This window comes from Marmota monax, unplaced genomic scaffold (genome assembly GCF_021218885.2).
Source record: "Marmota monax isolate L192 unplaced genomic scaffold, Marmota_monax_Labrador192_F-V1.1 WCK01_AAM20220418_F8-fsc00080, whole genome shotgun sequence".
NCBI classification, from domain to species: Eukaryota; Metazoa; Chordata; class Mammalia; order Rodentia; family Sciuridae; genus Marmota; species Marmota monax.
The window spans coordinates 5,923,994-5,994,578 of NW_026694750.1; positions in this window are offsets into that span (position 1 = coordinate 5,923,994).

Genomic DNA, 70,585 nt, shown 5'->3' on the forward strand with positions numbered 1-70,585 from the left:
TCTTCATTCAATGCATCCTGGATAGTGCTGGGAAAGTCGGATGAATTTTAAAAGGAGAAACAATTAGCTGTTATGAGCTCTAACAGGAGTTCATGCATAATGATACCAAAAAGTTTTCACAAATCGGCATTTGTGTGTGTGTGTGTGTGTGTGTGTGTGTGTGTGTGTGTGTGTAGAAGGTCAGTGGAAATATTTACAGGAAAGGCACATACAGAGATTTTGAGAGCAGTTACTTGCAGGTGCTCTTCCTGTGAAGAGGAGGGAAGAAATCGTTAGTCCCCTGTCCGTCACTAGGATGAAATGCTTGGGGCTGGGCGCTGACAGGGTGACATGCACCTCACAGATCTGGAATTTCCAGGGCCGGGGATAGCACGGACCTCTGGTAGGACTCTCTTGGCTACACCACCTGGCAGGTCACCACGGTGGAAGCACATGGGGGAGGGAGCAGGAGACCATGTGACAAGGCAGGAAGCCCAGGCAGCCCTGCTAACCTGCGAGCTCTCCCCAGCTCTGCCCTCACAGGTGCACCTCCTCCCACCCCTCCCATGCGTGGAGGGGCAAGGCACAACCAAGGACAGAGACAGACCTCGGGAGGGGCTCGGGATGCTAAAGCACGCACGTCGATTCCCTCACCCTGACGTGATCTTAACTGAAGAGTGACTTTCACAGATATGCTGAGAACCGGGTGGTTTGTCTTATTTTTCTGTGTTTGCCATTTAGGCAGAGGTGGGCAGGACCATGCAGAGTGGACAAAAAGGCCCCAGTGAGAGGCTCTGGCAGAGAAGTCGGAGCTGGAGTGGGACGGAGCAGGTGGAGCCGGAGAGCAGGTCCGGGCGGCGGCGGCGCAGAGGCCCGGGCACAGCCAGGCCCATTGTTTCCTTTGCCTGCTGCTGCGTAACAAATACCTCAGTGCAAAAGTGGCTTATTTGTCCTTCTCTGCGCCTTGGTCTGCCAACTCTGCTCGGCTGCCTGCCTCACTGGCTGCCTGTGGAGGCGGCTGGGCTGGGTCCAGCTCTGATGGCCTCATGGCTCAGCCGCCCGCCCATGACATCTTTCAAGCCAAGTTTCTGCATGCTATGGTCCTCCTGGACAGCCCTCCAGGGGACAGCCCCTGTGCAGAAGCACTCATCCACCTGTGGGCACTTGCTGATGGCCGCTGGTCCCTCAAGTCCCAGCCTGAGGTGGGAATGCGTTCGTGAGTGGGCTTGACTCACGGGGGTCTCTCCAGCAATCCGCCCTCCCTCACGATGACCAGGACAGCGTTGTGTTGACACAGAGATAAGCAAGAGCCAGATGTGGAAGCCACAGGCAACCTCAGGAGGAGAAGCGACGAAGCCAAGTGTGAGTGGGATGACTTGCCCCAGATAAACAGGAATTATCACCATGATGATTTTTTGTACTGGGGATTGAACCCAGGGGCACTTAACCACTGAGCCACACCCGCGGCCCTTTTTAAACCATATATTTTATTTGAATACAGGGTCTTGCTAAGTTTCTTAGGGCTTCACTAAGTTGCTGAGGCTGGCTTTGAACTTGTGATCCTCCTGCCTCAGCCTCCCCAGCCACTGGGATTACAGGCGTGTGCCAGCACACCCATCTAAACCATGCATGATATGAGGTGAGAAAGGACTTTTTAACAAGGTGATAAACTGCTAAAATAAAGGAATAATAAATTTGATTATGTTAAAATTATGAATATTTACCAAAAGACACCTTGGAGTGGAAAGACATGCTGTAGAGTAGAAGAAGGGATCGAAACAATATGATGAGCAGCGCACCAGTGTCCAGACGATACAGAGAACTGTTAATCCACACAGGGATGACGATCAACCCACAGACCCCGTCAGTGGCCTCACAGGCATTAAATACGATACAGAGCACAAGAGCTTGCTAAGAAAGGTGAAATCCAATTGTCCAGAAAAACAAACACAAAGATACTCAACCCTATGATTAATTAAGAAAATGCAAATTAGTACCGTAACGAGATGCCAGGGCCTCTGCCCTGCTGTTCTGCCCTTTCCTGGTGGGGGAGGGCATATTTTTAAACAGGAGACCTGTGCAGGGAATTTTCAGAGCTGCGAACTGACACTGCTCCAAGTGTCTATCAGCCATAGATGGATATAGAAATCGTAAAACCAAATTAACACAGCGATGAGACGCCGGTGAGAGATGAGTGAGTTCCAGCCATGCACATCGGCTCCAGTGAAGTCTCACACGCCAACGATCCGCTAAAGAAGTCGCAGAGAACACAGCGGTCCAGGCCTTCCCTGGAAAGACCGCCAGCAGGCTGGGTCTGGACTCTGCCTAGGGAGTGTGTGCCCAGGTGCCAAAGCTGTCAATCAAACAAGAGCATAGAGTGTTGTCATCATAAGCAGCTAGGGGAGAGGTGACCTTGAGGGGGAGGGGTGTGGTCAGGGGAGGCCTGGAGGGTGAGGGCCTTCTCTCCCACCCTGCCAAGGTCCATTTCCTGCCTGCACAGTGGCTTGACAGCTGCCCCTGAACAGTGATTCTTAACAAGAGAAACATGACAGGTGGCTTGCAGGGGTCAAGGATGATGGCGGGCACTGGGGCGAGGCCTTGCAGAGAGGCCAGGCACACCAGGTGGAGGCACTGCAGACGGAGACCTCTGCGATCAGGACAGATGTCCAGAGACACAACTGGGGGCTTCGTCAGCCACCGAGCACTGCAAGTAGGACACCCAACGTGACAACTCAGGAGGGAAGATCTCTCTTGCTCCCAGTTTTAGTGGCCTCTGTCCGTGGCCTTTGGTGCCATAGCTCTGGGCCTGAGGGGAGGCTGGGCCTCTTGGAGGACGGGCCTGGGGGAGGAAAGCTGCTCAATTCCTAGCAGCTGGGAAGCAGAGCAGGAGAGGAAGGGACTGGGGACAAGAATGTCCTTCTAAGGAAGGCCCCCATGGCTGTCCTCCAGCCACACCTACCCGGTACAGTCCCGCGCCTCCAGGAGCCCACCCAACCTGCACACATCACATTCCTGGGGGCAGAGTCCCTGCCATCCCAGCACTTCCCAGAGGCCGCCCTGGGGAACACACCTTTAGCACCTGAGCCTTTGGTGGCATTCTAGATCCAAGCCATACTGTTAAGTGACGTCCTTAAATTTCCAGCTCCGTGGCTGTCTTTTAGATATTTGCAGCCAGGCGGAGGGGCTCGCTGTGAAACCTCATTCATTCCGTGCACGCTGTGTTAAGCAGCCCCGGAATCACGAAGCAAATTCACAGCACGCCCAACGCTAATTGTGCTATATCCTGTGGGTAATGGGGAGACGGTGTCGTGGATCGGCTCACCCGGAGGGCGAGGCACCTGGGAGAGGCTCCCAACAAGTATCCCTGAGGAGGCATGGCCGCCACTGAGCCGGCACCCCCTGGGGTGGGCAGCTGGGCTGCAGAGCATTGTGCCCATGCTCAGCCACAGCTGATGCCCGCAGAGGCCACACGTGACCCACAGCCATCTTCCCATCCCGCCTGTTGTCACACACGTCCCAGGTTCAGCAGGGGTGGGTCACTCCACAGCTGCTGGGACCTCGCGGGCACTCAGGGGAGTGCTTCTCTCTGGACAGTTTTATTGCCACCACTTTCTGATGCTTCCAAACACCAAGTGAGGAAGTCAGTGATCCGCCCCGCTGGTCCACTGCCACTCTCGGGACACAAGCCCGAGGAAGCAAGATGATGTAGAGCCTGACATGAGACCAGAGTGGTGGCTGCCTCCACAGGGCTGTCCTCCAAGATTCCACCCAGGTTCCTGGAGGCCGCACTCTTGGGGCCAGCAGGGCAGGTCACGCTGTGTTGCTCCCTGTATCATCCCGCTGTTTCGGATGCCTTGGCCAGGGCTCCCAGAGGGACTGTCCAGCACCCCACAGCTGGCCTAGGCATGCTCAAACAACTAAAGCACAGATCATAAATGACGTTCACGTGCTATTTCTCTTGATTCTTGCACCCAGTGTCGATGAAGAGAGGTGCGTTTTATAGAAGAGGAAACGGAGGCCACTGGTGCTTGAATAACTTGCCCAGGTTTCAGAGGCAGGAGCCATATTTAAACCACAGCCTCTGAGATGGACAAAGATTTCCCTGAGGTTCCACCATTAGAGCTGTCCCTGAGCTGGCACACAAGGCCAGGGTCAGGGGTGGAGGAGCCGGCCAGGGGTCCACCAGGCTCACTTTCAAATACTGGGCCTGGCACATCTGGTCTCCCTGGACTCTGTCCAGCACCTGGGGCTCTTTCTCCAAAACCAGTGCAGGGGAGACAGCTCATCAGGAGAAGCAGGATGATTGTTCCTCTGCTTGAAACTGTGGAGGCTAAAGATTGAACCTGGGGTGAACTGGGGGACTCCGGTGGGAAAACCAAAGAAAGCAGTTTTGAAAGTGCGTGGAGGAGCCCGGAAGCGGGCGCCTGGTTTCACCTGGGGTTTGCACCCAGGGGCTTCACGCACTGGGGGAAGAGAGCTTCCTTCGTTGTGTGTTATTATCATTTCTGTCAATTACAGGGGCCTGTCTGCAGGACGCTGCAGCGAGGAGAGACTGCGTCGTGAAGGGCTTGTTGGCAGAGTGTGTCCCAGGCAAAGAAACGCCATCGCCAGATGGAACGCTCTGGAATCTGGCAGGTTGAGTGGGCCCCAGGAGGGGCCTGGCGTCGACAGGCAACAGAACACGGAGTGAGCCGGGTGGGGCGAGGGGCGCTGTTTCTGATTTTATTTTTTGTGATTCAGGCCCAGAGTCTACAGACTGGAACACGGATTTCATCTCAAAATGAATTTGTGGAACATCTGCTGGAGTTTCAGTCTGTTAGGGCTGACACGGAGGGGGCGGGGGGCACTAAAGCACACGGCAGAGAGTCGCGTGGAGGGCGAGGAAAGTTTCTTCCAATTTTCAAAGCTTTGATTTATTGTCATATTCAAGAATTAATTATAGCCGAAGGCCACTGGAATGGGGGGGACAAAGCAGCACTGTGAGAGCCACACATCTGGGGAGATGCAGCTCCTTCTGCCGGGGAAAGCTTCTCCGACCCAACCCTGGCTCCTGAACTACGGCAAATGTCCCTGCCTCCAGGCCGAGTCTCCTGGGGCCAGAGAATCGTCACATTCACATCTTCTTTCCCTGTGGGTCCTAGGGAGAAAAGCACCTTCTCAATACAGCGGGCATCTGTGGCTACAGCTTTTAAATGAAGATAGACAACTGGTGGTCTCTGGCCCCTGCTCAAGGTAACCTCTGCTGCTCATTATGTGCTTAACAAGATCCTGGTCCAGGCAATGAAAAATGGCCAAGGAGGGTGAGGCCAAGGAAGGGGAGGCCCGGAAAAGCTCGGGAAGAGAGGCATCCAGATGCTTCTGCCTCTCCGGAAACCACCATCACCTCAGCCCCCGGCGCGGCCATCTTCCCAGCCAGCAAGGGCTTGGGAGGGGGAACAGGCCAAGCCACCGAGGAGCCACCTCCCACCTCACAGGGGCTCAGAGATGGCTGGCATGGCCCCCACAGAGCTTGTGGTCAAGTTCATGTCCAGGTTCCCTGTAACAGGTGCATCTGTGCAGGTTCATCGTCCCCGTCACACAGCACCCTGGGGACATCCGGAAAACACGGGGACTATCAGCACTTGGGGATGTCGTTGTCTTAAAGAATTTGAGACCCAGGTGCCACCTTGTTTAGGTGCCTCTGAGGAGTCCATCAGGAGGAGCCATATGAGTGGGGCTGGAGTCACCTCTGGGTCCCTGGGAGGACAGCGGACGTGGATGGGCAGGGGTGGGGCCAGGGAGGAAGGCCACGGAGGACAGAGGCAGAGATTGTGAGACGAGTTAAACCAAACAGGCTTTGCAGATGTAGCTGGAACCCAGTGTTGGGCAGCCAGGGAGTTGGAGGGGTCAGTTTGGTCATGAACCTGGGATATGGGGTGTGGGGAACCCTAGGAAATCTGGGTGGGCCCAGATGCAACCAGTTGCAGCCCATCGACTGGGAGGAGATGGCACAGTCAATCACCCCCTGGACGGAGCCAAAAGCTGGGAAGCCAGGTTCTCAGTCCTGCCACTCAGTGTTCCTATGGAGTCCTGAAACAGGATGGAGAGCAGCACCCAGTGTCTCCCAGGTGAGCTAAGAGCAGAGCGGGTGGGGGGAGGAAGGCAGCGCGGCTGGGAGGGGAGAGGGCAGGTCTCAGATCTGCATCTGGCCAGGACCAGGCCTGGCCCTCCCGGGCCATGTGTCCATCCTAAGGATAAGCAGCTGCCTGCAGGGCTCACCTTTCCCTACCTCTCCTCTCCTGCTGCCCCAGACCTCCCCTGCGGGCCCCTGGGCTTCTCAGAGGGCCAGGCTTGGCCAGGACACTCCAGAACTCACAGAACCCGCTCAGGGCAGGGCCCCCAGACCCCCAGGCCCCCAGCCTTGGGGATGTTTTTCAGCCTCTGGGAAATGAGGGAGAAATGGAAGCAGAGAGACGTGACGTCTCAGTCCAATTTCTCTGAACCCTTTAGACATGCTGGTCTAGTGCCCTGTTCACAGGAGACTCCAGGCTCCCGAGGGCCAGGGTGGGAGGCCTGGGGAGCCTGATTTGAGCCACAATAGTCCCTGCTCCAGAACAAGGGAGCAGGGTCATTTTTTGTCCATAAATAGATGCAAGCAGCAGGACTCTCACTCCAACGGGCTCTTTCCCAAGCATTGAGTGAAGTCAAAAAAGTCACTAAAATGTCACCCAATGAATGACCTCCTTCCCCCCAAAACTTCTGAGTTACTCTGCATGCAGTTGAGCATGGACCAAACCTCCTTAGGATTCCGTTTAACCGCCTAATCGCTGGTGTGCAGAGAGCCCAGTCTAGCAAGAATCCTGTGAGCACAGTTTAATTTCACCCTGATGTCCTCTCACATCCAGTGATGCCACACCCTGCCCTTGGGCTACTCGTCCCCTCCCAGAGGTGCCTGCTGAGTCCTGCCCCCCCCACGTCCCCCCCCCCACAGTCCTGTCCCATGGTCCTTCACGTCTGTCAAACTCTGCCGAGTGTCCCTTAAACTCCACATCTGTCATGTCCACATGGGGCAGCAGGAGACAGCTGATTTTGAAAGTCACTGCCAAGTGCACGGGCGAGTGCTGTGTTGTAAGCTGGACAGTCACTGGGGAGGAGCGCAACAGCCCTCAGTTCTCACCTGGTCATATCTGCCAGCAAGGGCAGGCCAGGGAGTGGGGGGACGAGAGTGCCAGGGACACAGAGGTCTGCACCGCCCCTGCTTGCTTGTGTCATCTACACACAAGCAGAAGGCAACCGAGTCAACTGCCCTCCCTCAGCCTCCAAAGATCCCGAGTGAGCTCCCTCGGGGCGCAGGGGCGGCACAGGGAGCCTGAATTAGAAACCCGCTTCCAGGAGCCAAGCAAGGTACACCAGTTTAGAACAAGTATTTGCTTGACTTGAACTACTAAACAGCGGCACTATCTGATAATTATTTTCTAATGATATGTCTTTAGACCTATCTTCCCACACAACAATTAGCTCTGGCATGTTTAAAACCCTGGGAGAGTATTTTGAGACATAAAGGACCAGAAGGCAAGTCAACAAGAATAAATTTGTAAAAGGATCAGGAGTTCTAGCCAAGGAGCACCTACCACCACGGCAGCATAAAACACTGGATTTGTGCATGTTTGGGGGGGGTCACAAGATACACTGAATAGGTGAGATTAGAGCTATACTGTGTGCATCCACCTGCTACAAAGTAACCTTAAAAATGTGTGCAAGGTAATGTAAATGCTCAGAAATACTCTTGTGTTCTGTTCTCTTTCTGGATTTTTCTACTGCTTACAGCATTTATTCCTTGCAAAGTATGCAACACCACACATGTGAATTAGCAACACAAAAGAGAAGTTGGCTTAGCCTTTAGGTCTCTATGAGGAAAACCCTGGGTTCAATTTAGCCTATTGCCCAGAGAAAAATTTTTCCAGACTCTAGTTCTATATGTCATTTCTCTTTATAAATATGCGTTTGCATAGGAAGCAATCCTTTGTAAGTTGTTTATGCAAGAAAATGAATTGGTGCTTTTTTATTTCAATGTAAATAAAATGAGCTGTAATAACCCCCAATTAGCACATTAAAATAAGTTGAAGATTTGTTTTATCATCTCATTGTAGAGGAAAAAAGGCAGCAACGAGAGCCTCATATTAGTGACAAAAACAGAACCAGTTGTTTGCCTTGAAGAGCAGAGAAAATCTAATTTAAAACTCTCTGCGAATCTTTGATAATTAATTTCACACCAAACACGCCATTAGAAGGTCTATAAAACATCTGATCATTTACAAAAAAACAAACCAATGATTTTCCCCAAAACAAGAATGTCGACAATAAAAATTTAATATGCGTAATGAGATTAGGAAGGAGGGGAACAAAGACAAATCAAAAGTTTTGTCCTGGCTTTTTTCTCTCAAAGGTGGTGACTTCCGGTGTGGACTTGAACTTGATAAGGGAAGGGGCTGATCATGACCTTTTAAGTGGCCAAAATGACTGAAAGTCTAGGAATGATCAGAAAGCTAGATGGGCATGGGGTGGTGTCCGTGTGTGCTTGATCATGTGTTGTGTGTGTGGTGTGAGCGTGCTTGGGCATGTGCATGAAGAGCACGCAGAGTTTGCGTGGGGCCGGTGTGTGAGGCTGTGTCTGTGGTGAGGTGCTTGGAGAAAGGAATAAGGAGGGGTGAGTTAGGTCCTGTTTGCGTAGGAACCAAGGTCAATGCGTAAGGAACCAGAGCTAGCAACTTCTCTGTGGGTACTTGCTAAATTAGTTGTTAATTACTAATTAACTAATTATTATTAGCGATTAGTCACTAATCTTTATTAGACTAGTCCTAGATGACAGGCGCTCTTCATAACATCCTGGGGTCATAACATTCACCACCCCTGGGTAGATCCTCCTGCCACACAGTGTGCTGGCCCCAGGCTGTGGGTGGGTGAGGCAGGCGCTCCAGGGCATGAGCGGCTGCATGGTCATGTCCAGGATGAAGTGAAGGGACTTCTCAGGTTTACTTAAGACTGAAATGCTGCAAAAATTGCCCCCTGGACTTTCCCTGCTTAGCTACAGCCACCATGAAACCCTCGGCCAGGGTCCCAGCCTCAGCTGTGTTCTGTGGGGAATGACCAGCAGGTGGGCTGCCCACTTGAGACGCCTCCTTCCCTGCCTGAGTCCAAGCAAAAGTGCCTGGTCCCCTTGCTGGTGCCAAGTGTCCTGGCTGGACAGTGCTGTCCTTGCACGTCTTTCCTGGAAGGAGCCACCTCTGTGGGCATACAGCTGCCATGGGGCTGAAGGAGCGCTGGCTAAAAACGAGCACAGGGTAGGTGCACGGCCGCTTTGGCCTGCTCAGGTGCCAGGGTGCTGGCTGGCAAGGCCTGCCCTACAGAGAAGTCCCTGGAGCCCCAGGGAACGTGGAGTCCAAGGTCAAGCCTTAGCATGGCAGGATATAGGGCAAGCCGGGGACGTGGGGGAAAGACAGACGGACGGGAGCTTCACAACGCCCCTTAGAGGACGAGCCGTGACTTTCTGTTGTGTAGTTTTGTTTTGTCTTGTGCCAGTTAAAGACAAGAATTCCTAGGAGAGCGGGCACTGGTCGAGGCTGGGCCCTGGGCTGGGCCTTGGCTACGGGAGCATCCTCCCCAGGGCAAACCCGGGCACTTGGTCACAAGGGGTTGGCGTTCATCCTTATTGCTGCCCAAGCCTCCTCCAGGACACTGATGCTGTCACTGTAGAGGATCTGCCCCGGGGAGTGGGTGCCCAGGGCTGCCTTCCTTGACCCAGAGGGCCTCCTCCCTGCGGAAACACCGTCACCCGCCTGGGTCCTGCTGCTGCCGCCTCGCCCTCCTGAGTTGGGCTGTCCTTCCGACGCCAGTGTCTCCCCACCTCTGCTATCCCCGCCCCCGCCCCCTGGCAGCGTCTGACCTACCCTGTGTCTCCCTCTATTTTGTCCCAGGACAGGCTCAAGCCACACTGGATCCACCTCTCTCCTCAAACCCTACAGTTGGTGCCCAGCCAGCTCGGACTCACGGTGCCAGCGAAGCTGCCGGGCCTTCCTGCCTCACCCCGCCCTGCTGCCTGGGCTGCCTCGGTCAGTCCATCCTCCTGGGGCACGTCCCCCCACCTGGCCCTGCCCCGGGCACCTTGTTCAGCCCTCACCATGGCTTCGGCTTCCCTGGTGGTCACTGCTCCCCTCTCCCTTCCTCACCTCCGCTGATGTCCCCACCTCACTCATTCCTGTCCCATGAGAAGTCACCTCCGTGCAGGAGGGAGCTCTGCAAGGTGCCATGTCTCCTTCTGCCCTCAACACTTGGAATAATCCCTGCCGCATGGTCAGTGCCCGCTGGTGCCCACTGATGGATGAAGAGACTTGTGGGAGACTGCCTTGGCGCGCTCGGCACCGGTGAGCACCGCGTGTGCTGGTCATTCACCTGCGTTTTGATTTAGTAAACAAGGGAAAGGCGATTGGTGATTCTCATCCTCTGTTTTAAAAATCTGAATGCGTTTGAAAGGAGTGCTCTGCCGCGTGCGGCTGGCTAGCATTAGATCTTCCTCCAGCGACGTTCCACGGGAGTCAGGCCAGACTATCAGGTGGCCACTGAACAAGAAAATGAAAACCCAGAATAGGGCAAAAGTCACCCCGCCGTCCCTCCAGGGCCCGCGTGCTCTGGATGCGTATTGAGCCTCGCTGTGCCGAGTTTCCGCTGAGCGCTTTGTGTGTATTAAATTGCCAATTCTCACGGTCATGGTGTTAGTTTCCTACAGCTGCTGGAATCAATGACCACAAACTTGGTGGCTTAAATGTGCAAATTCATTCTCCTCTTTCTGGAAGCCAGAAGCCAGAATCCCGGTGTTGTGGTGAGGCAGGGGCGGGGCGGGGGCCGCGTTTTGCCTGTGTGGGGAGGACTTCCTGCCTCTCCTGCGTTGGTGGCTGCCAGTGTCCTGGGCTCCTGGCTGCAACCCTGCAGTCTCTGTCTTCATGGCCACCCTCCATCTGTGTCTCCTACAAGGACGCTGTCCCTGGATTAGGGCCATCTGGAGGTCCTAAACTCACTGACATTTGCAAAGACCATTTTCCTACGCGGAGTCACACTCAGAGTTTTGACATGGACACCTCTGGGTGCATTTCAGGTTCTCCATGACCCACCATGCAGCAGTCCCTACCACGTCCTGCACAGGTCAGCAGCAGGATGGGACTGGGGAAGGGGAGCAGCCCAAGGCCAACCTCCAGCCAGCACAGAAGGAGCCTTAGCCTGGCTCCAACCGCCTGCTGTCCCCAGCACATCACAGACCCGGGAGCCAGGCCCTCCTCCCAACTCTCCAGGGCCAGCGTGAGTCTCATCTGCTGCCGATGGCATCGAAAGTCACCAAGGGATCTGTAGAGCTCAGCAGCCAGCTAGGGATGGGCCTGGTAGGTCTGAGGAGCCGAGAGCCCGGTGGGCGGCCCTGAGAGGGCCTGTCCATTCTCCCTCCTCCCCAGGCCGTCCAGATGGAGATCACACCCACCCAGGCGGGGAGCAGAGGGGAAGCCCCTGACCACAGAGACGGCCGAGCGCAGGCAACACTCTCCCTCTCAGGCTCCGTGGTGGGGCACTGGCCTGCACCCAGGGGACCCTGGGTTCACCCCCAGCGCCTCAAAAGAATGAAAACAAAGGCTCTTTCTGTCTGCGGCTGGAGGCACCACACCCACCCCATGCATCTGGACCCACGCTGGCTCCTGATCGGAGGCTGCCAAGTGGAGGCCACGCCGGGAAGGCCGGAAGCAGCCGCTATGGCCCTGGCATCTGGTCTTGTCCGTCAACAACACAGTGCTGTTTAACACAGGGCGCCTGCAGGTCACCACCAGTGTCGAGGGCTCTTGTGAAAGGCCGTCTTATTTTAGAACTGGAAAGGATGTGGACACCACCAAGTTCAAGGCCCTCATTTAGAAGCCGGCCATTCAAGGCCCAGTGCTCCCGAGAGACCTCGCCCGGGGCACAGAGTCACTCATCCAGCTGGCAGCTCCGTGTCCACTGAGTGACCTGCTGGCACTGCTCGCTTCCTGCCCAGGCTACATCCTGCACAGGGACGGGGACATTTCTTCCCAGCAGAGGAGACGGCTCCTGGTGGAGACCCAATGAGGCGCTTCTCTAGCAAACGCACCAAGTTCTGGGCTCTCCTCTCGACCTGCGCCACGCGGAGCCTGGGGCTCTCGTGGTCCCCGACTGCAGCCCTGACATTTCCCACCCACAGTCTTCCAAGGACACTGTGGTTTTGAGGAGCTGGCCTCCGTCTGGAGGCTGTTTACAGGAAACTGCACCCCTCTGCACCCACACAAGCAGACGGACACTGCCCTGGGGAGTCTGGTGCACCTCCTTCCTGACTCTGGGGAGTGGCCACCTCAGAAATGCAGGTGGTTTCAGCAAGAAAGAGGACATCTGTCCATCCAGGACACCTGTGAGGAAGCACTGAGGAGCAGAGCGTGCAGGGGTGGGGTTCGGGGGTTTTCTGGGGGAGCTGGTGATGAGCAGGGCCTGGGGGAACTTGCAGGAATGACAGACACTGGAGAATGGGAGCTTGCGGTGCAGGACAGCAGTAGAATCCAGGAATGGAAAGACCCGTGCGTATGAGTGCCCTGCGGCTGCGACAGAGAGCAACGCTGTTCACTTGCCCTGCCAGACCCAAAGCAGGCCCTTCTCAGGGCCACTCCCTCCAGAGGCTCTAGAGGAGTGGTCCTTGCTGACTCGTTCCAGCCTCTGGGGGCAGCCAGGGTCCCCTGACTGTGACCACCTCACTCCCATCTCCACCCGGTGGTCACTCCTGCCTTCCTTGTAGGAGGACATGTGAGATGGCGTCTGTGTTCCCCACAGGGTCCCAGATAATCTCCGCATCTCAAGACCTTCAGCTTGATCACATCTGCCAAGACTCTTTCTCCAAGTCAGGCACATTCTCAAGTTCCAGGAATCAGGTCTGGGTTGATATCCTGGGGCCATTGCTCAGCACCGAGGGAGGGGACTCTGGGCGCGGGGTTCTGGGGGGTCTGGTCTGCCCCACTAAGAACATGGGACGTGGGCCACATTCCTGAACCTTTCCTGAGCAGCCACCCAACCTGCCCCAGCACGCAAACTCCCCAGGGCCAGGTGGAACACCACCGTAGGCCTGCCCGCATGTGCCGTCCACTCCACCACGAGAGGTCCAGTCAGGTACCTCCAAGTCACCTCCAGGGACAGAAAAGAAACCTTTCTCCCAGGACGTTTTTGAATCCAAAAGTCACTTTCCTGCAGCCACCGCAGTCTTAGCGAGCTGCATGGGGTGGCTCTGGGCTGGGGCCGGCTGGCGGGAACCCCAGGCTCACTGCTGGCTGGTGAGGGGCTCACCCGTCGAGTCACCGCAGCCTCTCTGTTGAGCCCTCCGGCAGAACACTGCGTCCTCAGGCTTTTTCTCTTTGTCCACCCTGGGACGGGCCAGCTGCAGGCTTGAACCCGGGCCAGGGCCTTGGCCATCCCCGGTGCTAATAAAGCTGTTCAGAGAGTTGTTCGAAGCCCTGCTGAGACATCATTCCAGAGTCCTGCCCTGCCCTGAGCTAAGCACCTCAGGCCCACATAAACCCCAGCCCAAACCCTGGTCCCCAGTGTACCTGGGCCCAGTGTGTCTCTCTTGCTGTCCATCAGGAGGCCGCGGCCCTCCTCTTGCAGGTTTGGGCTGACCGTCCCCTGTGCTTCTCCCTATTGCAAGCCCCGCTGGCCCGTTCCCTGCAGGGAGAATGCCTTCTGCTGCGTTGGCAGTGATTCCAGCCATGGGCCCCGCCAGGCAAACCTCTGTGCCAGGCCTCGTGACCCCACTGAGTGCGCACGACCATCCTGTGTATGGTGACCCTGTACCCTGTCCTACAGGGCAAGCCAAGGAGGCTCCAGAAGCCCACCCGCCCACTGGCTGCATGGGTAGAAGCAGCAGCCGCGCCGGGCAGCCTGTCCCACGTCTGCTGGCTTAGCCCCACCTCCTGTAGCCTCACAGATTCATCCCGACCCAGCAATACGGGGCGCTAAGATTGTGACCACCCCGGGGCGTAAAGAGGCCAGCCCACGCGGATCCCATAAGCAGCCCCACACTGAGCCTGCTCATTGAAAACTGATGGCGTCCCCAGTTCACCTGGTGACGCTGGGGGCTTTGGTTTCCATCGGGACAGCCGCCCCACTCGGTTAGCTGGTGTCTGCCCAGTGACGAATAGGCAGATGTATCGAGAAGGAAATGTCCTGAGCGTCCCCATTCCCCACTGTGGGCCTCTGATCTCAGGCCCTTCCCACACGCCGTCATGATCCTGCGTGGGTCTCTCTCCCCTGAGTTCAGTCGAGGAAGCTGAGATGACAGGAAGAGTTCTGCACTTGGGTTCCTGGGCTCCTCCCAGGATACGCAGAAGGGTCTTCGGGATGGGAAATTTGAATAAAGAGATGTTCTCCTTCTAATTTAATTGCATCTCTGCCGGTAATTCAGAAACCATCATTGGCACATACATTTCTGAAAGGCTTTTCAAAGAATTTAAGCCCACCATTTAAAATTCTCATTATGCTAGGAAATAGTCCCTTTGGGGCCCAACAGTTTTCTCTTTGGTTGCACAATCCCTCGAGGTACGGATTTCAATTTAGAGCTTTCCACTTGGAAACCGGGGCGCGCAGCCGCGCAGGTGGCTCCCCCCCCTGCACCGGGCACACTCGCCTTACAGGTCCAGGAGCGAGAGAGCATTCATCAAACTTCCGCAGCGTAATGAGTCCTTGCTGCTGGGATTGAACGCAACAGGTAGAGAGAACTGCATTTATGCATATTTATTGGCCAATCACTCCGTTTGCCGAGGACCATTAGTACAACTGATGACAAACTTTCCGTTGATTTATATGAGTCTCTACAAAAGCAGAGACCCACGCCGTGCCCAAGCCATGATTGCGTTTCTCGGGAGACTCTCCCTTTCAAATGATCTTGTTAGATATTGTTAGGAATTGATACATTTGCATACCATGAATGTTAAAACTCAGAAAATACTCAGCCTCCAATTAGCGCCATCGAGTCTTTCCCTAATTAATCAGTCACGACCCAGCAGCTCCAGGTGTGTTCCCCTGGCTGAGCATTAGTCTTGATGACCCGCCAGTCAGCCCACGTGGTCCCTCCAGGGTGATGGAGACTAAGAACACTTTGGGGACTCAAGCTGATGTCGAGTTGTGAATCCTTTGGACAGCTGATTAAATTATTCCCAGTTCTGTCTTTACTTCTTGACACATAAAACTTCAGAAATTGCTCAGGGCCCTGAAAAATCCAAGCCTCTCACTGATGAACCGGGTGGGAAGGGAACAAGTGCCCTTCTCTGACTCCTGCCTGTGCACACCCCGGCCTCGGGGGGAGCCCCCTCTGCAAGCCAGATGCACTTCTGGGGGAGAATGGGTGGGGCAGGTTCGGAGAGATGGGGACCCGGAAGAAGGAGTCAGGAAACAGAGAACCTTCACCTCCCTCCTCTCCCAAGTGAAGCCACTAGAAGACAAGCACATGGAGGAGAGGGGATCCCCTGTCCCTAGACCTCAGTGCTCCTGTCTAAAGGAGGGCAGACGACGCCCCAGGAAGTGAGGGGCACAGCCCCGGGCATCCCACTGCACCCGGACCACAGCCACGCTGCTCGCAGCTACTCAGGGCACCGCCACGTGGCCAGAGCCTTCCTCCTACCACCGAGCCCCAGGCGACTCCGAGGCCCCTTTCTAAAGGCCTCTTGCATTCAGAGCCGCTCTGGATGGGGCAGGACCCCAGGCTCTCCAGCTGGATGTGGTGATCAGGGCTTTGGTCTTAGCTAATTGCGCTGTTTCAGGAAACGGAGAGCCGAGCAGATGGACTAATTGGTCACTGCTTCCCAGAGCCTGGCTAATGAATGAGCTGTCCTCCAGCTAGGCATTGGAATGACAGGCCCAGAACCCACCCCAGCTCCCACCAGCTCCATAATTAGTGGCTCCAGCCCTGGGGCTCGGCAGTTTGGAGGGCTTGAAGTTCATTAAGAGTTTAAATAACTCCATTTGTTGGATGTGCCTTCAAGTTTGTGATCACCTCCCTTACATTTCAAAACGGGGCAGGAGAGGGTAGTGACCAGGAAAGTGAGCTCAGCAGGGACACCGAATATGTCCCCAGCCACTCTCCTGGACCTGAAGGTGACAGCAAGGGCCTCAGCCCTCACAGCCGGCCGAGGCACAGAAGCAGGAGCCAGGGAGGGCGAGGAGGAGGACGAGAAGGTGCCTTTCCACAGGGGTCCCAAGGAGTCCAGCTCTTTACCTAGAATTGCCCCCCAGCCCCTGCACACCAGCAGCTTCCATTAGGACTTTCAGTGATGGAGGGAGCCATGGGACAACTGCTCAGTCTTTGGCCCATCTGCAGGGAGACACAGTCCATAATCCTCTAATGTGTTTAGTTTAGACATTTCATTAAGTGGAATATTGTCAACAGGATTCAGGGGAAAAGTGCTTCTGGATGCCATCATGGAGAAGGCTTGGTTTCAAATGCACCACAGTCAATACCTACATGTCTTGAATTCTCCATCAAGGGAGACGGATTCTTACTGGCGTAAACTTCCCAGGCATTGAAGAACAGGCGTTGTAAACCAGTTTCTAATGAAATCTGCAAATAAGATTTCAAGTGGGGAGAGCCTACCTTGCAGAGTACAAATTTCCTGAGCTTCCTGCTTTGGGTTTGATTTTTGGCTTTTCCCAGCACTGACTTGAGATGCTTTGGTCTCCTTTCCAACAGGAAAGGGACAGCTTCGGAAGCAGCCACAGCCAGCTCCCTGGGGCAGGTCTCGGGCTGCCACGGGCCTCAGCCTTGGCCCCTCCGGGGGTGGGCCCTCCGGGGGTGGGTCCTCCAGGTGAGCCCTGCTCCTCTTGATCTTGGACACCTGCCCTCACTTCACAACTCTGCCAGGGTCGGAGTTGACCTGCTTTAATTCTCAACCCTCCATGTGTAAAAGGAGCCCCGCATTAAGGACAAAATCTGGGGTACCCGAGACGGAGCCTGTTCCCCCTCAGGAGAACCCCATGCAGACCCTTGCTCTATGCCAGCACCCTGATGCTCCTGAGCACGCCACTGGGCCTGGGCTGCACCTCTGGGCCCCCTTGGGGAAAGGCCACACTGTGTGTCCAGGGGCCTCTCCCAAGCAGCTCCATCAAGGGGGATCTGCCTGCCTGAATCTCTCGGAACCCCAGAGCAGGTAAGGGGACAAGGGTCAAGGTCTAGATCAAGGTTAACATGGAGAAATGTGGCCAGGAAGTGCCCCGTGCTGCCTATTTTTCCTGTGCCTGCAGCATTTTATCTTAAGAGCAGATTTGACCTGAAAGGTGTCCAGGTGGCTGGACTCGGGGCACAGCAGGGGAGAGGGAGGGAGGCCTGACTGGCTGGCCCCGGGCCAGGGGCTCTAGGGGTCTGGAGTCAACCTCTGAGCTGACTCTGAGCTGACTCTGAGCTCCACCAGGAAGAGGCTCTGGGCATGGGACAGGGGTGGACTTGCCTGGTCCAGCCGCAGCAAGGCTGAAGACGGTGAGAAGCAGGAGGCTCCCCTGGAGAAGGTCCGACTGGACACAGCAACAAAGGGGAAGCAGTATCCAGGGGTGCTGGGGCTGGGAGGCTCCAGGAGGAGGAAGGGCCACCAAACCTCTCATGAGCACTGGAGGCAGGAGCTGGGCCCGGGGAGGGTGCTCCCTGAAGGTCATGTGGAGGACAAGCTGGCTAGGAGTCTTGCATCAGTTGGAATGTTTGCACAGATCTTAAAATATGAATGTATTTCTCCGTTTGCATATTGCCCCTGCTTCTGTGAAATGTGATTAAAATTCATGTCTTGGCCTCGCCTCTCTGGTCAGGTACGGGATGGGAGCCCGTGCCAAGGAGACCAATGGCTTGCCCGATACGGCAGTTCCCGTGATTTAGGGTGATTACGACCAGGCTGTAATGAGTGCATATTAAGCTCTCCTTCAAAGCCTAGAGAACATTTGATTCATAAACAAATTACTCTGAGCTGTAATGCAGGAGAAAGAAATAGCAGCTAATTTAACCAGTGAATCAATGGCGAGACAGCACCGCATGGATCACACGATTGGAAGCATAATGGAGAAGATGGAGGTAATAACAAGAGGCCAGAGTCTCGTGAGGCTGACCCAGCCCCGCGGGCCTCGCACTGGACTCCAGGCCCGGCTGCGGGGAGGCGGCAGCAGCTGGACCCTGCCATGAAGAACTGCTTTGTCTGGGAAGAGGTTGGGAGGAAAGGCAGGGGCAGCTGGAGTGGCCTCCGGTCCAGCAGAGGCCTGCCCCCCGGCAAGCCCGAGGGGGGAACGTCGACCACTCGTGCCCTGGGAAGAGCTGGCACTGGGGTCAGCCAGATGCGAGTGCAGAGCCAGGCTCCCTCCTGTCACTTGGGACGATGGACAAAGGACAGCGGCCCTTCTGAGCCCCGGGTTTGTTTCTGGAGGATGGACAGAAGGCCTGCTCCGCAGAGCTCGTGCACCCCGAGCCTCACCCGGGGGTGAGCGCGGGCTCAGAGCCTGGACGAGCCACCAGAATGGCCTCCGGGAGGTAGTGAAGACCTGCGTGCCCCAGCGTCTGGCTGCCACGCGGGCTGGCAGGAGGGTCGGAAAACACCGGTGACAGGCCACCCTGGGCACAGTGATGCTCACCCGGGGCTGTCCCTCACGACCTCGTCCTGGGGTCTGAACAGGGGCCATGGTGCCCGCAGACGTCCCTCTTCTCGGTGGAAGCCTGGGCTACGCTCTCCCGGAGCCGCCTCAGCCGTCCACGGCAGACCCCGGAGCTTCTCGGGAAGCACCTCGGGGATCTCCCTTCCCACCCCACAGCTGGGGTAGAAGGGTCCAAGCAGTCACTCCCAGGTGTCCCAGGGTGCGAGAGTGCTCCAGATGACGGGCAGGGGAGGGAGGGCTCCCTGCCCGCGGCCCCCACTCACCTCTGCGGATGGCCGCGGGAGCCCATGGCGAGCGAGCTGGGTGGAGGGGCTCCCCACCCCCGCCCTACCTGGCCAGCTCACCTGATTTCTCTTGCACACAACTTCCTTGCTCCGCCCACCTCCCAAGTCCAACATGCCCAGTCTAACATGGCTGGACTTGCCGGCCTGGGCACCCCTGTCCTCTGACCTGTCCATCATGGCTGGACACCCCACTTCTCATTTCAGGAGTGGGGGAGCTCGGAGCTCTTTCCCGACAGCATTATGCAAATGCCCACATGCCAAAAATAGTCCTCCCGTTGCAGAAGGGCACACCAAGACGTCCCCTCCCATTTGCTCAGCCTCTAAATCAAAATTTTACGATGCCACAGAGTTTGCCCAGTCACCAGTCTAGTGATTTTTATGGGATTCATTTTTCTGAAGGGAAAGAGGGAGGTGAGAGAGGAGCCGTTAGCCTGCCGTTTCGGAGGATAAACACAGAGAGCCAAAATAGGAAATGCAAATCGTTCTAAAGGTAACTGTGCCGGCGGGAAGCCATCAGAGAAGGGCAGCGCAGGGCTGCCCTCCGTCAAAGACCACAGACGCCCTCAGACCCCAGCGCCTCTGTCCCAGAGCAGCAGCCACCACGGGGAGCCCCATGTCTGTCAGGTGCTCTGCAAGCCCTCCCCGTGCCCCGAGGGAGGAGGTGCGGTCCTCCCACCTAGGACGGGGACAATGCGGGCTCTGGAGGTGACGTCCAGCGCCGGGTGTTCTCCACCTGCTGACCCTGAGCTTGGCTTCCCACCGCTGCTTCCTTCCAAGGAGGAGCAGAGCAGCAAGACCTGCCCCCAGAAGCCCAGGCCCTTGCCCGGGAGAAGAGGCAGGTGTCCCCTGGGGCCAACGACCAGGGGCTCAGCGGCTGGGCAGCCCTCCCTGGCAAGAGGAGGTGGTACGTCCCCTGGGAAGGGCCTCCCTCCGCCAGGCCTTGCCACCTCAGTCTGTTTGCTCGCTCGCTCATCCATTTCCTTGCATCTTGAGCTCTGCGTTCAGGTTCTGCCAAGAGCAGGACCCAGGGGATGACGGTACACAGAGAGGTTTACCTTGAGGAAGTGGCCCACGTGGTTCTGGAGACTGGTTACCCAATGCCACAGGCTGGGGGCCTGGAGAGCCAGCAAGGAGCCCAGGCTGCAGGTCAAGATGGAAGCCGTCCTGCAGCACCCCCTCTTGCTTTTGGGAGCCAGTCTTTAGTTCTCCAAAGGCCCTCAACTGATCAGGCGAGGCCCACCCATCTGCTGGTCTAAATGTCAGTCTCATCCACAAACACTTTCTGGAGATATCCAGGATGAGGTGGGACCACATCTCTGGGCACTATGGACCTGCCCAAAAAAACACATAAAATAAGTGAACTTTTAAAATTTTATGTTACCTTGGCACCTGTTTTGAATGTAAATGGAACCCTCTCCTCCCAACATGAGCTCAGTCACCCTGGACAGTCTCCAGTTCTCCTCCTCCAGCCCCTCCGTGGGGTTGACCCAACATCCACTTCCTGGGGAAGCTGGAGCAGCCTGCGTGACCAGCCCTGCTGACCCCCACACCCACGCGGCCATGCAGATGTGTCACAGTGACCCCTTCTTGGTCACAGGGTCACCTACTGGAACCTGTGCCTGCCTTCTCCAGGTCTCCTGGGAAGTCAATCTGGATAACAGCTGGAACCCAACACAGGAGTGGCCCCAGGGCCCTCTCCACGCTCCCTGACCTGCTGTGTGGCCTCCAGATTGCTGTGCACCCAGGACATGAGGCAGTGAGGCCTTTGCCTCCACCTGGGTCCCCATACCCCCGAGTGACGCCCCATCTTGGACCCGAAGTTAAAAGCCCTATTCTCAGGGGTTGGTTGCAGCCGTGGACAGAGGTGCCTGGAGGCGAGGACAGGGGGCTGACCACACAGGAAGGGAAGAAGCCACACCGGGTCGGGAGATGAGTGGCACAGTGGTGGGCGCCGTGGGCACAGGCAGGCGTGTGTGCGAGGGGGAAGAGGTCATTTTGAACAGGTCGGGGTCAGCCTCTTCCAAGAGGGAGCAGGTGGACACTCGGAACAAAGGGTGGCCACTGGGAATTGCTGGGAGAGTGTCCTGTGGGCTGGGAAGCCGAGGAGTGTCTCTGGGTCCAGATTTCCTGGCTGGACGTTGACAGTGTCCTCTGTCACAGCAGCAGGGCTGAGCACGGCCCCTGCAGGGCTGTCACAGGCCCACTGGAGGGAGGGTGATGGCTCCTTTGCCTGGTCACTAGGAGGCTAGGAAGGGCTTGGAGGGTCCTCCAGCTTTGATGGCATCATGTGGAAACTCGGCTTTTAATCCCAGGCCCTTCTCCTGCCGTTTCCCCGGGGGAAGGCCTGGGGCTGGGCAATGCTGCTTTAGGCAGAGCCCAGGCCCCTCCTCCGTGCACACGTTTGAACTGTGGTCCTGGGTCTGGGCTGAGGACCTGCGGCCTCCAAACAGGAGGGCGCATGCTCAACCACGAGGATGTGGGAGTGAAGAGCCCCTCTATCCCACCCGAGAGGTGCTTGCAGTCCCCTCCCGAGGGCGGGCGCTCTGGGAAGGCAGCACCCAGGACGTCCTGCCGCACAGAGCTGGCCAAGGCACACACAGTGCAGCTCAGCCTCCACAGATGGCCTCTGCAGATGGCCTCCACTGCTGACCGGTGGGTGCTTCTTTCCTGCCTCCATTCTTCGGCCGGGCTGGAATGGAACCGCAGCCCATGCTCCTAGGCAGGTGCTGTGCCACCGAGCTAGCCTCGGCCCCCGAATTCCTTTTTGATTCGTCACCTGTCCTATGAGCTGTGACCTGCTATTTCCAGAGGCTGAACTTGAAAACTGGCTCTGGTTCCAGCTCCTGGGTCAGTCTAATGCAGGGTGCTGGGGGATGAGACACTAAACCAGTTGTCACCTGCAGCCACTTGTCTCCGTGACTCAGACTTGACCCTTTTGGCCCCACAGTGTTGGAGACCGAGGTCTCACAGGGTGATTCTGTTCTCATAGCCAACCCTCAGTTTCGGCTCTCCTGAGGCTCGTTTCTTCCAGGTTTTGCCTTTAGTTATGAAATCCGATCGCGGCAGACTCACTAACTCAAGCCACAGGGAGGTAGCACCGGGTCTCCCTCCTGTCATTCTGCAGTAAAGAGCCGTGAGGCTCTGGGGAGGGTCCCTCCCTTCACCCTTTGCCGCCAGGAAGCAATTTCAGTTCCTCTGATTCAAAACTATCATTTTCTGGAAGGGATGTGGCTTGCTGTTTCCACGGCCCGAGGGAAGTGGGATTCCCGCACAGCGGTCCTCCAGTGTCCACCAGCGACCACCCTGTGGGCATCCACCCCGCGGTGCTCAAGTCTCACGTGAACCGGCTCAGCGCGTGCACACGGTCCACGCACCTCTGAACCTGCAGCCCTCCCCCGAGGACCCCTGCGACCTGGTGCCACCTAAAAGTGTGCATGTACTTGCTGGAGAGGTGATGTTTTCAGGGAATAATGACAAGAAAAAAAAAATGGCCGATGCACAATGCGATTACTCCGGAGCGTTCTGATCCGTCCTTGGCTGTGTCTGCAGAGGCAGAGCCAGATGCAGGGAGCCACAGGCGCCCTGGCTGCCCACGGTGGTCACTGGCAGGTGGACTGGTCTTGGCGTATACTCAGGAGCTACCAGACGACAGAGGACAAAGAAGACATACCCCGAGCTGACTCAGCAGATCCACCAAGGTGAGCAGCGGAGACGTGGGGAGAAGGAACCACGGACGGAGCCCACGTGGGAAGGCCGTTCTCATCATTTTCAACCACAAAGCCGCCCGGTGGCTGCCCAGGGCCCACGGGCCAGGCGTGCAGCGGGCTCCTCCACCAAGCCCGCGAGCGCCCAGGGGGACACTGCGCCAGCCTGTCTCTCAGGTGGCTCAGGAGTGGCCGAGACCTCACATCCTCGGTGGTCACAGACTGGTCCCTGGGTGGGGAGGGGGTGCACCAGAGGGTCCCAGGTGAATCCTGCTTCCCAGAGCTCAGGGGAGGGGCTGGGAGGAGGCTGCCGCTGCAGGGCACCAGCCGAAGAGCTGCCCGGAGCACGGAGAAGCTGTGGCTCCTGCCCTCCCTCTCTGTGTCCCAACCACAAGAGGGACCAATGACACCCCCAGCCGCCCTCCAGAGAGGGACGTGGCTCCTCCTGGGTCCCCATTAGGAGGGCACATGCAAAGAGTCCTGGGAGGGGCAGAGGGTGCTCTGTGTGACCCAGTGTCCTCCTCCCGTGGCCCTCCACCTGGGCGTGGTGGTCGGTGTGGAGACTCCGCAGCTGGACTGAGGAGCCGCGGGGAAGCCCGCCCTCTTCGGGCCTGATGTGCTGGCGTTAACGGCATGTTTATTCCTGTAATTATTCCTTTATTGAGCCCGTGATTGGGAATTAACGCAGCCTTGGCAGCCCCTGCTTGCTGATGGGTGGTGATTAATGTTAAGGGGTGCAGCCAGTACAGCTCACTTTTACTCTGGGTTTCTGGGAAGGACAGCTCATCACTTGGGCTTGGTGACAGGCTGCTCCCAGGGGCAGGGCTGTGGGCTACAGGGCTTCCCCCGCTAATTGCCTTGCCAAGCGGTTTTGCTTTAATTGGCTGCCCCTGGTGGGCTTGGGGACCAGAGGCCGCGTCTCATGGGGACCTCAGGATCTCCTCTTAATCTCCCAGGAGACTGGTGCTCACTCTCTTCCAGGAAACCAGCCACTGATCAGCCCCGCTGTGCCCTCGGCCCTCCCGTGTCCAAGGCGCCAGCCACTCGCTGCCAGAGTGTGATGTCCTCTTGTGAGTGTGACGAGCAGCCTGGGCAGCCTTGAGCTGGGTGGGCACCAGGGGCAGTTTCCACCTGCAGCCAGACTCCGCATGGTCCCTGGCGTCTCCTCCTCCTCATGGGTTTTTTCTTGGGCAGATGGGCCGGTGGACGGACGGACCTCAGAGCCACAGACTCTCACACAGTGGAAAGGCCAGGAGACCCACTTTGGACTCCTTGCACCTCAATGGGTCCCAGATAGGTCGTGCTTGGATTCTGGGACCAGGGAGACCCACAAAACATGGGTGCAGCGTCCGGTCCAAATGTTTCTCTTGTCCTGAGCCCAAGGAATTGCAAAAGGGCTGCTCTTCAAAAATCCCAAGTAACTTTGAAATCAGTCCCCAGTCCCCAGAAGAGGTCTGCAAAGGCTCCCAGACGCCAGTTCTCCCCTAATTGCCACTCTGAGCGGGAGACCACCGCACAGATGGGGTCAGGACCCTGAACCGTGGGTCCGACCTCGGCACAGCCCACGTGTCAGCGTGCACAAGAGGCAGCACCAGGCTGGGCTCCGCCAGCCACCGTGCCACAGGGGTGCCAGCACCTCTCACTGTGAGGTGAGAGGGTAGGGTCGAACCCGGGCACCAGACTCTGTCCTAAGGGAGCATGTGCGCTGTGGGCAGAGAAGGCTGGGGCTGACGCCGCTCTCTGAAGGACTTCCACAGGGCCTGCTGCCTTCTCGTGTTCCAAAGGTAAACTGAGGCACAGTGAAGCTTTTAGAATTTGAGCAAATGATTGATGAGCTGGGCAGCTCCGAACCAGAGGGGCTCTGCTCAGCACCTGTGAGCCCTCTGGCAGGACGGGCACAGAGGCAGAGTGGAGCACCTACTGGTTCTAGCTACGGTCCCCAGCCCAGGCGTGGGAGCTCGGATGACAAGAATTCGACCCCCTGTGGCCTGGCATGGCTTTGCTGGCTCTGACATAAACTGTCTGCTCTCCAGGGAAGACAGGCTCAGGCCCACTATTTTTTTTTAAAGGAAATCGGGTCGCTCCGAGCCTGCGCGAGTCTGAGGTCAGGGAGGCTGAGGCTCCTCCACTGGCCCCGGGCCCTGTGATTTCTGCTGCCAGGTTGCTGGGAGGCCTTGGCTCCTGTTCCATGGGATGGTGGCCCCTTCACTAACCCCTCTTCTGTCCCCCTGGCCCCCAGCGTGTCCCATTGCTCACTCTGTTTCCCCCTCGGGTTGCTACAGAAAGTCCTCGTGGGGGGCCTCCCTACAGACCGCAGGCTGCAGACCTCCTAGAGGACCCAAGGCCTCCTCCCCCTGTGCTCAGCAATCAGGAGCCTCTAAAGCTGCCCACACCCTAGCCCCTAGAACCTGCAGCTGGGCCACCTTATGTGGCAAAGGGTCTTGCAGAAGGAACTAAGGACGTGGACCTCAGAATCTGGACATGATCCTGGTTCATCTGCTCCAGGGCGCCCACAGCCCTTTAACACAAAAGGAAGGCAGGAGGGTCATCGAGAGGGGAACAGGAGAAGACAGGGAGAATGGAGTGCCAGCGTGACCGGGGCTTTACCTGGAGTCGGGCGAGGAGCCACGGAGGAGGGTGATCGGCCACAGCTGAAAACCAGAGGGTGCTGGGACTCTGTCCTACAACCAGAGGAACCGAATTCTGCTGCACAAGCAGAAAACAGATGCTTCCTTGAGCCTTGAGAAGGGATGCAGCTGTGCCACACCTTGACTGTGGCCCTGAACCATGACATGACAAACTTGCTGTTAACCTGCTCGCGGAGTGGTAGACACTCATGGCACTCAAAGCAGACCAACACATGGGGGGTGCAGGCAGCCATCCCGGTCCCCTGTCCCCAACGTTGTCAATACTCACAGAATTCCCTCCTTCCTCTTCTCCCAGCCAGGTCTCACCATCCCCAGGATCAGGACAGCAGCAATCATTATCCAAACATCAAGCACAAGGACCTACTTATCAGGATACCCATTAGATCTTCTCTCTGCTCTATTCATCCACCCGTCATTGATTTGTCAACACACCCCTCCATCCATCCATTGCCCATCCATCCACCCATCCACCCACCCACCCAGCCATCAACCCACTCATCCATACACCCATCCACCCACCCATGTACTCACACACCCACCCACCTACCCCCCATTCACCCATCCATCCATCTACCTACTCACCCACGCACACATCCATCCATCCATCCATCCACCCACCTACCCATCCATCCATCCATTCATCCACCCAACCAACCATCCATCCATCCATCCATCCACCCATCCACCCACCCATCCATCCATCCCTGCACCCATGCATCCATCCATCCATCCATCCACCCATCCACCCATCCACCCACCCATCCATCCATCCATCCATGTATCCATCCATCCATCCATCCATCCACCTACCCACCCACCACCCACTCATCTATCCATCCACCCATTGATCCATCCATCCACTTACCCATACACCCACCCATCCATCCACCTATCCATCCATCTACTCACCCATCCATCCACGCACCTAACCATTGACCCACTCATCCATACACCCACCCACCCACCCATGTACTCACACACCCACCCACCTACCCCCCTTTCACCCATCCATTCATCCACCTACTCACCCACCCACCCATCCATCCATTCATCCATCCATGCTCCATCCATCCATCTACCCATTCACCCACCCATCCACCTACCCACCCACCCACCATCCATTCATCCATTGATTGATCCATCCATCCACTTATCCATACACCCACCCACCCATCCATCTACCCATCCACATACCCACCCACCCACCATCCATTGATCCATCCATCTCTTCATTTATTATTAAGCTGCTCCTCTGTGAGAGGCACCATGGGAGACACTGAAGATAGAGCATGGGCCAGAGCTCTGCTGGTGGAGCAGGAGGGTGGCGAGGTGAGCGTCTGGCAGTGGTGAGGGTGACGATGGGGAGCAGCAGGTGAGTGCTCTGCGGAAGGCTGTGCTGGGTGAAGTCCCGCAGGGCTCCACCTGGACAGTCCCAGGGCCAGTCCCTGTGGTGAGCGAGCCAGTGTGTAGACCAGATGAAGCTCTTCACGGCGGCTGCTTGTCAGGCCCTGTCCTGGCCGTGGAACCCAGCCGGGGACAGGACCAGGGCCGGGCCCTGTGGACCTTTCATGTTGGCTTCCCCCGCAGGACACTCCCTCTGCTCTGGGGTGAGGGGGCCATCACTGTCCTGCAGGGGGCTGGGGAGGAAAAGGGTCCGAGAGTTGCTGGGACTGCCCTGTTTTTCTGCACGGCCTGTTGTTGCCTGGGGATCACGGACACTCAGGCTGTTGCCCGAGAGCCGAGAAGTCCTCTGCAGGTGGCCACCTTGGAACATGGACAAAGAACCTAGAATGTCAGTGAGAAACAGACACTGAGGCAGGATGGGTGGTGGCGCAGAAGGACGGTCCACGTCCCAGAAACAGCAAACACGGCCTTACGTGGGAAGAGGGCCTCATGGATATGGTTAAGTAAAGGATTTTGGGATGAAGTCACCTGGACTATCTAGGTGGACCTAACATCCAAGGACAAGTGTCCTCAGACACACATGATAGTGACACAGAGAAAAGAGACGCCCACGTGAAGGGAGGGGGGGAGAGAGAGCAGTGATGCCCACAGGTGAGGCGCACCTGGAGCCCACAGGAGCAGGAGGAGGAGCCGGCCCTTCCTGAGACACTCTGTGGGGAGTGGCCCTGTGACACCTGACTTCTGGGTTTGTGGCCTCCAGGACCACGGATGAAATAACTTCTGTCATATTAAGTCACCCAGTTTGTGGAGAATTGCTACAGCAGCCCCAGGACCAATAGAGGCGCCCGTCCCCAGGGCCTCAGAATCCCTGGGGCAGCTTTGAGGTGCGTGTCCTGGTGGAGCAGCCAGGGGCAGCCACGGGCCTGCATGGAGCCGCAGTTCCATTCAAATCCTTAGTTCACAGATGAAAACAGAATCTCATTCCTGACCCCCGGCCCATTAGGAGACTAGGGACCTGGTCTTGGCTCTGTATTGAATTCCTAATGTGGGGCTCTCTATAAGTAGCTAGTGTGTGGCCCCACAGCAGTGGTCAGGGTTGGCCAGCCTTAGGTCCACTCTTCCATAGCCACTGGATTCTTGTGAGCCTGGTACAAGCTGGGCCCAGACATCTTGGAGGAACAATGTCTCTGGGCCCAAGGCAGACGACTTTCCCTGCCTCAGCCCCGTTCCTGCGGTGGGGAGGGCATGCACCGAGTGAGTAACTCGCGAGGAGCAGAAGGCAGTTTGCTCACGGTTCTGGGGAGTGGGAAGCCCGACATCTGGCCAAGGCCTCCTCGCGTGGCATCCCACAGCAGAAGGCAGACGGGCAGAAAGCGCATGTTGGCAAGACAGAGGGAAGGGGCCCAGCTCACCCCTGCAATAGGGCGTGATCTATTCCTGGGCTGCCCTCGAGACCCTGCCCTCCCGCCCGGGGCCCTCCTCACAGCACTGCTGCATTGGGAACTGAGGTTCCAACACATGAAACCGGGGGAACCCTTTTACAACTCACAAGCATTCCCCCATGTCCACCTCTCGCCCCTCTCCCAAGGCCCCACCTTTTTGGAAGACCCTGGGTGGGTAGCAGCTTCCATCTGCTGTCTTGCGAGATGGTTTCCATAGCAGGAAAACAGCCTGAGAGGACTATGGTGCCTCTAGGGGACCCGGGCAGGACAGGGCCACCAACCCACCTGTTCACTGGAATGGTGAAACGGGCCTGGAAGTCCCACGAACAGCAGGGACAGCCTCACACGACCCACGTGTGTATCCAGTGGCCTTCTCTCTCCTTTGACAGAAGAAGGACCTCAGCTCCCTGGACAGGGTCAGCCTTGGGCCCTGGGAGACCGTGTCACCTTGGGTAGCCTGATCGCTCTATCAATATTGCTACTACCATTTAGTTAAATTAAATCCACTCTTCAACTATTTTTGTAAGAAATCAATACATGCCACACGTACCCTGCCTTTGTCCTGCCTTTTTCTTTTCTATTTGGCTACATTTTAATGGTTCTGTATAATTCGAAAGGAAATCGAAAATGAAAGCTGCCAGGATTAATTTGTCACGGATCAATTTTCTTGTATTTGGGACAATCACTAATGCACCAGCGCCCATCCACTCTCTTACTCAGAGGTTGTCATAATGGACTTCAGTCGATACGGCTTTTGATGGTAAAAAGCACCCTCTGTGACCTCCGTGCCGTCCCTCCTGTCATCCTGTCTGTGTCAGAGACAGTAAATGGTTGTGATAAGCTATTTTATGTTATGACACACATTCTGTAATCTGAAATGTGTTTGCACCCCTGCAAAGTGTACTGCAAAACGAAAGTCACTTTCCCTCATTGATCAACAGCAGCCTGTTCTGACAGTCACCTGGCCGGGAGCAGAGCTCCTGGGTGGGAGTCCCAGGTCGTACCTGTGATCTTAGCGGGGGACCAGGGAGCCCAGCAGTTCTCAGTGTGGGCGGGGATGTGCTGGGGCTATGCAGCAGAAGCTTCAGGGCACAGGGAGGGAGTCCCCAGGGCCAAAGAAGGAGGTGGCCCAGCAAAGGCTTTTCAGAGGACTGTGGGTCAGTCGGGGAGGACTTTATACCTTGGCAGGGAGGGAATGGAAGATGGCTGGGGGCCAGACAAGGTGCAATCTTGAAAGTCTAATGGACTCTATGGCTCTCAGAGCCAGGGTGAGATCCCAGCCCTGCATTAAACAGACTCTTACCCGACTCCGCACATCAGCAGGTGAGGGTTCTGCCTCCAGCCCCAGGCCAACACTTGCTCCATGGCTCTCTGCTGAGTGGCTAGTGCATGGCCCAGGGGTCGTGGTGTGGGGGTGGGTCCCCCTTGCCTCCCCAGTTCCATCTCTGCTTGCTTCTTCTGGATGCCAGCTCAGGGAGGTGTCTGGGGGACAGAGACCTTTGCATCCAGCGGACGGATCCTGCTTACATTCCCCATTTCCACCCCGCACCCCCTGGAGCAGAATGAGAAGCAGCCCCTGCCCACCACCCTGCACGGTGGTTTCCACAGCTGGGATGCTGTGCCAGAGACTGGTGGCCCCCGGAGTCTCCAGGGAGACCTGGCAGGAAGGTGGTTGCCATGAGTGCTCCGTGACGTCCAGTGGAAGTCACAAATCCTTCAAACCAATGTGGCAAGCTCCAGATCACACGTCTCTGGCTTGGAACCTCCCATGAAGCAGAGCTGTTACTGTCCTATGCAAATGCTTCCCTGTCAAAACAAGGGAGCTCCCCTGTGTGCTGGGCACACTGCTGGGTGCCCGAGGTGAGACGCGTCCACGCTTGTCCATCTTGTTGCTCACCTCCGGCTGCTCACGTCCCTCCTCACACCTCAGTAACGGCATCCATCTGCTTCCTCCATGAGTGCTTGGTTATTCCAGCCTCCGTGGAAGGGATTAAATTGCTCTCTTTGTATTTACCTAGTGTACCTTTGTTTGTTTCTTGTCTCTGAAGGTTAACTTTCCGGCATCCACAATCCTTATCTCGCTTGTGGGTTCTCTCAGGATTTCGAAGATAATATTCCACTTTGTTTCAGCTTCTACTTTGCTTATAAAGATATATATTTTTTTCTTTTTTAAAAATACTGTTTAGTTGTCAATGGACCTTTATCTTATTTATTCATATGCGGTGCTGAGAATCGAACCCAGGGCCTCACACAGCCAGGCAGGCGCTCTGCCACTGAGCCCCAGCCCAGTCCCTGTAGAGATCTTTCTGCCCAGATGAATTGCCACCTCCTTTCAAGGGTTCTTTCCTCTCCAGAGTCCCTTTGAGATTATCTTCTTCTCTTTGTCTTCTGAAACTTTGCTGCCATGTGAATTTCTTTCCATGTGTTCTATTCGGGATACAGTGTGCTTCCTTTATCTGTAGATTCATGTCTTTTATCAACCCGGAAAGTTCTTGGCCACTGCCTCTTAAAATCCTCTCTCTCCTCACATCTTCTGTCCTCTCCTCTCTGGGACTTCAGTAGATTGGTGTGGAAGCCTTCCCTTCAGTTGTTCATATTTCCTCATTTTTCTTCTCCTTCATTCTCTCTGTGATAGTTTGGGTTCTTCCTCAAGGTCTACCTTCCAGTTCAACAATTCTTTTTGTAGCTGTGTCCAATCTGATTTTTTAACACACAACTCAATTTTCTACTTCAGTGACTAAACTTTTCCTTTCTAAAGTTTCCATTTCATTCTTCGTTCGAGTCTGTTTGTTGCTGCTACCTTGTTTTGAAGTTCCATTTTCGGCCTCTTTCAACGTCCCTCACACCACTACTTTGTGCATTTAGCATGATCTTTCTGGTGTTGGTTTCTTGGGAGACTAAGTCGGAGCGTGTTGTTTCTGCTGACCTGGGTTCATGAGGATCTGTTCTGGACGTCGCTGATGGTGGATGCATGAGGACTGATCTTAACGTGCAGAGCATTTCCTCGGGAAGGAGATGTCCAGCACTCCCCCGTGGGCCTGGGGAAGCCCTCCTCCTAGGGTGCCTCAGGCCCTGCCACATTCCCCTGTGCACCCAGAGCTCCAGGTTGGCTTCCCTCCCTGGTGCTGAGACTCCCGACCTGCAGGAGAGCCTCCATGCTCTGCCACTCACAGCTGGCAGAGAGCTTGTTTTGTTTTCTCTTTTTACGTCCTTTAAAATTTTCCACGCAAGCCTGGCAGAGCAATACGAACTGTCTTCTGCGAGGACCGATTGTGTTTTGTAGGACGGCTCCCCCGGGCCTCCTTCATTCCCCGTTGCCGCCATCCTTGATTGAGCATTGAAGGGAGACATGATCACCAGTGTGATGTCACCGATTAGGAAACAGAGGTAAGGAGAATCGCAGTCCAGACGACTCCAGGTGAGGCTCTGCTCTGCTCTCCCTGCTCGCCTTTCTGTCCAGACGCCTGTTGTTGGAAAGCAAACCTGTGCAGTCACGGGGAACGTCAGATTGCAAACTGTCAAAGGAAGCGGGTTCTCGCCACTCACCCGATGTCTCCCCGTCACACACAAGGGCACCCGGCACATCCTGGGTGCTCGTTAAGTACTCGTTGCCATCTGAGTGGATGCTGCGTGGACCTTCCCAGCCTGGTGAGAAGTGACTGAACTCTCAAGTGCTGCTTCACCACCTGCACACGCACGTGAGACGCTGGTGTCCGGGGAGCTGACGGTGGTTTGCATGCCTTCTTGGCACGTCCGCTAAGCTGGGCACACCCGCAGGAGGCAAGCTGCCCTCCTGTGTGTGAAAGGTCTGCTCCTGGCCTGTCCCAGCGGGGAGGCTCCACCTAGGACTGGGCTCCTTCTCACCATCTGCTCGTGAGGAGACTGTCCTGGACAGAGGTTGTCGCACTTCGGTGGGCATCAGAATCACCCGTGGGGCAGTGAAGACACGCTCTGCTGGCCCCACCCTCAGAGTTCCTGACACAGGAAGTCAGGAGTGCGGCCCATGAGTTTGCATGCCCTCACGTGCCTGGGGGCTGGGGACAGGGGGACTTTGAGGACGCCCGGTCTGGGGCTCCCTCACAGCCAGTTGTCTGTCCCAGGCTCTGTGCTCATTTGGAGAAGTCTTCAAGTTGAATCTGGGAGCCCATGTCACTACAGCCTCAGCCAGTGCTTCCTGAGGTGTCCTCTTTCTTTGAATTTAAATGCAGGTCCACACCCACAGGGCCAGGCCTTCCCAGAGCCTCCAAGGCCCCTTGGGCTGGGAGTTACCGCAAACTCACTTAAAGACCCAGCACCAAGCCAGCAGAGGAGAAGCGAGTTTGATGGGTACAAATTGCGAGTTCTCGTATGCAAATGTGTAATAATCAGTTGTTCCGGCAGCGCATCTTTTATCCAGTCCCTTCTGGAAGGATGACACCTCCCGCTTCGTCGTACTGGGAAGATTGATGGCCTTGCGTTCGGATGCGACAAAGCGCTTGGTGTTCCTTTTCGTCCGCTCTCATCGCCTGGTACGACCACTGGTAATGGATGCGCTGTAAGGGACGGGGTGTTGGTGTAACTAGCCCTCCAGCAGCAAGACTGTGGATGATTTATGTACGGCTGTCCACGTGTCCCTTTGTTCTTCACCCACAGGCAATAGCAAAATGAGAAGGTCCAGGCGAGATCTGTGGACAAACCAGTTTAGTTGTCTATGGACAGAACAGAACATGTCAATAGAGCATTATTTATGTCCAGGAGAAAGCATATTAGAAAACTGTCCCTCATTTTTCTTTGACCATTTCTGACACCCGGGCCCTAGGACCTTAGGAAGCCCCTCTGGAGCTCCGTCCCTCCTCTCCCCCGGCCACGGGCCTCCTTCTCCTTCTCCCCCAAGTTGAAGACTCACCTGTACAGAAGGCCCCAGCTGTGGGCACAGGCCGGACATTATTCAGTGTGCTGCCCACCAATCACCGGGTTCCACGGGGCCAGAACCCGCAGACGCTCTCCATTAACGCAGCGGTGCTGAGGGGCCGCGTGGTCCTCCAGGGTTTTAAGATGCAGCAGATCAGACCAGGAGCTGGGACCCTGAGCAGGTGTAAGCCCCCTGCCCCGCGTCCTCCCACTCCTCTCTCCCCGGGGAACTCGGCCAGGGATGCTCCTGGCGCTCACAGCTGGGCCCAGGTCGCCTGACTTGTGCAGTCACTGAGGACTATGAGGAGAGAAGCCCGTGAACAAGACCCTCGGAGCTGATGAGGCAGACCCCAGGGAACGTGGTGAGGTGAGCACCAACGGCTTCCTGATGTTCAGCCCCCAAGAGACACTCGGCCACCCATCCCTGGGGCATCCCAGGTGTGAGGAGCAGGTGAGGAAAGAACCTAGCTGTGGCTCTCCCGCCACCTCCTTTCCCAATGGCTCTTAACCAGGAGGCAAAGGGGGACAGAGGTGTTACAGTAATGAACGTCCCTTCCCAGGGAAAAGTGAAGCCAAGAGGGGGCAGTTCCACTTGGTATCCTTACAAAAGAGGTTCCTAAGCACCATCTGGCGGGGCCACAGGAGGCGTCGAGGGAGGGGACACAGCTTGCAGGGGGTTATGGGGTGATACTCGTAGCCGTCACTGGAGGAGAAGGGGACAAGCTGCAGGTGTTCTGCCAAGTGACTGGAGACGTCTCCAGCCAGCCACTCGACCCTCCGTGTGACTTACCTCTTTCAAAGGTGCTGAATTTGAGGTGGCAGAAGAGGAGCCTGTGGAGACAGAGAGACCCCTCCTCTGTGGCCGTGTGACACCTCCCGAAACCCACACCGTTCCCACTTTCTCTCTCCTTTGTCACGGTGGCACAGGGTTGTCCTGACTCGTCACTTCCATCCCATCTAAAACATGGCACTTGGACAGGAAAATCCATAGGGTCCTGCCAAGGGTGGGTCAGTGCAGGCCGCCTGATGGCTTTACGTCTTTAATTAGGCGACGTCTCAGGGACTAGCGGGCTAAGCCACGGAGCAGATGGAGCCCTGCTTATACCGTCCCCTTTAATCGCAGAGGCAGAGACACCCCAGGCCACCTCCCTGTGCGCAGGGCGGGGGAGGGCGAGGCCTGGAGCAAGTGTGTCTTCAAGAGTTGCTCTAGCGGAGTGTGTCCGTCCTGGCAGTGGGTGACGCAGCCGCACGGCACCGGGGAGGCCCCCTCAGCAGAAGGGAGACGAGGCCTGGCCCCTCTCGGTGGGACCCGCGAGGCTCCTGTTGCCCCACACCAGCCCCTGCCTGTCCCCCAGGCCTCCTCTCCCGCCCTCCGCCCCCTGCGTTCCGCCCGTGCAGCCCCTTCACTCACCTTGCAAAAGTGCCATCTGTGTTGTTCGTGTCACTGGGCCCCTGGGGTCGGGGCTACCCCAAGGGAGACTCCCCATGTGACTGGAATCAGTGAATGTAATGACTTCATGGCTGGAGAGAGGACGGTGCAGTGGGGAGAGAGGGGTCTCCACGCTTGGGCAACGAGCTCCTCGAGGCAGGGCATCGGCCCTGAGGCCTGCCAGGCCTGGCCGTTGTTCCCCACCACAGTCCCTCTTTCTCCTTTGGGAACTGTGACTTGGAAGCCCTCCCGCACCTCCCGCGTCCTCCAGGGAGAGGGAGCCACCAGCAGCCGTTCCCCGCACCTCTCTGAGCTGCACGGTGACGGGAAGAAGTCACCATCAGAAAGAAGCAGAAAGCGGGGTACACGGGCGCCCACCTGTGATCCCAGCAGCCTGGCAGCCGAGGCTGCAGGGTCATGAGTTCAAAGGCAGCCTCAGCAACTTGAGGCAACTCCAAGAGGATGTGAGCAACTTAGCAAGACCTGCCTCCAGATAGAAAATTAAAAGGACTGGGGATGAGGCTCAGAGGCCAAGTGCCCCTGGGTCCAATCCTGGACACCAAGGAAGGAAGGGAGGGAGGAGGGAGGGGAGGACGGAGGGAGGGAGGGAGGAGGGAGGGAGGGAGGGGAGGACGGAGGAGGGAGGGAGGAGGGAGGGGAGGACGGAGGGAGGGAGGAGGGAGGGAGGAGGGAGGAGGGAGGGAGGAGGGAGGGAGGACGGAGGGAGGGAGGGGAGGAGGGAGGGAGGGAGGGAGGAGGGAGGGAGGAGGGAGGGAGGACGAGGGAGGGAGGGAGGAGGGAGGGAGGGAGGGAGGGAGGAGGAGGGAGGGAGGGAGGAGGGAGGGAGGAGGAGGAGGGAGGGAGGACGGAGGGAGGGAGGGAGGAGGGAGGGAGGAGGGAGGGAGGACAGAGGGAGGGAGGGAGGAGGGAGGGAGGGAGGGAGGAGGGAGGGAGGAGGGAGGGGAGGAGGAGGGAGGAGGGGAGGAGGAGGGAGGGAGGGAGGGAGGGAGGAGGGAGGGAGGACGAGGAGGGAGGGAGGAGGGAGGGAGGAGGGAGGGAGGAGGGAGGAGGGAGGGGGGAGGGAGGGAGGGGAGGAGGAGGGGAGGGAGGGAGGAGGGAGGGAGGAGGGAGGAGGGAGGGAGGAGGGAGGAGGAGGGAGGGAGGGAGGGGAGGAGGAGGAGGGAGGGAGGAGGGAGGGAGGAGGAGGGAGGGAGGGAGAGGAGGGAGGGGAGGAGGAGGGAGGAGGGAGGGAGGGAGGGAGGGAGGAGGGAGGGAGGGGAGGAGGGAGGGAGGAGGGAGGGGAGGGAGGAGGGAGGAGGGAGGGAGGAGGGAGGGAGGGGAGGGAGGGGAGGAGGGAGGGAGGAGGGGGAGGGAGGGAGGGAGGAGGGAGGGAGGAGGGAGGGAGGGGAGGGAGGGGGAGGAGAGGGGGAGGGAGGAGGGGAGGAGGGAGGGAGGGAGGGAGGGAGGGGAGGAGGGAGGAGGGAGGGAGGAGGGAGGGGAGGAGGGAGGGAGGGAGGAGGGAGGGAGGGAGGAGGGAGGGAGGAGGGAGGGAGGAGGGGAGGAGGAGGGAGGGAGGGAGGAGGGAGGAGGAGGGAGGGAGGAGGGAGGGAGGGGGAGGGGAGGAGGAGGGAGGGAGGGAGGGAGGGGGAGGGAGGGAGGGGAGGAGGAGGGAGGAGGGAGGGAGGGGGAGGAGGAGGGAGGGGGGAGGGGAGGAGGAGGGAGGGAGGGAGGAGGGAGGGAGGGGAGGGAGGAGGGAGGGAGGAGGAGGGGAGGGAGGGAGGGAGGGAGGAGGGGAGGGAGGGAGGAGGGAGGAGGGAGGGAGGGAGGAGGGGAGGGAGGAGGGAGGGAGGGAGGGGGGAGGAGAGGGAGGGAGGGGAGGAGGGAGGGAGGGGGAGGGAGGGAGGGAGGAGGAGGGAGGGAGGGGAGGAGGGAGGGAGGAGGGAGGGGGGAGGGGAGGAGGGAGGGAGGGAGGAGGGAGGGGAGGGAGGAGGGAGGGAGGGAGGAGGGAGGGGAGGAGGGAGGGAGGGAGGAGGGAGGGAGGAGGGAGGGGGGGAGGGAGGGAGGGAGGGGAGGAGGGAGGGAGGGAGGGGAGGGAGGAGGGAGGGAGGAGGGAGGGAGGGAGGGAGGGGGGAGGGAGGGAGGGGAGGGGGAGGAGGGAGGGAGGGAGGGAGGAGGAGGGAGGGGAGGAGGAGGGAGGGAGAGGGGGAGGGAGGGGAGGGAGGGAGGAGGGAGGGAGGGAGGGAGGGAGGGAGGGAGGGAGGGGGGAGGAGGGAGGGGAGGGAGGAGGGAGGGAGGGAGGAGGGAGGGGAGGGAGGGAGGAGGAGGGAGGGAGGGAGGGAGGAGGGAGGGGAGGAGGGAGGGAGGAGGGAGGGAGGGGGAGGGAGGGGAGGAGGGAGGGAGGGAGGAGGAGGGAGGGGGGAGGAGGGGAGGGAGGGAGGGAGGGAGGGGAGGAGGGAGGGAGGAGGGAGGGAGGGAGGGAGGAGGGAGGGAGGAGGGAGGGAGGAGGGAGGGAGGGAGGGAGGAGGGAGGGACGGAGGGAGGGAGGGAGGGGGGGGAGAGGAAGGGAGGGAGGAGGGAGGGAGGGAGGGAGAGAGGGAGGAGGGGGGGAGGACGGAGGGAGGGAGGGAGGGAGGGAGGAGGAGGGAGGGAGGGGAGGGAGGGAGGGGAGGACGGAGGGAGGGAGGGAGGACGGAGGGAGTGAGGGAGGAGGGAGGGAGGAGGGAGGGAGGGAGGGAGGAGGGAGGGGAGGACGGAGGGAGGGAGGGAGGAGGGAGGGAGGAGGGAGGGAGGAGGGAGGGAGGACGGAGGGAGGGAGGGGAGGACGGAGGGAGGGAGGGGAGGACGGAGGGAGGGAGGGAGGAGGGAGGGAGGAAGGAGACCTCCTGCCAGGGTTTCACTGGGGAGTCGCTCTGCCATGTCTCTGTCCCAGGAATTCACTTGGCTGGGAATTTGAGGTGGCAGAAGAGGAGCCTGTGGAGACAGAGAGACCCCTCCTCTGTGGCCGTGTGACACCTCCCGAAACCCACACCGTTCCCACTTTCTCTCTCCTTTGTCACGGTGGCACAGGGTTGTCCTGACTCGTCACTTCCATCCCATCTAAAACATGGCACTTGGACAGGAAAATCCATAGGGTCCTGCCAAGGGTGGGTCAGTGCAGGCCGCCTGATGGCTTTACGTCTTTAATTAGGCGACGTCTCAGGGACTCGCGGGCTAAGCCACGGAGCAGATGGAGCCCTGCTTATACCGTCCCCTTTAATCACAGCTCCGAGGGCAGCAGGTGACGGTCCTCTGGTGGATCTGGACACCGGCATCCTGCCGCGGGCCCTGGACACAGTCCTCTCCCCGCAGCGTCCCTGGGCCTTGCTTCTGGTCAAACCCAATCCCGTTCCCACCAGCTTCGTGCTGGAGGGCTCTGGGCACTTTCTGAACAGAACCGCCCCCTCCACGCGGCAGCACCGCCGTGTTCCCAGCCCGGCACCAGGGCCGTGGAAAGGCCGTCCTGTCGTCAGTGTCTTCTGGATGGATAACTCACTCTGGAAACAGCTCCCAGGCCCAAACCGTTTCCTGTTGGCGTTGGCCGGAAAACAAGCTCTTCTTCTTTGGATCTTTTAAAAAACTTTCAGAAGTTGACCCATTTAGCATCCTGGGAATCAGGAAAGTTCACGGCTCTCCCTAGTGTCCCCATCATTTAAAGGCCGGCGGACACTGGAGCTCTCCGTGGTGAAGGCCGCGATTGTCCCCCACCCACAGAAGGAGGCAGCCCGATCTGGACAGAAATCACAGAGCTTTCCCGAGGACTTAAATTGCTTTGACGCTGAGCCAATGCCCACAGTAAACCCTGGTCTTAGCCTGGCTGCCCTGTTTCCCCCATTGGAGCAGATTAGTTCTCATTGAAATTAACACGTTCTTCTTGTCTCACAGGAGGAGAACCCAGGTCCCTCTCATCTGTGGAGGGCTTCCCCCTCCAGCGTGGTGACATGAGGCCGTACTTACGTCTCTTCCCTCCTCATTCTCTGGCCTTCCCTGGTTCCAGGCCAAGAGCTTGTCGGACCTACCCCAGGGAGGCACTCCCAGGTCACCCTGCTGAGGGGAGGTCCTCTGTCACACCAGGAAGAAGCTGTGCCCAGGAGGCCCAGGCACGGAGCCACCGCCAGACCCCAGCTCCGTGGCACCTGCCTCGTTCAGGGTGGGGAGCTCACTGGCAGCCCATCTCCGAGGGGCAGGAGAACTCGGGAGGCTGATCGGCTTCCAGCCCCCGGGAGTTTCCATGTCACAAGGAGTGTGTAAGGGCTGTGTGCACACCAGGCTGCACAAGTGCACACACACAGAGACACACACAGAGACACACAGACACACAGACACACACACACAGACATACACACACAGACACACACACAGACATACACACACAGACACACACACACACAGACATACACACATAGACACAGACACAGAGACACACACAGACACATACACAGAGACACACACACACAGACACACACAGAGACACACACAGACACATACACAGACATACACACACAGAGAGACACACACAGAGACACACACAGAGACACACACACAGACACACACACAGAGACACAGACACATACACAGAGACACACACACAGACACACAGACACACACACAGACACACACAGAGACACACACAGACACACACACAGAGACACACACACACAGACACACAGACACACACACAGACACACACAGAGACACACACAGAGACACACACAGAGACACACACACAGAGACACAGACACATACACAGAGACACACACACACACAGACACACACACAGACACACACACAGACACACACAGAGACACGCACAGACACACACACAGAGACACACACACAGAGACACACACACACAGAGACACACACACAATCTGCACCCTAACAGCCCCTTCCCAGGAGGCAAAGCCAGGGGCCTGGCAGGCTGGGCACTGGTACGGTTGACTCTCTGGGGTCCCTGTCCCCTGGTGTCCTCTGAGAAGCAGCCTGGCCTGGTGGTGGGTGAAGGAGCACAGCCAGAGGAGACTGTTCAGTGAGCGCCATTGCCCACGTCCACCCCTCTCGGTGGCTCCGACGGGTGCAGCTGGGCCCTCTCAGGAGGCTGGGAGGGAGCACTGGCGTGGGGAGAGTGGGGAGAGGCGCTTTCATCTGGAATTGCTCGTCTCTTGTTTAATCTATTATTAAGCACTTAACATTTTTGAACTGCACATCGTCTGAAATCACCATTGTGAATGGTTCCTGGAGATCAGAGTGGGTTGCACTGGCCCTGGGGGGAGAGCCCTATCTGCAGCGGTTTTGTCTGATCGGAAGTGACCGTAAGTATGTGTGCTGGGGGGGGAGTCGGGACACCAGGATGTGCCATCAGAATCCACAGGGGGCCTGGATCGAGGGACATCACCTGGTGATGGGTAGGCTGGACATGCCCTGCTGATATCCTGTGTGAGGACCTTAGGTGTAGAGCCCCGTGGGCAGGGTTCTGCAAAGAATGGACTGAGCTGCTGGTCGAGATTTGGATGTCACCTAACTGAGTGTCCCCAAGGTTCTGCTGTCCCAGTGGGCTGGGCTGCAGTGTTGGCCCATCAGGAGGTGGTGGGGCCTTAAGGATGTGGGTGGGGCCTGATGAGAAGTCCTTATGTCATGGAGAGCATGGGTTGAAAGGGACTGGGGGACCCTGCCTGTCCTATCTCCAGTTCAAGACAGACACCATGATGTACCACGTCCATCAGGCCAAACCAATGGGCCTGCCTGATCTTGTACTTAAACCTCCAGAACTGTGAGTTAAACAAACCTTTTCTCTTTATAAAGTCGGTTGCCTCTGGAGTTTTGTTGTAGCCATGCAGAGCTGACTCATTTAGAAAACTGTAGGGAGAGGTGGGGCTGTTACCGTAACTACCTAGAGACGCGGAGGAGGCTTTGCAGCCGGTAGAGGGAAGAGGGTGGCAGCATCAGGAGGAGCAGACCAGAGAGAAGCCTGGATTGCTCAGGTAAAGCATTCCAGGTGAGGGCTCTGCAGAACAGAACACTATAGAGATGTGGACCCTGACGGCCAAGCAGATGAAATTCCAGATGAAAGCGAAGCTTCTGTTTGGTCACACCATGGCAAAGCTTGGCCCCATTGCCCCCGTGCCCTGAGACTTGGTGGAAGGCAGAACTTACGGGGGATGGACTCGTTTATTTGGCAGAGGAGGTGTCAAGACGGCAGGCCCCCAGCCATGGCAGGGGCATTCCTGGCTGCTTCAGTCATCTTAGTAGTGAGGATGGGGGGAGGCGGGAGGGGAGGGCTCTGTGCTTGGTCAGGAAAGGCGTGAACCAAGGAGCTGGCGAGCGATCGCCCAACAGCAGCCCGCGGGGCTGGGGGAGCTCAGGGCAGAGAGGCCCCGAGTTCCAGGGCAGAAGCAGCAGCCGAGTGCGCGTCTTCAGGACAAGGAGACCGCCGCCTTGGGGACCTCCCGGCGTCTCCAGGTCTGCCCAGTGCCATCGCAGACTCAGAGGGCCAGGAGCACACATTTGTCCCCAAGAACTTCCGCGGCAGAGTGATTTCGGGAGAGAGCCCGGGGCCTGAGTCCTGGGATGACCGTGGGCCTCCTCTCCCTGCCCACAGCCAGCAGGCTGTCCCTGGCCACCACCGGGGTTCAAGCAGCCCAGGTGCAGGTGGCCCTGCTGGTTTCTGGGGTGTGCTGACCACGGGTCACCCTGCATCCCCGAGATTTCAGAGGCAGGCCTAGGAGGCCGGACAGTGGGCCACAGGCTCAGAGCCCCTGAAGGGAGCCCTGGGGGTCAGTGTGTAGGGAGCCACCAAGCTGCCGTGGGGACCCCAGGACGGGGAGGACCAGCAGCACACGGCGCCTGCCGGGAAAGCCACAGCCCCAGGAGCGGCCGTCACTCCGGCCTTGGAGGGAACGGCCTCTGCATGGCCAATCTTCCTCCCTGGGCGGTTCTTGGGGGAGCTGCTTCGTGCGGGGCCAGCTCACCAGGGACCGTGCGGACGGCTTGCTGCAGCACGTGACCACGTCCCGTCAGGGGCCCAGCAACCTGCCAACCTGCCTTCCCTGGGAGGCTGTGGCGATCCCTCCTGGAACGCGGACTGGCAGGGGACGGGCGAGTGGTGAGCTGCGTGAAGAGTCTCCCGCTCAGCCTGGCGGCCCCACGGAGAGCCGTCCGGCGCCAGCACGTGGGACCACAACTTGTAAACCGAGTGTCCCTCTGAGCCTTGAGACTCTGTGGTGCAGCCCACGGACCACTGAGACTTCCTCACGTTTCCAGGTAGCGGCACGTTGACCAGCTCAGCTCTGAGGACGCCGAGACCAGAGAGGCTTCCCCTGGGAACGTGCAGGTGAACCCTCGGTCGCCACCAGGAGCCACTGGTATGCCACCGAGCCCAAGCTGCTTGGCGCTCCGGGACGGCCACCTGTGAAGCGCCAGCGTGTCTGAGGAGGGGCCGTTGGTTGCGTGGGAGCAGCTGCACCCTCCCCGGCACCGTGGACTGATCCAAGCTCCGAGGACACAGCAGGTGAAAGGGACCCGCCTTCCTGGGTGCCTTGAGTACCCTGGGGACACGTCTGCTACCACCCAAGAGCAAGGCCGTCTGCCTGGCTGCTGGTCGTAGAAGTGCCAGCCAGATGCCCGGCTGTCTTCATGCTGAGCCAGGTGACACAGAGGCCAACGGGAACCTCGGCCGCGTTGGAGTCTCCTCTGCCTGGGGACAACAGCCTACTGCAGCCTCCCCAGAGACTGTGATGGTCAATCTTATGTCACTTCAGCTGGGCCACGGTGGTACCCAGACATGAGGCCAAACCCTGGCCTGGGTGTTGCTGGGAAGATCTGCTTTAGATGTGATTTGAATCAGCAGATGCTGAGGAAAGCAGGTGGCCTCCATCGTGGGGGTGGGTCCCATCCAATCAGTCGAAAGACCTTGAGCTCCAACAGTGAGAGTCCCTGGAAGGGAGCGAATCTGCCTCCGGATGGCCTTCAGGCTCCAGCCTCACGGTTGTGTGAGCCCCTCCTTCTCCCTCCCCTGTCTCTGCACCGCAGGGGGAGGACGGGTGAGTAGATGTAGGTTCAGGTGGGGTAGACAGGTGAGAGTACGAGAGTGCACGGCCACACTGCTGGTCTGGGTCACCGGAGAGCTCTAGTGGCAGACCCCGGAGCATCTCACTGCATTCCCTGGGGGAATGTCTCCCAGGGGACCCTCCTCAGACAGCTTCCCCCTCATTTGTGGTGTGAGCACTCTGGCTGCAGAGGCCCCTCTGTGTTCTGAACACAGCTGACAGCAAGTGGGAGGCCCTGATGTTGGAGGCCCTGATGATGGAAGCCCTGATGATGGAGGCCCTGATGTTGGAGGCCCTGATGATGGAAGCCCTGATGGAGGCCCTGATGGAGGCCCTGATGTTGGAGGCCCTGATGTTGGAGGCCCTGATGTTGGAGGCCCTGATGATGGAGGCCCTGATGGAGGCCCTGATGTTGGAGGCCCTGATGATGGAGGCCCTGATGTTGGAGGCCCTGATGTTGGAGGCCCTGATGGAGGCCCTGATGGAGGCCCATGCCTTGAGCAACACAATCTCAAGCTGAGCTCTTGTCCTCCCTCAGTGTCTCAGAGACCCATGGAGGGAGAAGGCTTTGTCCTTGTGGCACGATGCCCACAGCAGTCGGCAGCTGCCCCCCAGGGTTCCGTGGATCCTGTTTTCCTTCCACCCTCACCAGCCCTGGGCTCCTAGTCCTTCTGACATGGACGCTGCTTGGTAGCAAAGGACAAGCCTGATTAGAAGACTGCGAGGAGTGAGCTTCACAGGAACTGTATTTTGTTTAGGGATGAACTAGGACACAAATCCTTGGGCACGGCTCTTCTGCCCCAAAGGCCACCCACGGGGAGCAGTGAGATCCTGCCCCTCTGCAGCCGGGGGCCACAGGCTGGCAGAGTGGCCGTCCATCTTCCCCCTCCCTGGGCCGTATGTTGGGCTCCCATTTCCTGTCCCTTGGCGGCACTGGTCCGACGCAGCCTGAGTCCACATGGTTCATTTGGACGTGTCGGCTGCCCAAGCTGAAGGCCGTTGGGCTCTGGGATGCAGACGCAGAATGTAGGATGAAACGGAGTCAATTAAACATCTGATTGGAAATGTGCTGCTGAAACCGGTCCAGGCACAAATTAAAGCTCACCCGAGCCTTCGTTCCAGTGCCAGAGGAGTGTGATCCTGTTTCCTCTTCTACCAAATGGGACAAATGATCCCCACCCTGTGGACCCCAGGTCAATGAGATGACCCGGAGGCTGCATGGCCTGGAGCTGGCCCATGGACATGCAGCAGGTGGCCATGGCCATAAGTGGCCAGTCCTCCCAGGGGAGCTTCAGTGCTTCTGTGTTCTGCCCCACTCCCCCTGGGGGCTCCCCTGCCTAGAGGGGTGGCAAGTTGTGAGCCTGAACAGAGTTCTGTCCCCACCCACCCTGAGCTGCCCAGGGGGGCCCATGCCTCCTTCATCCTGGTCCCCAGCCCCACCCCACGGCTCAGCAGGACACACATCACGGTTGCCTGGTGAGTAGTGGTCCTCATCCTGGGTTGCGTGGAGGAGAAGGGGGCGGGTCTGCTGGGTGCGGGGGGGCCGGGGGAGGAGCCCTGGAGGGGGAGGGGCCGCGGAGGGGGAGGGGCCGCGGAGGAGGAGGGGCGTGTGTGAGCCTCCGGAGGGCCCAGTTCTTCTGGGGCATTGATGGCCTCCTCAGGAAAGGTCCGTGTTGGAGCTGATGGCCAGGTGACTTTGCAGCCCACACTGAGTCCAGGCTGAGCCACTGTCTGGCCGGGACATTCGCGAAACGGGGACTTCCAAGTGGACCAGACTCCGCGGATCCCGGGCAGCCTGCTCTGGGCCCCGGCAGTCCCTGTGGGATCTGGTGACAGATGACCCTGGGCCCCGCCTCGGCAGCAGCGGCTGGCCATCAGGCAGGGATCTCCTCAGGCACCCCTCCTGACTGTTCCCCCCGGGCCGTCTGGCGACCCTTCCTTCACGTCACGTTTGGTGCCGGGGTGGCACAGACCACCTCTGCCGAGCGTCCTGGGGTTGAAGAGTGACCTGAGAGCAGCGAGGGCTGGCGGGGGAGTCCAGGCTCAGCTGGACAATGACTCTTCACTGGGACCCCACCCCTCCTGGGCCCCCAAGTCCTTTCCAAAAACAGGAGACCAGGGAGGGGTTGCTGGCCTCCTGTGGCGCTCAGGAAGTGCCCCTTCTGTTTAGAGACAAGGGGATGGACAGCTAGCTCTGAGGGTCGAGTGTGGGCGTCTCTGCTGCATGGGCTGAGTCCCAGGTGGCCTGGGATGGTGTCCTGGGGCCTGGGTGACATCCATCTGTCTGTTTCCCCACAGATGCTGTCCTCTACCCCCCCGGGGGGCTCATCTTGGCTGATTTGGGGTACTTAAGGCTGGCCACCGCCTGGCCATAGCTAAGCAATTCTCGCCATGTCAAACACTGGCTGAGACGCCAGGTCCCCGGCTGGCTTGTCACGTGCACTGCTGATCAGCTAGGATTAGAGAGCTGAATTGTCATGCATTAGCACACGACGGTAATAAAAGTCCCTCTCTGAGCATGAGGTGGAGTTACATGTGAAGAATTTAGTAGGGAATGGGAAAGGGACGGACAGAATCATAAATACTCCGCTCATGGGATCTATGGCTACTTCCTAGCCCAACCCCGGCCTCCCTGGGCCTCTCCCAGACAAGAATTGCAAAGTTCCTCCTCTAAACCCCAATCTGTATTCTGTCTCTGTCCCGCCCTCTCTTTCTCTGAGGCCTTAATTTTATGAGCGATTGCTTCGAAAAAGAAGGATCATCGCCAGTTTACCAGGAGGCTGAGCGGTTCCAGCGCCTTCCCGAGAGTCCTTCGTGGAGTGCAGCGGCTGTGTCCCAGCACCCCCCCATCCCCTCCCGCCAGCTTTTCCTACCTTCTTCCCCAGCTGAGGAAGGTCCACGCTCCTGGCCAGGAACCCTGTGGCCCTGCCTCCCTATCCACCTACCCTCCCTGGCTGTCCAGGCTCCAACTCCACCAGCCTCCCCGGGACCCCCACCAGCCTCCCCGGGATCCCCACCATCCCCGAGTGCTCTGCCCCAGGACCTTGGCACATGTGCCCACTGTTGCCTGCCAGCCTCTTCCTTCATCCTCCTAATGGTCTTCTTCTTGCTTGGTTCTCGTTTCAGCTCCAGCGTCACATCTGACACCTGTCCCCGAAGGCCCTGCCTTCCGTCCCATTACCTGTGTTCTCCTTTGTGACTCCCAGTAACCAACATGGCTGCCAAGTGTCTGTGCGTGGCAGCTGAGCCCCAGGAAGGCAGCACCGCTGACACTGACCTCGATGGCCTGCTCCTCGCTGAGCCACCCACAGGCAGGGAAGGCCTCACTGAAATCCGTAAACAGTGGAGCATTCTTTCCATGCTTCCCCGACTCCCCTCCAGCCTTGCTTCCACGGTCACCTTGAAGACTGGGCTGGAGGTCAGCCCCCAGGTGAGTGGGCTCTAGCAGCAGGGGGAAGGGGGGAGTGGGGTACAGTGTCCGGGCAGAAGTGGGGTCGGCGTGACTTGACTCCTAAGTGAACCCGTGTTGATGCTGACTGGCCCACTCCGGGCAGGAGGAGGCTGGGGGGCACCCATGGCAGTGGGGCCCCGGGAGGGCGGGACTGTCCTCTCTTGGCCCTCCTGTCTTCGCAGGCCCTGCAGATAGGACCCGCCCCACCCCCAAGCCTCCGAGGCCACTCTGCTTCCTGACCTTGGCACCAGCACAGCTGGGGCTAAGACGCCGGCCGTCGGAATGTTTAAGTCCAGCCTCAGCCTCACATGGAGGGCGTGGGAGGGGGCACCTGGAGGGCCGCAGAGCGCTGGACCCGGAGGCAGGGGTGCCCAGCACAGTCCTCCTTTTAACCAGGGCAACGCCCAGAGGGGTCACCAGAAAGTCAGAAGGTGCTGAGGGCCTTACACGGGGTGCTCAAGACGCGGCTGCCGGGGCCAGTGTGGCCGGGTGGAGCAGGGGTCCTCTGTGTGCCAGCTGTGTGGCTTTGGGAGGTCACTTCCCTCAGCAGTGGAGATGAAATGTCAACTTCACATAAAAAGGGAGGAGGGAGGCAGGGGGAGGCCATCCTGGGCTGGACACGGCCTCACCCACATGCCCGACAGGCAGCTGGCCCCGCTGACACTGCCCCTCCCAGTCCCAAGGCCAGGCTTGGCCCCTTGGACTCCTCTCTCCTCTGTGTCTGGTGTTTCTGATGCCGGCCAGGTGCAGGCTGCTGTGTCCTGCAGTGGACCCTGCAGTGTCCTGTTGCCCAGCGCAGCCTCCATAAGGGGCCTCGGGGCCAGGGGCACCCAGCAGGCCCCTTGCTGTGGTCAGGGTGCAGGTGGGGGGAGGTGTCATCAAACCCAAAAGGCGCAGGCTTCTAGGGGAGTCCAGGGTGAAGGCAGGGGGCTCTCCCTGCCTCACGCAGGAGGCTTCTGGCCCCGAGTGGCCGCTGTCTGTGACGTCGCTGGAGAGACTAGGATGCGACTGGCCTTCCTGAGATAGGACAGCTGGACATGCCACCGTGTGTTTACCTGTTTGTTGGTTCCAGGGACTGAGCCCGGGGCACTTAACCACCGAGCCGCATCCCAGCCCTTCTTATTTTTACTTGGAGACAGGGTCTCGCGAGGTCGCTTGCCGCCTCACCAAGTTGCTGAGGCTGGTATCGAACCTGCCGTGGCCTGCCCGTGCCTCCCGAGCCGCTGGGATTGCAGGCGCGCACCACCGAGCCCAGCATATTTATATTTTTTTAAATTTAAAATAGGTAACAGCTCCACTTTTTTCTCTTTTTTTGATAGAAACCTTCTTTATGTAAATGTAAATCTAGCGAATAAGCAAATAAATAGCCCCCGTGACACAGTCACTGTTTCGATTGAAAACGCAAATGAAGCCTGGGCCTTTGGGTTTGATGGTGGTGTGGCCGGAGGGGAAATAAGGGGCAGCCCTGGGCTTCAAGGGCCGAGTCTCCCCTCCCTCCGCGGCCCCCTCCCTCCCCTCCAGCTCACTCCCACCAGGACCCAGCTCACTCTAACGTCATCAGAAGGAGCCCCCTTGCTGCTCTTCTGGAGGCTGGCTGTGGCCAGGGAGCAGGTTCCCAGCTGAGGCAGAGGAGACCGCTGGCTGGCAGGCTCCGGGGCGGGGCCCTGCACAATCAACGTGGACACAGCGATGGCCTGGGCTTTGGGAGGCAGCAAGCGGGACATTACTCAGATTTATTGCTATTCATACAGCAGACTCCACGTGATCCACTGATTAGCGGGGCCAGCGGCCAGGGGACACTCCGGGAGCTTCACACCAACTCATTTTACCAGTTCCCCCCGCTGGCCGCCATCTCATGGAGCACCCGGCTCCCTGCCTGGTCCACCCACACCTCTGGTGGACAGCAAATCCTCCCCTGCAGTGGCTGCTGAGGTCCACCGGATGCCTGAAGACTCAGGTTCAGAGTAGCCAGTTCAACCAGAGCACAGGGTGCGGCGGGGCCCCCTGGCACCGCACTGCCACCTCCCAGGCTTGGATGAGCAGGTGCCCATCTCACAGACAGACTGAAGGCTGGGAAGGCAGGAAGTGCCTAGGTCAAGGTCACCATGGGAAGCGGCAGATGGGGACCCCACCAGCTCTGCCCACTTCACAGCTAGGACTCCTGGCGGCCTCCTCCCCGTGGCCTCCTCCCCACGGCCTCCCTGGATGGGCCATGCTATGGAGCAGAGCCTCTCTCCACTTTAGCGTCAGCCTGAGAAAGGGAGGGCACAGCTAATGAACGGACTGCCAAGCATTGGGTGGGAGTTTTATTTTTTAAGGCAAATGCAAAACAGATCAACCGTCTCTTCATTCCGCCGCCATCTCCCGAATGAAACAACTTTAGCCTGAAGGTAGAAATCAATGTTCAAAGTCCTCGCTCATTTTTTAAAAAGTGCCGTGTTTAATACATAATGGGATGGCATTCGAGAGCCTGTCACTGCCAGAAGTGAGGTGGCGGCAGCACGCGGCAGAGCAGCTGGGATACTAGTTCAGAAGGGAAGGGACCGCGTACGAGCAGGGCCCGGGAACAGGCAAGGAGGGGCTGGAGGTCAGACAGGCTGTGGCCCGGCCTGACCACTGGAAGCAGAGTTCATTCCATCCTGATTCGAGTGTTGGGCCCTTGGCCGTCCTGGGTGGGGTTGGCAGTGGCATAGTTCCAAGCTCAGTCCTGGTTGCCCTTATCAATTGTCTGAATCGCCCCCTTTGGGCCGGAGGCCGAGCAGAGCCCTGAAAATGAATGGAAGGGGGCCCTGGTCTCACACCTGCATCTGGTGAGAAACGCAAATGCAGCTGTCACTGGTCAAGACTGGCCTGGACAGGCCACCGTGGTGCATCACCTCCCTTAACAGGATGATGGGTGTTGGCCCAGGAGGCCACCGGCTTGGACGGCCTGGTTTGGAGGTGTGCGCTGCGGTGGGTGTGAGCTGGGGTGGGCGTGAGCCTGCACGTGTGCCCAGGCCTGAAGCTGACCTCAGCAGGACACGGGCAGAGCTGCCCTTCTCTCCCGAGCGCTCTCCCAGTGGCCTGTAGCTCAGCACAATCAGCAAAGCGATGACCAGGTCCTCGGCTGCCAAGCTTCCAAGTCTCTGCAAAACTCCCAGCAGCTGTCCCTGTCGGCACCTCGCAGCTTACGGCTCAGAGTGGGGAGGGAAGGTCCAGCCTTGCCCCCAGCTCAGCCTCGGGCCTGCCTGCTCCTGCCAGACAGCCAGGGACACAGCCGTGAGCCCAGTGTGCTCTCCGAGGTCCCAGCAGGCCCTGCTGAGGGACGAACCGGGACCTGCCCAGGTCCCTCCAGGTTGCTGCCGCCCCCCCCCCCCCCCCCCCCCCGCCCCGCCCTGCGTCACGAGAGTTAAACCTCCGGCTGTTGTTGAGCCAGAGCCTTCAGATTCAGTGACGGGGACGAGTCGGGCCACAGGAGTCGGTCCTGCTCCTGGTCCGTGAGCCCCTGTTCAGATACTGGCGCGGCCTCAGCTGTCCCCCGGCTGTCCCTTCCGGTCATCAAGTTCAGAGTGGAGAACCCTCTCTCCCCCTTTCCTCCCCCGAGCACCTCTTTTCCCAGAAGGATAGCAGCAGCCACTTCCTACGTCTACCTGCAGGTGACTTTGCCCAGGGTCTGTCCCTAAGCTAGTGTAGAGACAGGAGCCCCCGGCTTCCTCCTAGAGCCCGCTGGTCACGTGTGGCCCATGGCTCTGGCCTCCGCCCTCCGGCAGCACTGTCCACTCCGTCCTCCTCCCCCAGGCCCTGGAGACACACCAGGGATGGGGAGGCTGTCCTTGGTGTGTGGGGAAGGACCCTCTTCTCACCGTCACTTGGCTGGACAGCAGAATCACATCTGCCTTTTGCCCATCCTGTGTGGAACCGTGGGTCCCAGTGACGATGATGAACGTGCAAAGGCCCTACTGGGAGCAGAGAAGCGTTCCAGAGGTGAGCGAGGAGCCCACGGGAGCTGATGTCCGGGCTCCGGGAAAGCACGATATCCCACTGTGAAGTGAGCTCTTCCACGCACAACCGTGGCCAACAGAACAAGGCACCCAACAAGCAAAGCACTGCTTAGTGGGGCAGCCAGACGGCGCCTCGGCCGTGTCCCCACGGCTGGGGCTGGGAAGGTGGCAGAGTTTCAGCTGAATCTGTGAAAGTGCCCACCCACTCACCAACCTCACCTACCCTGCAGGCCCTCCCTCCTGTCACTTGCCAGTGACGAGGCCGGGAGAGAAAGGATTCACTCTGAGAGCTGCAGGCGTCGGTGACGCCCCTGACGCGCTGGCAGGCTCAGGCCGGGGGGCTGGTGGGCGGATCCGCAGGCACAGACCCAATCTTGGAGCCCAGAAAGTTAATTAGTTTTCTCTCCCTTCCACAGAGACCAAGGGGAAGGCTGGCTGGCGTCCACGTTGAGCGACGTCCACCACATTCCCGCGTCCATCCGGCCTAATTTAATTTTGAAATTACATTGGAAAAAGTGTGAAAACACGGGTTGCCTTGGCGTGACTCAGAAAGCCTATCATCTGCACGTCGCCTGCCAGTAAAGAGAGCTTTGGCCACGGAGACCCGGCATCAGCTGGCTCCCCCAGAGGGTGGACTCTGCAGTCTCCCCACCTCTCTCCGTCGCAGCAATGTGTCCGGTCCCTGGGGGCTACTCCTCGGTTGGACGGAAGGAAGGAAGCGCAGAACTAGAAGCAAGAGATCGGGGTTTCCTTCCCCATCCAGGAGACGCCTGCAGGCCCCCCCTTGCCAGGCGCGTACTCCCCACGGCCAGGGTTCAGAGAGAGTGAAGAATGACGTGGGCTGCATCGAGTTGACATCCCCGGGTCATTACGTTCTCCTTCGGAATTTATTGCAAACAAGTTGTCAGGCTTCGAGAAGCTTAAATTTCGCACCATCAAATTTCGGCATAAAATATTAGGGGAAAATGGTTTATATCCTCAGATCCGGCTCACTGGAGGTCGTAATTCTCCTGGTGCCAATTAGAACCGGGCAAATCAACCTGGAGAAGACACCCGCTGACCCCAGCTCCTCCCGAATGTCTAGGCCAATCCAATTCCCACCCTCTCATCAGGGCTGATGGGTCAAATTAAAAGCACATTTTTATCTGTGCATTGGCAAGATTTGATTAGAACTATCTTCCCCTATCAAAAAAAATATATATATATATATATATAAGCAAATAGAGACGGCCCTACAGAATTCCAAGTATTCTCAGAAATCATCTACAGATACTAAAATGCTGTGTGATGCAATTAATTTACTGAACATATATCCCAATAAAGTCGGCCATAAACTGAGCATCTGTATTTAAATTGAGCTTTCCCCACTCACCTATGTAATGAAAGTCAGAATAGATTCCCTGCAGGGGAGGGAGGTCTCCCGAGCCTGTTTGGACCGCTGTCTGTCTCCCTGGCTCCACTACAGGCACCCCGGGGTGCCTGCCACTCCCCGGTGGCCACCACCGTGGGGAACAATGGAGCCCAGGTTCTGTGGGACCTAGTGGGTCTCACCACGAGGCCCCTCGAGGGCTGTAGTTCTGATGCCTGCACTGACCTTTACAAGATCTATCTTCTCCCCACCGTCTTGGGAACTGGAGCAGAAATCAATCCCACCACCAGTGACCTTCCACACGTTGCTTGGCCGTAGAGCTGATCCTCGTGCATGGACACTACCCCTGTCCTTCCAGGGTTCCCCCATCCTGTGGTGTGGCACTGATGGTGGAGCCTGGGGGACATGCTTAACTCTGTGTCGACTGGACGTGGCCACCAGGTGAGTCTGGGAGGGTGTGTCAGGAGATCAGCATTTGAGTCATCAGACAGCACAGGGGGTGCCGTGGGTCCTGTCGGGCGAGGGGCGAGGAAGGTTGTCTTAGGCAGCTTTCTCACGCTGTGACCAAAAGACCTGACGGGAACGATTTTAAGGAGAAAGAGTTCATTTGGGGTTGATGGTTTCAGAGGTCTCAGTCCACGGAAGACCAGCTCCATTCCTCGGGGCCCGAGGAGAGAGAGAGCATCATGGTGGAAGGCGGTGGCAGAGGACGGCAGCTCAGAGCCTGGCACCAGGAAGCAGGGAGCACGCTCCCCTCCCCAGGAAGAAAAGACAAACCCCAAAGACACACTCCCAATGCCCACCTCCTCCAGCCCTGACCCACCTGTCCACATGACCACCCAGAGAATTCCTATCAGGGGGTTAATCCACTGAGTGGGTAAGGCTCCCCTAACCCAGTCCCTTCCCCTCGGGGCCTTCTTGCATTGTCTCACCCATGAGCTTTGGGGACACCTCAGATCCACACCGTGACAAAGTTGAACTTACTTTCTGGAGCTGGGGCGTCCATCTTCTTCTGACCCAGGACATCAGCATGATCCTCAGGCTTTGGACCGTGGCTGAGTTATGCCACTCACCCCTGGGCTCCAGCTTGTAGATGATGGGACTTCTGGGCCTCCGCCAGCGCCTGGGCCAATCCCCGGGTGTGTGTGGACGTGTGCTCTGACTAATGCACTAGGTTTTATTCATCTTTGGTGAAAACAAATAACCAACAAAAGGCCCAAATGCCCCCCCCCTCCCAGCAGGTCTAGGGGAGACCCAGAGAGAAGATTCCTGGTTTGACGTCTCCCCCTCCCCGTGGCAGAGGACTCAGCATGGGAAGAACCTGGGGGGTGACAACGCTCTTCCTATGTCATCGGGCAGGGCCCTGAGGCAGGTTGCTTCTGGGAAGGTCATTTGACTCGGCCCCAGCAGGTGTGCGTCCCTGCGTGCAGCGAGCAGAGGTCTCGTGTGGGCTGGATGCAAGGTGCGCGGAGAGACCCCGCTCACTGCTGCTCTAACACCTCTACACAGGGTCACCACTGATGCAGGCCCCAGCTCTTCTGTCCCTGGCGGCTGAGCTGGCAGCACACAGGGCCGATGCCCCAAATCAGTCCTGTCTCCTGGGAAGAAGGTGGCAGGGCAGCGCTGCGTCTCCCCAAGTTCCTGTGCTGGTCCTCCCCCCAGCCCCCCAGAATGTGGCTGTTTGGGGTCCTTCCAGAGACAATGGGGACAGAATGAGGCCTCTGGAAGGCCCTCATCCAATGTGGCGTCCTCATAAGGACTGGATCAGGACACAGACACACACAGAGGCCACAAAGGGAGAGGCCATCTGCACGCCCAGGAGAGGCCACAGGAGGAGGGACCCACCACCCTCGGTCTCAGGCATCGGCTTGCAGGACTGCGGGGGACGCTCTGGGTCCCAGTGGCCTGTGGCATCCTGTCAAGGCAGCCCCAGGACTGAAGCAAAGCCGTCTCCGGGGCAGGCAAGCACCTGGGAAGGGCCAGGCCAGCACCCACGGCCTCCTCTGTCCCCATTTCCAGCCCCCAGGCTGTGTGGTGAGCTGCCCTGCAGCCCGGCGGGGCCCCGCCCTTGCCCAGGGCTTGCTTTCCTGAGTTCTGGGGACCCCTCTCTCGTTTGTGTCACGGGCACTGCAGGGCCTCAGTTGGCCCTGCTGTGCCTGTTTAGCTCAGTTTTCTGAGCAGGGAAAAGTTTCCAAATAACTCCTGAACAGAGTAATTTCGTTTGCTGAGAAGTAAAGTTAAAAGTAAATTGTGCTAAATTAATATTGATTCAAATTAAGCCATTTATCTCTTTATGCATTTCAACTCCACATCAAATACAATCAGTGCTTAAGCTGCTCCCCAGCAAATAAAATTACAAGTTCAATTGCATCTGTGGTGGCTTTCCTCTTCTGGGAAGGGAACGCACTCACACGTCCACGCGCTTGTGCACGCTCACATACTGCAGACACTCACACTCCAGCGCCAAGGGCTGAACGGGCTGTGGTTTTCCAGCCGACTCAACCAAGGGGGTGGGGGGGGAGCTCCCTGCTCTGCTGGGAGATGCAAGGTGGCTGGATTTTTTCTGCTTGTGACAAAACCACTGTTCTGCATTGCTCTGAGGTTGGCTCTTAGTCGGTAGAAGCTCCAGGAGTCCGGCCATGTGTCCCCACATGGCGGAGGATGTGAGCACAGGCCTCCCCCGTGGACGGGATCTCGCACGGTCCATTGCTGCTCAGCCAGGAGCAGCGAGACTCTCCTCTTGCCAAATTCCTTTTGTGTTCCTCGGAAAACCAGTCTGCAGGGGACGCTGAGCCCCATGCAGAGCCCAGGGAGGAGCTCGGCCACAGAGCCTGCGGCAGGTGTGTGGCCAGACTCCACCCTCCTCCCTGGGGCAGGCGGAGCAGGGTTGTTCTCTGCTGGAAAATGGTGAGTAAATGTTAGGGACAATTTTGAGTGACAGCCTTCCAGTTCTGCAGAAAATAAAAATCTGTTCCTCCCAAAGGAACCGCAGAACCTACTGGAGCCGTGTCCTCGGACCATCTGTCGCGGCTGTCAGCACGCCAGCCTTTCACCACCACGCGGTGGCCACGGCAAGAGGAAGGGGGTGGTGGGTTGAGAGCCTGTGGGGAACCCCAGGAGCCGGGACCCTCTCCTGGGACAGGCACCTCTTCCCGTCACAGAGAGGACATCTCCGGCCGGATGGCTCTTGGCTTTGCAAAAGATGAGAGTTTGGGGTTATTAGTTCTGCTCCCAGAGCAGATGAGAGATCGGGACCACCACACTTCTGGGCAGACAGGGACAAAGGCCACGCTTGCACCTCCTCCGCTAGCCACCAGGACCAGGCAGCTGACCCGCAGGTACGGGGTCTGCCTCAGGGCCACGGCAGTGCCAGGAGGTCCTGCTAGCTACCCCAGGCCTTCTCCTCGGCCCTCTTGGGGACTGAAGTGCCAGCTAAGGCACTTACGCATTAGGTTCCCCGTAGGTGCCCCGCGTCCTCTCCCCTCTCTCTTTCTCGTTCTCTGCCTCCTTTTAACACTTAATCTCACTGACAGCAGCAACAAAGACATTCATCAAAACTCAGATGGGGATGACTTAGTCGGATTTATTTTTCCCCAATAAGAGGCCAGGGAGAGGATGTCTGGAGACAGGAGCTGGAAGGCTCTGGAAGACGGAGGAAGGTGGCAGTCGTCGCTCACCCTCCTGTGCACGCCTGTCCTCCTGTGTGTGTCTACCCTGCTCTGCTTCTCTGGGGACCCTGACAGCAGGCTGCCTCGCTGTGCCCCAAGACCCCAGGTAAACAGCAACCCTCATCAGGAAGGACTCCCCAGGGCCCTCAGGCTATCTTCCGGGAGCCGTGAGGGGCAGACCTTCCTTGGGAACATGCAGGGATCTGCCATCAACCCTTCCCTGCAGATCACTGTCATCTGGCTCACAGCCAGTCACCTACCTTATCCTTCCCCCTCTTAGCTGCTCCCCTGATGTGTCAGTCAGTGCAACATTGCTATGAGAAAACACCAGAGAAAAACAGCCTAAATTGAGGAAAAAAAATTGGTTTATGGTTTTAGAAATTTTAGTCCCTATCCTGCTGGCTCCATTGCTTTGGGCCTGGTGTGAGGCAGAGCATCGTGGCGGAAGGCTGTAGAGGAAAGTTGGTCACCTCCTGGCAGCCAGGAAGCAGAGTGGGTTCTGGAGAGAAGACTTAGTCCAGAGTGGGCAGGGGACACATGGAGTCCCTGAGGGCAACCTCCAAAGACCCGTCCCTCCAACCAGGCCCACGTCCTATCGCCCGCCTGACCCTCATTAATCCTCAGTGGCCCCCTCGCTGCCATCCATGGGGCAAACTCATGTGTGGGACGCAGGCGGCTTGGGCACAGCCTTGCTCAGAAGGGACTTCCTGTTGGACCAGGGGGTCGCGGGGCCTCTGGGACCCAGGGTGGGTCTCTCCCTGGAAATCTTGTAGGAAGCCACAAGTTCTGTCTGGGCAAGTCCAGGACGGTCCTTTTCTTCATCCTTCCAGGGGGAGGGGAGTGACCTCTGCTCTCTGGGCTGGACTTTAGATGTGACTCTAAGGCTTTCACAGTGACATCTGATATTGAAATGGTGAGACACGTGCCGGAACAACTGCAAATACAACCGTGGCAATGGCTTAGTTTCCTCTACCTCTTTCTTACTGGCACTAGCTGATTTCCCTGAATGCATTCTGGAAGCTTCCACGGCCCACATTGCGATCGACGTTGCTTAGGGACAATGTGTTCTCCTCACCTCTACATTCATGGCTTCCAATAAAGAGGTCTGTTCGATTCGTGTCATTGGGGGCATTTGTAAGGACAGCTCGCCCGGCAGTGAGGAAGACTTTTGGTCCATTCTTGTGGTCTCTTCCCTCTGGTAGGGGTCAGCTGTACATCACTGAGACTAAGATACCCGACCTGAACAACTTAAAGGGGGAGAGCGTCATTTGGCTCAGGGTCCATCGGTGGCCATCTCCATTGCTCTGGCCTGAGATGGGTCAGAACGCCACGGCGGAAGGGTGCGGTGGAAGAAGGCTTCTCAGCTCACAGTGGCCAGGAAGCAAGGGCAGCAGAGGACGAGAAACACCCTTCCAGGGCACGGCCCCAACCATGCCCGCCTCCCACTGATCTACCTCCTCCAGTAGGTCACTCAGTTCCCAAGGGACGAACCCACAGGCAAGGTCAGAGCCCTCATGATCCAACCCTTCCCCAAAGCCCCACACCACACCTTTTTCCCTGGGGACCAAGCCTCAAACATGAACCTCTGGGGACACTCTAGATCTGATAGCACACTGCAGAGTGGCTGGCATCCGCTGAGCAAAGGATTGATTAATTAGTCCATCATGGCGTGACCAGTCAGGGCAATGCCACATGGAACCCAACACCCAGTGCCATCAGATGATGCCCTCTGGCCTGGACACGCTTGTGCTCCCTGGAGAGCTGAGTGGACCCACCCCAGCCATAAAGCAAGGAAACCAAGTGCCCCAAACTTCTGGAATAGAGCTCAGGAGCATGAGACCCCCCACGCCTGCACACCCCCACGTTAGGTCTGATGCAGATGTAGCATGAGCTCCAGCGCCGGGGAGGAGCCGATGGCCGTGGTGTTGTTGCTAAGAGGCCAGGCAGTGCGCAGTGCCCTCCTGGGTGATGGATGGCTTTGGAAACCAGCCTCCTGAAAGCGCAGCCCCATACCACGGTGCGTGAGCTTAGATAAGGCCTCCTGCAAACTGCATCCCCAGATACTTCTCTGGGTTCCGATAATAGGGCTCCCGACAGGCAGCAGCTGCCTGGGTGGACATCTGGAGCGTGCTGGGGAGGGAGCCCCAGGGGCTCGGGAGCTGAGTGCCGAGAGAGGAGGAAGTGTGTGACCCCGGGTGGGGACGTTCCAGAAAGACTTTCATTCCACAGAAGTGCACCAGGCAGGGTGGGGCGCTGGGCAGATGGGCGGCAGATTCAGGGTAGCTGAGAAGAGAGGAAATTAGTCATGGCTCAGAGGAACAAAAGCCAGACGGGCGGCCTGCCTTCTCGGTCCACGCTGCGCCAGCTCCCTGACGGGCTGTCACATAATCTCCGAGCAGCTCAGGAAGATCAGATTGTCACGGAGCAGAGACGTCTCCTGCCAACGCCATCCCGCCACCCTGCCATCAGGGCAGCAGAGGAGCCAGGCAATGCCACCCAGGCCGCCCGCTGCCCCCACTCCAAGCCTAGCCATTTCCACCCCTCTTCATTTTAAGCACATGGGTTTCCTGCAGCCGCCAACCAGTCACCCCAAACTCACTGTCTTAGAAGAGCACGGTCTACTTTCCTGTGGTCCTGGAGGCAGAGTCCAGAACCAGTTTCACCAGACCCCAGGTGTCCCAGGGCTGTGCTTCCCCAGGGCTCACAGGAAATCACCTGGCCCTTTTCCGGGTCTCTGGGCTGCATTCCCTGGCTCCTGGCCCCTTCCTCTGCCCGCATAGCCAGCAGTGTGACAGCAGCTTCTGCCGCAGATCACGGGGTCCCTCCCTCTGGGCCCTTCTGAAGACACTTAGGGTCTGCTCAGATAACCCAGAATAATCCTCCATCTCAAGACCCTTCACAATCACATCTGCAAAATCCCTTGTCCAGGTTGGTTTGTGCTCGCATGGCCTGGGGATGAGTGCCTCCGGGGCCATTACTCAGCCCAGTGACCCCCAAATCCTTTGATATAAAACCCTCATTTCCATCCTCCAGAGACAGCTGGGCCCCTCTTCTTCTGGTCTCCAGGGATGGCCATCCCTCCATCAGGGCACTGAAGTGACTAGGGTGTTCATCTGCCTGGAACCTCCACGGGGTCAGAGCCCAGCGAGTTCTGCTGCAGCACAACACTCGGCTCCTCAGGTCACTGTCTGGTGTGGAAGACCCCACAGAGCCCCAGGGAGGGTAGAGTTAGGGGCCAACATCCCAGGGCCGCCATACTGTGCAGGGCACTCCACGGCGCTCCACGGTGCACATGGCAGTGCCGCCTTCCCCCACGACATGGCTATGAGCAAAGGCTGCAGAGAGCAGGAGGCTTGCCGTGGGCAGGCCTGGTCTGGCGGCAGGCGGCCCCATGATGGTCAGAAGGTCGATGGTCTGAGGTCCGATGCAGCGTCCAGTACCACATGTGGCCGGGCGCGGCTCACGGCGACACAGTGCACTCAGGTGGGGGCTGGGCTGTCCCGTGAGGTGTGACGTGGCTCAACGGCTCCGCTCAGCTGGGTGCCGTTTTCTGGGGGGCCCACAGTCACCTGCAGAACCAACATCAGCGCAGCCCAATGTGGAATGGCAGTGGGGGTGCCGGGTCCATCCTCTGCCTTCAGACGGCACCGGACTTCCACGGCAGAGAGGCCTGGGACCCGGGCAGCGGAGGGCAGCTGGGGTGTGTGTTGCGGGAGGGCACACGCGGGAAGGCCCGAGCCTCCACTGCCCTCTCCCACGTCCGTCTCTGAGGCCCTGCCCAGGTCCGGCTCTTATCTATTCTGTCAGCTTCTAAGTTTCCTCCACCCACTCACCGGGCCCTCAAGGGATGAGGCCCTCGACTTTTAGGGTAATGTGAGTCCGTCCAAAGACCCCAGGCAATGGAAACCGCAGGCAGAGCCAGAAATATGGCCCGAGAGGAGCGGGGCATGGCCTGGATACGGAGGCTGTGGTGATTAAAATGACCAATATGTCAGGCACGAAATAGTGGCTCCTGACATCGACCCGGCGTCGGGAACAAGGCCCCTTATATCACTGCAGGAAATGGGCAATTGCACGCCACCGGGGAGTAGTGCATCTGGCGGTAATGGTGACCATAATTCACATCATGTGCACCGGCCAGACCTGCTAGCAAAGAGAATTTCACCCTGAGCTCAGGTTTCCTGGGTTTCTAGGCTTTAAAGCCAGACCTTTAAAAATATATTTAAAAGAATACTAAAATATTTGCCTTGCTCTAAGGGAGATTAAGTGCCAGTGAAAATGGCCAGATTGATGGTCCCCAGAGGCAGAAGTCACCTCCCTGTGTGCAGATGAATCAGCTTGGGCTCAGCGTTGGGCCAGGTCCCCAGCGCGCTCCCCGACACACGCACACTCACATGACACAGGTAAGCACACACTCACAAGCACCAGCCTCTTGTCCTCATGCTTCGTTCCCAATTCTTTGCTCCTGTCCCTGCCTCCCTGGACAGGTGCCGGCGCAAGACTGAGGGGACTCCAGGATGCAAACCAAGACACGTGGACCCGGAAGCCATGCCTGGAGCATCCTCGGGGCCTGGGGGACAGTTCTATCAGCAGCCAGCGCTGCGTCCCTGGAGAAGACTTGGCAGCTGGGAAGAAGTGGCCAGGCCTCTGCTCGGGGGGGGGGATCAAGAGCTGGGGCTCTGCACGGGGTCCAGGAAGAAGGGGCCCAAAGACCCAGGTCACCAGGAGATGCCCGAAATGACACCCGCCTCTGTGCATCGCCTGCTGTCTACGTGAGCCCACGTGGCAACCGCCTGCAACACGGAAGCCAAATCTTAGCCATGACCCAGGGCCCGCCAGTCACCTCCAGCCGCTTGGTGCATTCTGTCTCACTCGACTTTCTGGAGACCTCCAGGTGCCCTGTGCAGCCATGAGTGCGCACACACTGGCAGACAGTGGTAAGTGGTCTTGTCCTCACTGTGTTGGACACATTTCCCTGTAAATTGGAGACAGACTGAAATACGGCTCTACATCCCACAGTTTCATTGAACGCTATGCTGAGGCCGTGTCCCCACTGATCAGCTCTTCACCCACGCAAGTGGCTGCAGAGCCCGCTGCCTCCAGCGCCTCCCCTAAAGGTCTAAAGCTCCTCCCTTGTTAGTGTGCAGGGGTTAACGGTCCTTGCTCGAGGAAAAGGCTGGGCTGGGCCCCCTGGCCAGGCCTCCGCACAGGTGTGGCTGGTGCTTTGGGATGGACTCTCGGGCGGGAGCAGAGAGCCCTCCGACATGTTGTCTTCTTGGACCATCTCACCAGTTTTCACTCCTGCTGGCCTAACGCACAGCCTTGCTCCTTCCTGGCCACACAGCGCACGGCGGGGTGGGTCTCCTAAGCTTGTCTGTCTGTGGCTGCCAGTGGGCCAGTGAGAAGGGGAGCTGCCTTTTTGTATATGTTGCTGACCTTTGCTTATGTCCTAACCCAGAGAAAGCCCCTGGGCTTTTGTTGCTGTTGTTTGTTTGTTTTGCTGTCAAATTCCTGCCCTTCTTGTCCTGTCCTGACGGCTGGAATAACCAGGTCTCAGGGCTCTCAGACACAGCTCAGTGATGCTGAGCGCCCTGTGCTGGGCCACCTGGAACAGCATCGCCTCTCAATTCCACCCAGGGCTTCGGAGTTCCTTTTGCTGCCCTCAGGCTACGCCGCCCTCGCTGCCATGGCTGGAGCAACGTGGACCCTGGTGACAGCCTCCTTACCAAGGGCCAGATGCCCACTGCCCACAGAGCAGCCTGCTCCACCAGCCACGGCTCATCCACTTAACGCCCCCTGATCACAGTCTGCCCGCCATCCCACTGACTCCCTGGGCCTCAGGGTCCTGCCCTCCCCGTGCCTCCCACGCACCCCTCCTCCCCTCAGTCCAGGTCCAGTAGCGCGGGGCCAGCCCCCAGTGCCTCCCTGAGCTCACGCCACACCTGCTGGGTGCTGGACAACTCTCAGCAGCTGAGGGAAGAACGGACATCAGTGGATTTCTGTCCTGAAGGCAGGGCTGGCTGTCTGCTGTGGGTAAATGGCGTTCTCCAAAATGATGCGTGGCCGTCCTGACCCCGGCTCCACAGAAGGGGCCCACTTAGACGTGCCTAGATCAGAGGGTCCTCCTGGGGGGCGGGTCCCACTCCAGTGACCGATGTTCTTAAAGCAAGAAAATGAGACAGGAGGTAAGAGGTTGGGTGCTGCAGGTGAGGCAGTCACGGGTGGCCACCTGCAGGCCACGGGATGCCAGGGGCCGCCATGAGCAGCTGGGGCCCTGCCCACGCCTCCTCTCAGGCCTCTGCTCCCCAGAACTCAGGGAGAACACACCTGGACTGTTTTAAGCCCCCGAGCGTCGGGCTTGCCAGGGCGGCCCAGGAAGCCCCAGCAGCGTCATCCATAAGGGACCAGGCAGGCTGTGGCCCTCGGGGAGGAAGGCAATGATGGCCCCCAGCGGGGTCCAGTCTGGGTGCTGCAGGCTCTGTGCTGGGCGGGACCGGAAAAGACCAGCAAACCCGTCACGGTCAGTAGGAGGTGGACATAGAAAAGTGAGTTTGCCCTGGGCAGCAGCCCAGGCCCCTTTCCTTCCAGAATCCATTTCCCCTGACCTTAAGGCCTCCAGCCCACAGGCGAGCGGAAGCGCTGGAGCTGGGCCGCGGTCAGGCGGCGGTCATGCGCCCTCGCTGCCGTAAGAAGGAGGCTCATGGCGCGTCTGCCTCCAGAACTTGTTTCCAGAGTGAGGAGCGGCAGGCTTATCTGGGCCTCATGCATATGCATTTATGGACATTTAAAGAGGCCCGCTGCAGAAATGCATATTTAGCAGCTTCACACAATGTGTTTTATTGCCCGTGTAGGCCCTTTTGTAATATCCTCTGGAAATTCATATTAAAGGAGATTTCAAACCCAAATGACTGACCCGGCAAGCCCTTATGGTCCCTGTCTGTGAGGAGGTTTTATTTAATAACAAAGTGTCTTATTTAAAGTTGTGCCTATTGATGAGATTGCCCATGGAGGCGCTAACGCTCCCAGAATGCAATATTATATGTGTTATTGGCCGAATCAACCAGGGCGCCTCGAGCAGGCAGATTTCCCTTTTATGTTCTGGGCACTTAAAAACCCTTAGAAGATTCGCATGTAGTTTTTTAGCAAGAGCTTGTTGCGGATTTTTTTTTTCTTTCTCTTTTGAAAGCCTGGAGCGGTGATGTAAATCACCTCCCAAATCAGCCGCTGGGGACCAAAGTGGAAAGGGTGCACGTGGAGGTGGTAGGAGGCCTCACCTGGCTTGCACACCGCCTGCCACGTGTGCGAGCACCCCGAGCTCGAGGGAGGGGCCGGTGGAGGCCCAGGGACAGATGGCCACTTGGCGTGGTCTCCCAGACGTCCATCTGAGTGCGTCAGGGCGGGAGGAGCCCCTTTCTATGTGGGCACACCGTGGTTGAGGCTGCCCCGTCGGGAAGCAGAAAGTGAGAGGTGGTCAGGCTCCCAGGGATGAGCTGGGGCCTTGCGATCACGCACCACCCCCAGTGTGGACAGCTGGTGAGTGCCCCTGAGTGGCCCTGTGAGCGAGATAAGAGAAGGACGAATACCCGGTGCCTACTGGGGAAGCACAATAGGACGCTCAGAGATGGTGGCCTCCCTGCAGGCTCCACGCCGGGGGTCCACCCGGGATCATTGCTGTTCGTCTGTTAACACACTTAATAAGGTCCTGGTGGCTTGCCCAAAGGCCGCTCAGCATCCCCTAAATTCTAAAAGTCCTGCAGGTGTCAGAGGGCAGGCAAGCAAGGGGGCCACGTGGAAGGGGAATGCTGGCCGTCCAAACGCTCAAAGCATTTTCTCACACCACACCCAATAAACTGCAGGCGCTGTGGGTTCGAATCTGTTGTGCTGAATTCCAGGGCTGAATTCCCAGCATCCCCTTGGAGTAAAGAGGTAATTAAGGTAAGATGAGATCGGGGACGTGGGGCTCTGCAGCAGTGGGACAAGGGCCCTTATAAAAGACCCCAACTACGCCCCCACCCCACCTGACACTCCACGATGGGCCACATGGGGACAGTGCAGGCCAGGAGACAGCCCGTGCCTGGAGCTGAATGGTTCCCACCTTGGACCTCCAGCCTCCAAAATCCTGAAGCCCAATGTCTGTCGTGTGAGTGGCTTCAGACCCCTCGCCGGCAGCCACTGCTACAGCAGCCGGAGGGACCACACCTGGGCCAGGCCTGCCCTGGGCCACCTGGCTCCCTCGAGCTGCTGTGATCCTGCCGCTGGGGCAGCACAGGTGGCCATCTGTGTGCTTGGGGACCTAGACTGCCGGGACCCTGAAACACACAGTGGCCCTGCAGAGACAGGGTGGGCACTCTGGGCCAGGCCGAGCCGGCCCCGGCAGGTCCTCTCTCACCTGTCCGCCTCTCCCGCTTGACTTGGTACCACAGGAGCCTGCGCCTAGTAGGGCCCTTTGTCCCCTCTGAGGAGCATGTCCTTACGCCCAGTGAGTCAGAAAGTCAACAAGGAAGAAGGCAGAGTTGGGGACAGGTGCCCACAGCCTTCCTGCACCTCTAGCTCCTCTGACTGGGCTCCGGCCTCGGAACTCCTGCATAGTTAGTAGAGGCTCTGCCGCGGTCTGTCCTCCTTTGGCTACGGTTTCAACATGCAGAATATGTCCAGTAAGAGTGGCCTCCTTGACCTGCTCACCACAGAGAAATGAGAACAAAGTGGCGGTGACAGCAGCGCCTGCTGAGGCGCTGTCTGGACTTGTTCTGACCCCAGCTCCCTGACCCCTGCGTGCTCGGGGCTCCTGATGAGTCCTGCGCACTGCCGGGCTGGGGTCCACTCGGCCCTGCAGCTTCTCACTCACTGTGCCCTCGCCCTGGGGCCTGTGTGGCCACTCTACCTGCAGGGAGGCCACCGTTGCTTCAGGAATGCCGTCTCCAGACCAGGGCTGGGGAAGCTGTGGTCTCATCAAAAAACTCTGCAACGGAATAAAAAACACACCTGGTCATTGTCCCAGTTTCCCAGAGCAGAGCTTCAGAAACCCTTGGGATGTCCCCAGGACGAGGCTGTGCTTGTTCTGCAAGTTCAGTGGTTCATGGCGGGGCCCCTACATCGCTTCAGGATGGGGGCCTGTCACCAGAAAGACCAGCCAGGCGAGGGCTTTGTGAGTCTGATGCTCTGATCACCAGGCCCCAGGATCAGGCTGCAGTTAACATCTGCACCTGGCAGCTCCAGGCTGATGTGCAATCTGCGGCACCCCAGGAGTCCCCGCGTCGTGCTCTGTTTTGAGTTACTATGAAGAGATACCCGAGGTTGGGCGATGTGTAAAGGAAAAAGGTTTCTTTGGTTCAGAATTCTGGTGGCTGGAAAGTCCCTCAGCAGAGCCCCAGCGTCTGGTGCAGAGCCCTGGCCAACAGGGTGGATGGCATCTCAAGAGTGTGTCAGAGAGACAGATCACTCGTCCTGATCCCAGAGACCAGCGAGGAGCAGGCTCAGTCTTTCAGAAGAACCCGCTCGACAGGAATGACCCACTTCCTCGAGGCTCAGCCCATGTGGACTAATCCCTCACGAGGATGGGAATGACCCAGCTGTCTCCCACCAGGCCCCCCTCTCAGCAGAACCACCGTGGGCCTGAGCCTCTAGTGGGGGGACTCCAGGGTAGAAACCAGGCCAAATCATGGGATGTGAGGAGCAGACAGGGCGCTCTGCTCTCCCTCCACACCCACCTGGGACTCTGTGTCCATCCACTGTGCCCAGGGTTCTCCCTTGTAGTGATGCCATAGCACAGCACCCTCTGATCCTGTGCACTAAGTTCCTTTAATGAATGCCCAGCCGAGACGCATTGCGAGACCCTGCGTCCGTGCTGGTGGGTCAGGAGTGTGGCGGCCTGGGGAGCCCCCTGCAGCTGGCATGTGACATGAGTCAGTCTCTATGGAGCCTTTGTGCCAACTCCAGGTGGCTAACGCCAGGACTGCCGTGCAGAGCACCCTGCAGGGCAGAGACAGAGACTCCAGCACACAGGAAGGACGAGCCCACAGTGGACAGAGGGACAGGCCGGCCTGCTGTGTCAGGGCTGCGTCCCTTCCTCTGGGGTCTTGCTCTCTGCTGAGAAGATGGCTTTGCCTCTGTCACTGTGCCCAGAGAGGCCGTGTCCCTACCGTGTGTGCCGGAAGGTTGAGGAAGAGCAGGAAAGTCCTTCAACCACCCTCCCAAGGAGCAGCTGCGGAAACCCAGCTCTGCCCTTGATGGCAGCCAAGGGACCCACAGAGATGACGTCTGTGTCAGCCAGTGGCACCCCCAGAGCTGCCAGGACTGCTGAGGATTTGGAGAGTGCAGACAATAAGCATTTGCCCAACGATTCCTCACAGAGTTTTGAGGAAGAAATTCCATGCACATGGGGCCTGGGCGTGGACTGGGCAGGTGCTTAGACTGGGACCTCGCCCTTGGTGACACCTGTGGGAAGGAGGGGCCTTGCTCCAGCAGGTACCTCGTGCATCGTGCGATGGTCCTTAGGACTTGGGCTTTGGGGTCAGTGAGCTTTAAACCCTGGCTCTGCCCCCCGTATGCTCCTAAGCGCTGGCCCCTTCCTGGGCTCTGGGTCTGTGTGGTTGTGATGAGGTTGGGGAGGATGGTCGCTGAAGTGCTGCATCGAGGGTTGGCTGGGATGACGTGGGACCCTCAGCATCAGCCTGATCTGCCGTGACTCTCGCGGGAGTGCGTGGCTCTCACTGAAGTGTCTGTGTTGAAATGGAGAAGGCCACATGGCTGCCCAGCTCTGAGCCTCAGCGTTCAGCTACAGAAATTGTGGCTGAGATACAGAACCCAGCGAGCCAGGAGGAAATGGCCCTGTGCCTCCCACACCACTTCCCAGGGCAGGAGGGAGGGAGGCGAGAGGCATCCGTCAGGTTTACTGTCTGCACCTGCGCAGCACAGCCGCAGGGCGCCAGGCCGGGCCAGGCGTTATTTACAGGCCGGTAAAAGGGGGGCTGTGGCCACAGGTGCACCCGACTGCTTCCTGAAGCCGCCCCTGCCTGCCCCCCACCGGGGCCGTGTGTCCCTTGCTGTGGCAGTTACTTCCCCACTTGACCCGGCTGCTGCCTGCAAGGTGCAGCCCTAGCTTCCTGCCCACAGGCTGCCACCTGAGGATTCTCCACCCTGGGGCAGGGGGCATCCGGCCAGCCCGTTCCAGCCAAAGTCTCCAGGGTCGCCTGGGAGGGAGCATCTCGGTCTTCACCACACCAGTAAATCCTGGGTCTGATTTATCTGCCGTCAGGCCAACATTAATATTAAAGTCCTCCATGAATCATAAGCCTGTCACACATCAAGAAGAGCAGCCCGGGGAAGTCTAAAGAAGCCCTCATTAACAAGAGAGGAATTAGTCCTCCGAGGACCCTCCTCGATGGCCAAACAGACCTTTTATAGCCTGATCATTGTCATAATGGGCCACACTGTGGCAACGGGTCAGCCTTCTGAATCTAAATTGGCCAGCGCCGGCCGTGATTGCCATCCGGGGCACGCAGGGTGACTCGGAGGCTCCGAGCAGCCACACGCGGTGCATGTGAACCTCCGCCAAGAGGCTCCTGGCGTTTGTGGGTCCCTGTCACAGATACCTGAGGCCTTCCAGCTCCACGCACACCTGTGTAGAGAGTGCAGCAGAGACACTGTAGCCCAGTCACGGACATCCAGCTAGAGACCAGCCCGCGGTGGCCCAGAGGTGGCCGCTGGTCTCTGGGAATCGTCTCTGCAGCATTTTCTGTCCATAGATCTTCATGCTGGTCCGGCCATTGAGGCCCACTGCAAGGGGAGGAGGAGAGGGACGGGGGCCCTGGAGGGGGAGGCACCTGGTCAGCTGTGAGAGTCCTGGACGGGTTCAGGCCCAGCTTCCAGAGGGTGCAGGGCAAGTCCCCTGGGCGGTTAGCTGGCTGGAACAGCCCCGCGGCCTTCCCTGCGAGCGGCCCCTTGTGTCGCGCAGGTCCCTGGCGCTGACTAAGGAAGGGGCCCCCAGCAGTCTGCAGAGCTATGGAGGCCTTGCTCTCCCTGTGTCAGAGCACTTATGATACCATCTCACACTCGGCACTTATAGGAGTGGAAGAAACTCAGGCCCATGTTGTCGTGGCCTCTGTCTGTGTCCTCCCAAAATCCACACGTCCAGCTCCTGACCACCAAGGCCATGGACTTGAAGGCTGGACCTTCAGGCAGCCAAGAGATCACCAGGGCAGAGCCTCAGGATGGGATAGCTCACAAAAGGGACCCCGGAGAGCTGCCTTGTCCCCTCCGCCAAGCGAGAGAAACAAGAAGCGCCACCCTTGAGCCAGGAAGCCACCGTCCCTGGACACGGCATCTGCAACCCTGGAGCCCAGACTCCCAGCCCCAGAGCAGGGGCCCGCGCTGCCTGTGATCCCCCACTCTGTGGTGTCCGGTTCTAGGGCCCGAAGACAGTGAGGGACCCGATCAGCAGGATGAGACCAACCTCACCACACCAGGGGCAGGAGCACACCCCAATGACTCCACTTCAGAGTGTCACTTGGGCCCAGCAGCCGAAAACAGCCCAATTAAAACAGAAAACAAAACCCGAAGAAGACACTCTTCCCCCTGGGGACAAGCCACACCCACTTCTCTCCCTGTGAACGTCGCGCGTGGATGCACCCCAGGAGCCATGTCCACCTAGGTCTCACAGGTGCTGGGCGACGGCAGTCAGACCCGCTGACCCTACTCCTTTACAAACAGTGGGTCTCAGCCAGGGTGCCTCTGCGAGGGCCACCTGCTGGACCTGCGTGTGGCTTGCCCTGTGCACCCGAGGGGAGCAACTCCACCTGTCATCAGACAACAATAGACATACTGTGGGGACTCTGGTGGTTCAGGCTGGTGGACACAAGGCGGAAGGCCGCTCACTTGTGATTTGAACGTAATGAAGAGACGACCCCAGTGTGGGAGAAACAAAGGTCCTCCCCAGGGCCAGCCTGGGGACAACACCATGGCCAATGTGGAAGGAGAAGTCCCCCTGGGTGGCAGAATGGAGAAGTGAGGAGCCCAGGCTTGGTCAGGAGGGACATTCACATTCCCCCTGGGCTCTGCAGCAGGCACCCCTGCTGGGAAATCAGTAGAACTTTCCATCTAGATTTGAGCAAGAGGATGCTTGTCCTTGGTGGGGCGGGGGTCCTGGTGTCCTCCAGGGCTCTCCAAATGAAGGGCCTGTCCAGAGACCTGGCCCTGCTCTTCTGGGCTGATCTGGCCTCAGGGTGAGCACCAGCTGCGTGGAGCCTGGGATCACAACCCAATCCCAACAGGCTTCTGCTGGCCAGGGTGACAGGAGGAGAGACCTCCGGAGGAGGCCATGAGAAGGAGCATCAGGCTAATCAGCAGGCCACCGGCGGCGAGGTTGGCTCCCCAGGAACGGGAGCAAGAGGGAAATGGGCGCTGAAGAGGCTAAAGTGAGACGTCTGGGCCCCACAGGGTCAAGGGCCAAGGAGCACACAAAACACAGTGTCGGCAGACCTGTGCAGGACTGAGCTCTCCTCTGGGCCTGGACCCTGGTAGACTGTGCTCGGCTGGTGGGTTTAGGAAGGTGAAGAGACGCCCACTCAGAGGGCAGCCTGGGGAGACCAGGGGCAGATACTCAGGTTTGAGAAACTCCGAAGCTAAGACTCACAAGGTAAAGGAAGAAAATCCACTCATGGACACCTCATCATCCTAGGTGACCAAACCTCCTGACCCAAGAGAAGGCACTAACATCCCCAGCACCTCCCAGACAGAGGGGAACCTCGGGTCTCCAGAGCAGACTCCAAGACACAGGAGAGGACGGGGACACCATGCAGAGTAGCATCTGGATGGCGTTCAGTAGAGTAACTCATGAGAAGGAGGACACTCTTCCCCTAGGAACTCTGTGTCCTCGGAACCTTCTGTCCACAGAACCTGTGTGCAGGTGGATGGAGACACAGACTGAAAGAGATTACCATTTACCATTCGGCAACCTTCTTTGAAAGAAGCACTAAAGGATGTGCTTCAACAGGTAGGAAATTAAACCCCAAGGAAAGACGTAGGCACAAGGAAACCCATGTAATTAAGGAAACCCGGAACACATTATGACTCTAAGTAAACAACAATATCCAAAAAATATCAATAAAAGATGGGGGATTGGGGAATGAAATGACCCCAATAAACTAGTCCACAAAACCTGAACTCAGAGACTTGAACCAAGTTTGGTCTTCCGACTTCTGGAGATGTGTGGAGACGCTCTTGCCTATCTTTGCCTTCTGATCAGGCAGGTTGACATTTAACGTCAGTAACAGCTGAAGAAAAAACAAAAAGTGGAAAAGGAACTGCAAAATCAGAGAGACTTTCAAAGGCCACATCCTAAGGAGATTTGAAACAAAGAAGACGGAAAACTGGCATTAGAAATGATTTCCATGGCTGCATGGCCATCCAAAACGTGCGCTGGACAGGTTTTCGTCGCTCTGTGGGAGTTTAATGACCCCCTGCAGTTGGTGGCGTCTCCTATTCCTGCCCCCGTGTTGGGGGACGTTAGCAGCACTTACTTTATGGTCTAAGTCAGCCAAACACCAGGCTTACTGATCTCTGTTGTCACTCTAGAGGGACCACGAGACAGCCCACCGGCCCCCTTCCCCAGGGCCTGCACTGCCCTGACGTCAGCGTCACCTCCTGTGTCCCAGCACTCAACCCATGGTTGTCTCAGCCTCAGATTCCATGAGCCACTGAAGGTTGCTGTTTTGCTCCATGTTCCTCCATGTTCCAACCTCACCGCACACGTGCACCCCACGGTAGAGACCAGGGAACTGAGGCTCAGAGGGCGTGGGTGGCGGCGCCCACGGTTGGCGAGCCCTGGGCAGCATGATTCTCCTCGGCCTCTGGACTCCCGTCCACTTCCTTGTTTTCATGGAACCACATCCAGTTCCCGTAGCCAATCCTGGTTGGCTGCTCTCCACAAAGGGACAGAGGCACCTGCTGGGACACCAGTGAGGGGAAATCCCAGGGGGACCCCGAGGGCAATGTCCGTCAGCGGCAGCCAAGTTCACCCATAAAATTCCCCTGATGCCGAGAGCCCCGGGAGGATCAGCGTGGAAGGCGGCAGGACAATCACAAGTCTGTGCAGGCCGCGGTCCCCGGTAGCAGAGCCTGGACGGCAGGGTCAGGGACCGCCCCGCTGCCCCGGCACGCAGAGGCAAGCAGGGCCCACGCTCACCCAGGGCTAATACGGGCCCCTGAGAAGGCGACACGGCCGGCTGCTGCTGCCAGGCCTGAGAGGAATGGAACCAGCCTTTGGTGATAGGCCCGTCTGCAGCAGCTGTGTCCAGGGAGATCTGGGGTGGTGGCCCTGGCTCTCGGGGCCCACTGTAGCTGCCACAGCCTAGGCCAGGGCTCCGTGGCTGTGCCTGGAGATGACATGGGTGTCTCGGCCTACAGGAGGACAGGAACTGGCCCCCAGGACCTCCAAAGCAGACGATGCCCATCACACCGACACCGTAGCTCTGGGCCCGGCCACCTGGCCTCCTCCTTCCTCAGGGTCAGCTGCGCACTAACATGAATTCTGCCGCAGACAACGCTGCAGTTCCACTGGCAGGTGGCCGGGGAGGGCT